Genomic DNA, 72049 nt, shown 5'->3' with positions numbered 1-72049 from the left:
ACGAGGTGGGTTCCGGTCACGTGGTTATCTTGCCGTGCAAGCATATCTGCCGTATATCGCTGCTGTTTTGTTTTCGCATTTTGGTTATTTTGGAGCTTACGCCAGCCGCCACCAGGTGGGTTCCGGTCACGTGGTTATCTTGCCGTGCAAGCATATCTGCCGTATATCGCTGCTATTTTGTTTTCGCATTTTGGTTATTTTGGAGCTTACGCCAGCCGCCACCAGGTGGGTTCCGGTCACGTGGTTATCTTGCCGTGCAAGCATATCTGCCGTATATCGCTGCTGTTTTGTTTTCGCATTTTGGTTATTTTGGAGCTTACGCCAGCCGCCACCAGGTGGGTTCCGGTCACGTGGTTATCTTGCCGTGCAAGTATCTCTGCCGTATATCGCTGCTGTTTTGTTTTCGCATTTTGGTTATTTTGGAGCTTACGCCACCCGCCACCAGGTGGGTTCCGGTCACGTGGTTATCTTGCCGTGCAAGCATCTCTGCCGTATATCGCTGCTGTTTTGTTTTCGCATGTTGGTTATTTTGGAGCTTACGCCAGCCGCCACCAGGTGGGTTCCGGTCACGTGGTTATCTTGCCGTGCAAGCATATCTGCCGTAAATCGCTGCTGTTTTGTTTTCGCATGTTGGTTATTTTGGAGCTTACGCCAGCCGCCACCAGGTGGGTTCCGGTCACGTGGTTATCTTGCCGTGCAAGTATCTCTGCCGTATATCGCTGCTGTTTTGTTTTCGCATGTTGGTTATTTTGGAAAATTTCTTAGTTTTAACCATGGGTCCTAAGTAATTGAGTGCCAAGGGCAGTACTGAGAAGAAGAAGAGGATGATGTGCTTGGATATAAAACACGCAATCGTCGAAAAACATGAGCGAGGTGTGCGTGTTGTCGACTTGGTGAGGCAGATGTGAAGGCAGCTGAAGATTTTATTATAACTTTTGCCGAACTGATAGAAGCCGAACGATACATCCCCCAGCAAATATTCAACTGTGACGAGACAGGGCTCTTCTGGAAAAAGATGCCGAGGAGGACGTATATAACGGCAGAGGAGAAGAGCATGCCAGGCCACAACTTGTTCAGAGTGCCGGCGATAGCTCGCCTTCTCTTTGTGGAAGACACGGTGAGATCCTTAACATCCAACAACTAATGGGACACAAACGGGGCGCCCAGTTTAGCGGTACACACATTGATGAATCACCCTGCCTGTGGAACTCCGACATGACAGGTTATAGCTGGGTCGGGATTCAAACCCAGGCTGGACAGTTTAGAGTCAAGTGTGCGTACCTCCAGTCAAGGCCATCCTGCCAACTTGTATGCTGCATACAGGTGAAATATAAAGCGCGAGATATTTTTTATATATACTGCATATTTAAAAAAAAAATTGGTGTGGTTTTTGGCGGGCTGGAACGGATTAATAGCATTTCAATGCATTTTAATGGGGAAATTTGATTTGAGAAACGAGCAAATTGAGTTACGAGCTCGGTCACAGAACGAATTAAACTCGTAAGTCAAGGTTCCACTGTATATATATATATATATATATATATATATATATATATATATATATACGTATATATATACATACGTACATACATACATATATATACATATAAATAGCATTTTTTCCCCAGGCGGGAGTAACTATGAATAGTTGGCGAATAGATAGCCTTGCATATATATTCTATCTTGATATATATAAACTAGCCGAAATCACCCGGCGCTGTCCGGGTTCTTTTTTGAATGAATTTACGACTATAATTCAGCTTTTACTAGCAGCCGGAGAAGATTGACTACTATAATTCAGCTCAGCTTTTAATTGCGAAATGGACCCAGCCCGGCCGATGCGGCCTCAACTGGCCTCGCCACCTAGCCTATAACCTTCCCGGGGCCCGTCCCGACATTTTTGATTCTTTTTGAATGAATTTACTACTATAATTCAGCTTTTACTTGTGGCCAGAGAAGATTGACTCCTACAATTCAGCTCACTTTTTAATTGCGAAATGGGCCCAGCCCGGCCGATGCGGCCTCGACTGGCCTCGCCACCTAGCCTATAACCTTCCCGGTGCCCATCCTTACATTTTTGCTTCTTTTTGAATGAATTTAATACTATAATTCAGCTTTTACTCGCGGCCATAGAAGATTGACTACGATAATTCAGCTCAGCTTTTAATTGCGAAATGGGCCAATCCAAGCCTCACCAAGCCAAGCCTCACCTTATTTTTGAATGCATTTACGACTATAATTCATCTTTTACTCGCGGCCGTAGAAGATTGACTACTATAATTCAGCTCAGCTTTTAATTGCGGAATGGGCCCAGCCCGGCCGATGTGGCCTCGACCGGCCTCGCCTATAGCCTTCCGGGGACCGTCCCGACATTTTTAGTTCTTTTTGAATGAATTTACTACTATAATTCAGCTTTTTGAATTATGCATTTGTACCGACTGAAAATATTTTTTGAAACATTTTTCAAATTGGATACATTTGTGTGACTCACCCTTCTACTCTTATTATACACATTTCAATGGCGATATAAAATATAGACAGGTTTTGGTAATGAATCGGCAATGCTCGGGCACGACTTTCACAAGACATCACCTCGGTATTGAGAGGACAGACAAAATCGGGTGCCCGATGCCTGCATGGCGATCTTGGATGAAGTCCACTTCATGGTTAAAACGTCCAACCGGAGCCCTCCCTCTTGAACATCTGTACTTGATAATGCCACCAGATTTAAATCTGTCCGTCCGCCCAAAATGTGTTGGCGCTCATATCTCAAGGACAATACATTGAAACTCGCTGAAACTAGGAATATACTTCGGCGAACAGGTCTTGTTAAGGGCTTTCGAAACAAATTCAAAACAAAGTCCTATAGGTTTTGCTATAAAATTAAATATATATAAATATATATACATAAATAAATATATAAAAATATACACACAATTTATAACTCTTCAGAATATTATTACACAAATCAAATGTGCTGGCCCAAAGGCCTAATGGATAAAAAACATCAAACTCACAAGCTGGGGATTGTGGGATCAAATCCCATTTGGGTTGGATTTTTCCCCCCCCCATTTTTTATTTTTTTTGTATACAAGATCGAGGCTCGTGAAAGAGCTAACATTAATCACACAAAAAGTCAAACCGACACATAAAACACAAAATAAGGGGAGCGGTAGACAAGATGGAGAGAGAGGGGGAAGGACACAAACACAACATTTGAGAGCAGGGACATCAAAAGAACTGTGGGAGGGAGAGGGCTTGGGGGGAGTTGGGAGAGGACTTGGGGGGAGTTGGGAGAGGTATAAAACATATGGACACTGCAAGGACTTCCAGGAAAGAAGTTGGAATTTAAAAAAATTGTATCTAGTGTGAATTAGTGGGGGTAGAAAAGATCAAGGTTTTGGATGGGGGAAGATAAGAGATGGTGGTGAACAGCTGTTTTAAAGACCTGGCGGGAGGAGTGGGATTGAAGGGAGTGGGGGAGTTTGTTCCAGAGGCGGGAGAAAAGGGGAATGAAAGAGTGAAGGTGAGCAGAGAGCCTAGATTTTGGCAGTTTAACCATAAGAGGGTTGCTGGCAGATCTTGTGCGACCTGTCAGAATATTTGGGGGACAGAGCACAGAGAGAGGTGGGGGAGCAAAGCCGGAGAGGAGTCGGTAGAAGACAGAAACACCACCAACCTGCCTGCGGTGAGTGAGTGAAAGGCCCTCGGAGTTAGCTTCATCGCAGCAGATTCCAATGATTCTGAAAGCAATTACTTTTTCAAGTCTTTTATATCGTCATCGTCTTCAATAATGAACAAATTAACATATTGTACAAGGAGCAAATTCCTTTTTGTTTGTATTTAAAACGTAATTATTCTTAAACCTGAATTTGAGCGTCATTATGAGTATTGTACCACATCAAATTGCTTATTGTATGGAAATCAAGGGAGTCGCAATGCGCCCCTTCCTTTTTTTGAGATGGTTTCTCTGTATGCAACTTTAACATGATCACTAAAAATTCGTTTCTCGGCTTCTGCTGGTATATTGTATCTCTAAATGTACATATATATATATATATATGTATATACACACACTTTATCCCTCTTTAAAATATATTTTTTTAAATTCAAACATGTTGGTTCAATTTTTTTTTTTTTTTTTTTTTTGTATACAAGATCGAGGCTCGTGAAAGAGCGAACATTAATCACACAGAAAGACAAACCGACACATAAAACATATAACATCGGGAGCGGTAGACAAGATGGGGAGAGAGGGGGAAGGACACAAACACAACATTTGAGAGCAGGGACCGAGAGACATGGAGACATCGAGAGATCTGAGAGAGGGCGAGGGCTTTGGGGGGGCGGGCATGGGAAGGGGGCGGTGGGAGAGGTATAAAACATATGGACACTGCCAGGACTTCCAGGAAAGAAGTTGGAATTTCAAACAAGGTGGATCTGGGGTGAATTAGCAGGGGTAGAAAAGATCAAGGTTTTGGATGGGGGAAGATAAGAGATGGTGGTGAACAGCTGTTTTAAAGACCTGGAGGGAGGAGTGGGATTGAAGGGAGTGAGGGAGTTTGTTCCAGAGGCGGGAGAAAAGAGGAATGAAAGAGTGAAGGTGAGCAGAGAGCCGAGATTTCGGCAGTTTAACCATCAGAGGGTTGCTGGCAGATCTTGTGCGACCTGTAGGAATATTTGGGGGACCTAATGGACCCCAATGGCCTAATGGATAAAGCATCAGACTCCCAAGCTGGGGATTGTAGGTTTGAATCCCGTGTGGGTTAAATTTTATATATTGTCTTTATAAGTCTTTTATATTGTCTTGAATAAAGCTTTTATGTGAACTTTTCTGGAGAATTACTTGGTTCTTCCTCAGAACAAAAGGGTAGCGCAGCATGCACGCAATATTTTTTGAATGCCCTTTATTTTGTATTGTTTGGCATTTTCTACAAGCTTTGGAATGTCCCTTCTCTTTTCTATAATTTGCCACATGGCACATACTCTTATATAAAGGAGCCTTTTCTATGCCTCTGGCATTTTACCCAAGAATCGATATTAACAACGCAACTCATTGATGAGCAAGAATATTTTAGTGCACAGAGTATGGATAAAATTATTTCCAAATTGAAGATTAATCCGTTCAAATTTGCAAGAACATTTGATTGTATTTTGAAAGGAAGGAACAGAGAAATCGTTAATATTTTGAAAGGAAAACACAGAAGAATCCTTACGTGAAGCATTCCGGCTGCTGGGGCAATTCCCTGAACGTGGAGACAGAACTTGGTTTGGATGAATGAACACGGAAAAACCCAGCAAGCATGATGTCTCCTTGCATCACAACACTCTGCAAATCTGGTATTGCCATAGTCTTGCATTTACCATCCACAGCCCCTGCTGCATGAATGTATAACAAAATGATAAAATATAATACAAGTTTATCCCGATATTTAAAACAAACTCGTTTCCCAGCAATGGTGCACCATCGCTTCAATATATCCAAATGTTTCACCATCGATGTGCTGGAACTGAACACATTTCTTCTTCTACAACAAACAATCATATTTATATTCTCTGAGTTTAATTTATACAACCGTTTTTGAGGAGTATTATAAAATAAATACAAAAATGCACCTGCTAATGGAAAGTGTCATCATCATCAATTAGATGGAATAAAATATAAACAATATTCTGAATGATCACTTTGGTTAATCAGGTTTATGACAATTATACAAAAAAATGTCTCTCAAAAATAGATTTATTTAAAAACGTCCTCCTGGGCTTCACACACTTACATTTTAACCTATGTCGATGAGAAGGAAATGTCTTGCATTGATGGAATCCCTGTGAGCCGAATCCAACGTGATCGCACAATTGGCTGAACAGTAAGAAGGCAACAAACCTGTATCGATTTATTTGTTGAACACGATTGTAGGCCAATGTAAAGGTGAGAATATCATTGTCGGGATGCAGGGCAATAAAATTAATATTGGGAAAGAAAGGTGATGATATCACGCGTATAAGAGTATAGCAGTGTTCAACAGAGAATAGCAGTTTGAGAGTGGTGAAAGTTCACCAAGGATAGAGGGGAGTGGAGGAGTATTGTGGTCAAGGCAGGGCATGAGCATGGTGCCATCAGACCTCACCCCTTATAAATGGAAGAGAATAAGAAGAACAACAAATCTGAAGCCATTCCAGTGTTTCTTTGGCTGGATGCTTGTGGTCATTGTCCTGTTGGAACGTAAATGTTCACTGCAGTCGAAGGTCTTTTGCACTCTGAAGCAGGTTCTTCTCAAGGATTTCCCTGTATTTGGCTCCATTCATTGGTCCCTCTATCCTTACAAGTCTCACAGTCCATGTTGCTGAAATGCATCCCCATAGCATGATGCTGCCACCACCATGCTTCACAGGAGGAATGGTGTAAGATGGGTGATGATCTGTGCTCAGTTTCCACCAGACATAGCGCTTTGCATTCAGGCAAAAGACCTCAATGTTTGTCAGACCACAGAATATTTTGCCTCATGCTCTGAGTCTTTCACATACCTTTTCACAAACTCCAGACATGCTGTCATGTGCCTTTGTCGCAGGAGTGGTTTCCATCTGGCCATTCTCCCATGGAGCCTAGATTTGTGAAGTGCTGCAGAGACTGTTGTCCATCCAGCAGGCTCTCTGATCTCAGCAAAGGAACTCTGCAGTCCTATCAGAGTGGCCATTGGTTTGTTGGTCACCTCCATGACCAAGGTCCTTCTTGCCCAGTGACCCAGTTTGGTCAGACGGCCAGCTCTAGTACAAGTCTGAGTATTTCCACATTCTTTCCATTTCCTCATGATGGAGCTCACTGTGCTCTTGGGAACTTTCAACACTCTAGGAATTGTTTTATACCCTTCCCGAGATCTATGCCTCCTCACAATTCTATCTCGGAGTTCTACGGGCAATTTCTTGGATTTCGTCGTAGTGTTTTTGCTCAGACATGCACTGTCAACTGTGGGACCTTATATAGAAATGTGTGTTTCTTTCAAAATCATGTCCAATCAATTAAATATGCCATAAGTCGACTCCAATCAGGTTGTAGAGACATCTCAAGGACGATGAAAGGAAATTTGATGCACCTGAGCTCCATTTGGATTGTCATCGCAAAAGGGTTGAATTCTTATTAACTCAAGACAATTCAGCTCTTCATTTTTATTTGCTTTCTAAAAAAAAAAATTCCATTTTGACATTATGGGATATTATGTGTAGATTCAAGCTGTTACATAACAAAATGTGAAAAAATCAAGGGGTGTGAATACTTTCTGAAGGTACTGCACACTTGCTCCATTATATATAGATTCATCAGGCGTCGTTAGTGTGTGATTGGCAGGAAAAAAAAAAAGAGCATTTATTTAAAAAAAAATTGCCATGACTCCATGGACCGGTATCCAGTACACGGACTGGCGCTTAATAAATCTCTACTGTATCAAGGGAGAGGCAAAGCGTCCCTCCTTTTTATAGGAACGGTTTCTCCGTGTGCAACTTTGACACAGGGACTGAAAATTCGTTTCTCGGGTTCTACTGGACGAAATCAGCTGCAAATTTCAGAAGAAAATGCTTTGTATGCCGAGGTAGTCGTTTTTTGTCAAGTTCACTTCTTATACATTAACGTCTTTTGGTATGAGCCGTCTTCCTGCAAAATAAAGAGGAGGGGAGGGAGAGAGAGGGTAGAGAAGGTGCAGGGAGTGGTAGATGGCAAGGGAAGAGAGGGGGGAGAGAGAAGAGGGTGGGGAGTGGGTTGGGGGAGAGAGGGGAGCGAGAGGAGTGAAGGGAGGGCAAGGAGGAGGGGCAAGCAAAGGGGGAGCTAGGAATGAGGGGAGAGAGAGGAAGGGGAGGGGCAAGAGTGATGTCTCACCACACATCGCTCTACACTCTGGGAGGGAGGGTGTGTGAGTAGGAGTGGGACCAAAAGAAAGAGAGATGAAGGAGGGGGGAGAGAAAGGTGTAGGAGGAGAGTGCTGCACTTTATTAGGAGGGGGGGGTGGGGGAGAGGGAAGAGAGAGAGAAAAGGGGTAGGGGGTGTAGTGAAATCGTATTATGCTGAACCCAGGTGATGCTCGCTGCTCACTGACACCGCTAGGGGGGCGCGGCTATAAGACCCGAAACGGCCGCTGCTCTGGGCGTCTTCTCCTGTGACATGTTACATTGACTAGTGGACTCGTTAACGGTACGTACCGCATAGACTATTACGCTTGCTTTCATTGAATGATATTGTGGATTGACCTATGTGAAACCAAACCTTATTTCTATTGCATCCCTGTATTTGCAGAATGATGTCAAAGGTCTTAATGGAATTAAACCAACAGATGGACTAAAGTTGTGGTCTTGAATGATTTCCACAACACTTAAATCCATTAAAATCTACGGACATGGCGGGAAGCAAGATGCTGGCGGTTTCTCAATTCTGCGCCGACCCGCAAGCCCCGGATGCTGGTTTGCAACTGACTCACTGGCTGAAAACTTTGGAGAATCAGTAAGCTGACCAGGAAGCCGTGCCGACAGCTGCCGCGAAGCTAGCAGCGCTCCAGTCCAAAGTCGACTACAAGGTGTACAACAGTATTGCGCGATGTGCGACATACGACCTCACTGTCGCGGAGCTCAAGCGATTGTACATAAAGCAAAAAAGCGTGATACATGCTCGACTTTTGCTGCGATCGCGATGACAGCAACCAAACGAGTCGATGGATCACTATGCCCAGGAGCTCCGGCAACTCCTGCTAGACAGCACCCAGGAGCCACGGACTTACGAGCAGGTTCAGGATGACCTTCTCCTAGATGGCTATATCTCCGGGGTCTCCTCTCAGGACCTCAGGCTCAAGCTCTTGGAGAGGACCGACCTGACCTTCACGGTGGCTCTAGAACAAGGGAAAATATATACCGAAGCGCGGCTGCAGTCAAACAACTATGATCGCACGCGCCTCTTGGCGGGGACCTCGCTACACGCATGGCCGGAGAGTGCTACCGCCGACGACCCGGGAGCGGACCCGCTCGCGGAACTCAAGGTTGCCCCGGCGGAGGATCCGGGGATCCTGATGGCTGCCGCTACGGTCAGACCCAAGGCCTCACGCGGGGCCGCATGCTACTTCTGTGGGGGTCAACGACACCACCAGACAGTGTGTCCGGCTCGGGACGCGATATGCCATTTGTGCTCGCAGAAGGGGCACTATGCAAAAGTGTGCCGGAAAACAGCATGCGGATCGCCACCGCGCACGACCTTGAATGGGCTCATTGCGGAGCCTACGGGCCGAGCACGGAACACGGTGCCTTACCCGGCTTCGATGACCTTGGCGAGAGACACCGAGCAGCCACAACAGTCTCATCCTCAATCAGACACGGAACGTGCGTCCTTGACTGGACTCCGGGCAACGCGAGGGCCTTTGGAGCCTCGCCCCACCCCGGCGGTACGTACACGCTATGTCTCTCGAGAGCGTACGGCGTCCTCTGGCGGCGACACGCGTTTGGCCCAAACTACGGAGACCCATACTCGTCAAACGGCGATTTCGAATGGCAAAACTGCGGAATGCATGGGGAGGCTCTCTGACAGCTTTAACGAATGCCTCATGAACAACGAATACTCCGGCAACGACCGCAACACTGCACATTGCATGGGAACGCTCTCTGACAGCTTTAACGAATGCCTCATGAACAACGAATACTCCGGCAATGACCGCTACACTGCAGATTGCATGGGAACGCTCTCTGACAGCTTTAACGAATGCCTCATGAACAACGAATACTCCGGCAACGACCGCAGCACTGCAGATTGCATGGGAACGCTCCCTGACAACGTATACGAAACTCCACGGGCACCCTCTCACGCCCGGACAACTGCGGCTGGCATAGGACCCACCCGCGTGGCGCGACCGCCTCACTCAGGAGGTTCGGTCCCACTCCCAGCAGGCTCGTCCGGCCTGGCTCAAGCCGTTATTCCCCTCATGGTCGACGGCCATTGTGTGCATGCCTGGGTGGATACAGGGTCTACGGATAGTTTTATCGATCAGCGACTAGTGCACAGGCATGGTTGGCAGGTCTTGGGGACTACGAGACGGATATTCATGGCTTCCCAGGGCCTTCGGCTCAGCACGAAGGGGGAATGTCGATTGAAACTCGTGATAAAGGGACGGGTTTTTCCAGATGTACACCTCATGGTTTTACCTGCTTTATGTGCTGACATTCTGTTAGGACACGATTTCCTTAAGCGACATGGACGACTGGAAATGGAGTTTGGTGGGCCAGACACGCTCGCTGTTCGTGGGACTGACACGCTTGCTGTATGTGCCCTAGCGAAAATGGAAATTCAGCCACTTTCGCTGTTCCCCAATTTAACCTCCGACTGTACACCTGTAGCAGTAAAATCACGGCGCTACTCTCGAGCAGACATGCAATTCATTGCGGGAGAGATGGCTCAGCTCTTGAAAGACGGCATCATAGAACCCAGCCGGGCGCCGTGGCGGGCCCAGGTCTTAGTGGTGCGAAGCGAAGCACACTGCAGACGCATGGTAATCGACTATTCCCAAACGATTAACCGTTTTACACAGCTGGATGCCTACCCCCTTCCGGGGATGGACGCGCTGGTGCGACAGGTGGCCCAATACTCGGTCTACAGCACTCTCGATCTCCATAGTGCATATCATCAGATCCCTATCTCGAGGGCAGATCGTATCTATACCGCTTTTGAGTCGGGGCAACGGTTGTACCAGTTTACTCGATTGCCTTTTGGGGTAACGAATGGGTTCTCCTGTTTCCAGAGGGCCATGGATGACCTCGTTGCGAGGGAGAACTTGACCAATGTTTTCGTCTATTTAGACAATCTTACGGTTTGTGGGTATGACCAAGGACACAACGATACTAATCTGAAACGCTTCCTCGAGGTCACGCAGAGGTATCGCTTAACCATGAACGAGGCTAAGTGTCAATACTCCATATGCAAGATAGATCTTCTGGGGTACACCGTGACCCATGGCTCTGTCGCTCCGGATAAGGAGCGTCTGCGACCTCTGCACGACATGGTCCCTCCCAGCGATCGGGCGTCCCTGAAGCGCGCTCTCGGGCTATTCGCCCATTACTCTAAGTGGGTTCAAAATTTCTCCGCGAAACTTCGCCCCCTTGTGACCTGCGACACATTCCCTTTGCGTCAGGCCGCGTTAGCGACCTTCGGAGGCCTTAAGGCCGACATCGCCAGTGCCGCTGTGGCAACGATCGACGAGAGCGGATCTTTCGTCCTAGAAAGTGATGCCTCGGATCATGCCATAGCGGTGACCCTCTCCCAAGGAGGGCGCCCCGTGGCTTTCTTCTCACGGACTCTTACCTCCGCTGAGCAGCGACATTCGTCTGTCAAAAAGGAAGCATACGCAATCGTCGAGTCGATTCGGCGATGGCACCCGTACTTACTCGGGCGGTGCTTCCAAATCATCACGGACCAACAAAGTGTTGCGTTCATGTATGACACCTTACACGCCCAGCGCATTAAGAATGAGATAATCACTCGCTGGCGTATAGAGCTTGCCGACTTCTGCTACACTATCAAATACCGCCCGGGGAAGGATAACCAGGTCGCCGACGCCTTATTGAGGCCAGTTACGTGCGCGGGTATCGTCACTCTGGAGGGCCTACGCATTTTGCACGCAACTGCCGGGCATCCGGGCGTGACGCGTTTCGCTCATTTTGTGCGTAGTGGTAATCTGCCGTACTCGATAGACGATATCCGCCGTATCTGTCGCGACTGCGCTATATGCGCAGAAATCAAACCACGTTTCTATAACCCTCCCATGGGGACACTGGGAGCACGTGAAAAAGCTGAATGCCTCAACTCTGTGTTTGCCTCTAAATCTTGTGTCCCAAACACATCCCTCTCTGTACCCACCATACCCAGTCGTACCCTGCTGCTCCTGGACTCCGTGTCCTTTCCTCCTGACAAGGTGGAAAAGTTTCTGTCAACCCTCGACTCTGATTCTGCAACTGGACCCGACGGCATCAGACCACGGGTCCTAAAATCCTGCTCTGCCGCTCTATCTCACCCTCTCTCTGTTCTCTTCACCCTCTCTTTTGCTCAAGGTCAACTGCCATCTGCTTGGAAATCAGCCAACATCACCGCTTTGCACAAAAAAGGTGCAAAAACAGATCCTAGCAACTACAGACCAATCAGCCTTCTCCCAATTATCAGCAAAGTCATGGAATCCATCATTGCTTCGGATATGAAATCTTTCATCTTCTCCAATGGCTTGATCTCTGATCATCAATTTGGTTTCAGACCAGGTCACTCGACTCTGGACATGCTGCTTCTGCTGTCTCAACAATGGATGGAGGTCCTCAATGCCAAACAGGAAATTAGAGCTGTCTCCCTCGATATATCACGTGCCTTCGACACGGTCTGGCACCCCGCTCTGCTCACCAAACGTTCCTTCTTTGGTATCCATGGAAATCTCCACGCATGGCTGGCGGACTTCCTCTCTAGTCGTCGTCAACGTGTGGCCCTGAATGGGTTTCTCTCATCTCCTCTTCCTGTTCAGGCTGGAGTTCCCCAAGGCAGTGTTCTGGGCCCCGTGCTTTTTCTGGTCTTCATCAATGATCTCTCTGACTCTCTTGAATATCCTCTCTATCTCTTTGCTGATGACTCCACTCTCTGCCGTTCCAATCCTCTTCCCTCAGATCGGCAGTCTGCAGCCTCCTCACTCTCTGAAGCCTTGGACAAAATCACAGACTGGTCAAACAAGTGGAACATGTCTTTCAATCCTGACAAATCTCACACTCTTACTATGTCTCTCCGAAAAGATCGACTGGACAACCCTCCCATCTACTTTCTCAACAATCCTCTCCAAGAAGTTCTGTCGCTCAAGCTTTTGGGTCTCACTATCTGCCATGATCTTTCTTGGGAAAACCACATTTCCAAGCTGGCCTCCAAAGCCAGTCGCCGACTGGGCATCCTCCATCGTGCGAAGTCCTTCCTCGGCACACATGAGGTCCTCACCACATACAAGGCTTTCATCCGCAGCTCAATGGAATACTGTTCTCCCCTATGGGCCGGTGCTCCTGCCTCACACCTAGCTCGGCTTCACGCTGTTGAAACCAAAGCTTTCAGAATTATTGGAATCTCCCGTGATGAAGCTATCTCTGAGGGCCTTTCACTCACTCACCGCAGGCAGGTAGGTGGTCTTTCTGTCTTCTACCGACTCCTCTCCGGCCTTGCACCCCCAGCTCTCTCTGTGCTCTGTCCCCCAAATATTCCTACAGATCGCACAAGATCTGCCAGCAACCCTCTGATGGTTAAACTGCCGAAATCTCGGCTCTCTGCTCACATTCACTCTTTCATTCCTCTTTTCTCCCGCCTCTGGAACAAACTCCCTCACTCCCTTCAATCCCACTCCTCCCTCCAGGTCTTTAAAACAGCTGTTCACCACCATCTCTTATCTTCCCCCATCCAAAACCTTGATCTTTTCTACCCCCGCTAATTCACCCCAGATCCACCTTGTTTGAAATTCCAACTTCTTTCCTGGAAGTCCTGGCAGTGTCCATATGTGTTATACCTCTCCCACCGCCCCCTTCCCATGCCCCCCCCAAAGCCCTCGCCTTCTCTCAGATCTCTCGATGTCTCCATGTCTCTCGGTCCCTGCTCTCAAATGTTGTGTTTGTGTCCTTCCCCCTCTCTCCCCATCTTGTCTACCGCTCCCGATGTTATATGTTTTATGTGTCGGTTTGTCTTTCTGTGTGATTAATGTTCGCTCTTTCACGAGCCTCGATCTTGTATACAAAAAAACAACAAAAAAAAACAAAAAACTGGTTAGAGCTACGAGGCGGTGGGAAAGATTGGCGATGGATTTCAAGGGCCCGTTGCCGGTGTCGAGTAACTCTCGCTATCTGCTCACTATTGTCGACGAGTACTCGCGATTTCCTTTTGCTTATACGTGCGTGAATATGACGGCTGCCACGGTTATGCGATGCCTGCAAAATTTGTTCTCTATGTTTGGGTACCCGGCCTACGTGCATACAGATCAGGGTGCGGTCTTTTTGTCTCAGGAAGTGCGAGGCTACTTGCTCCAAAATAACGTCGCTTCTAGTTATACCACGCCGTACAGACCCCAAGCGAATGGGCAGATCGAACGCTTCAACGGGATTATATGGAGGGCCGTCGTGCTCAATCTCCGGACCCTCGGCCGGGGCCTCGATAAATGGGCTTGGTCGCTACCTGCGGCGCTGAACTCGATTAGGGCTCTCCTATGTACGGCCACCAACCAGACTCCCCACGAGCGACTTTTCCACCACCCAAGGAGCTCGGGGTGTATCCAGTCTTTACCCAGTTGGTTCGCAGAGCCCGGGCCGGCCTATCTCAAATGGGCAGTCCGCACGAGCAAGTACGACCCCTTAGTGGACAAAGTGCAGGTGCTCCAGGCTAATCCCGAGCATGCACGTGTGATGACGGCAGATGGGCGTGAGTCCACTGTTTCCGTATGCCATCTTGCCCCATGCGGGGTCACCGACCCTTATAAGGAATCGGACGAGCCAATCTATGAGACTATGGACTCTTCCGACACTTCCATCACTGAACGTCTGCCGACCCTCCCTTCGCCACAACCGCCCTTGCCTGATGGCTTGGCGGTACCCCCTTCGTCACCTGACTCTGGCAGCTACTCCAACGCTGGGGTCTCGGGGTTGCGTGGTGCCCTACCCGGGGAATTTCAGACACGTGCTGGCAGGGAAATTCGCCGCCCGGCCCGGTACGGTTGGGCCGACTGAAACCATATTCCGCACCCTGTTAAGGCTGACGCCTCGCTCGCTTCTAGCCGCACGGCATTGTAATTCTAACGGTGGGGAGAATGTAGTGAAATCGTATTATGCTGAACCCAGGTGATGCTCGCTGCTCGCTGACACCGCTGGGGGGGCGCGGCTATAAGACCCGAAACGGCCGCTGCTCTGGGCGTCTTCTCCTGTGACATGTTACATTGACTAGTGGACTCGTTAACGGTACGTACCGCATAGACTATTACGCTTGCTTTCATTGAATGATATTGTGGATTGACCTATGTGAAACCAAACCTTATTTCTATTGCATCCCTGTATTTGCAGAATGATGTCAAAGGTCTTAATGGAATTAAACCAACAGATGGACTAAAGTTGTGGTCTTGAATGATTTCCACAACAGGGGGGATAGAGAAAGGTGAGGCGAGGAGGATGGGGAGGATTACACACAAAGACAATGATATTCTCGCGTGACTCCCCCTCGGTTAAGACCGGGGAAATCACGAATGGCAATCGGGCACTAATGAGGCGACGATCAAGGGCGGACTTCACTCTGTATGCGTGGGAAAAAGAAAGAAAAGAAGAAGAAGCGGGATTTACCTGACGGTTCACGCGCAGTCTTCAACCTGCGAAAAGTAACTCACAAAAACACGATTTATGGTACAAAAGTAAATGCGGCTTTATTGCCGGACCCCGATACAAAGAAACGCGCCGGTAAATAAATAATATTCCTAAATCGGGACGTCCCCACACCTCACTTCAAATGCAAGCACAGGGTAAGAATTAATCAAATCAATCGTTGTGTTCTGTGGGTGCGGGCTTATCTCCGTCGAGCTGAGGTGTGTCAGGGTTCATCAGGTATCGTCGGTGCCAAGTGCACAAGCCCGCCAATGCTCCGATGTTGGCGGGAAGTAGGCCTCGTTACGCCCCCGTTCACGCTCCACCAAACCCACGTACGCTGCTGCACAGCAAGCCTCACATACACGCGTGATCTGGTGTACACGAAGGTGTACACACGCATCTGATGTACATGAATCGCTACATGTTCCATGCATCAGTGATGTCATTACGTGGCTGAATGTGTGGCCATTTGGAAAGATTGTTTCCTGCAAATAAATAAGGTAAGTGGTGTGTTTGGGGGATGAATACCCTTTGGTATCTAGAATTATCCTTTGGAACCCTTTAGCATTACCATATAGAACCCCATATAATTACCCTTTACAACCCCATAGATTTATCCTTTAGAGCGCTTTAGAAACCTTTGGAATTACCCTTTAGAACCCCATATAATTACGCTTTAGAACACCATATGATGGGCCGAGAGCTGAATGTCCCATTGGCACCCACAGAACTTATTTTGTTTTCATGAGGTCCCGTTCGTGAATGCCGGGTAAGAGAATCGTCGGCGCTCCAATGTATTTTCAACGTCCAACAAGCAAGGGACAAAATGCGACGAGCTCCAACACAAGAGAAGGCAAGAAGGGAAGAGAGGTCCGGGCAGGAAGGAATACCAAGACGAGAAGGGGAAATGTCGGCCAGCGAGTGGTGTTACTGGCCATCTCGTGACGTCAGCTCTCTCTGTCCCCAATCAGTGCATCGCTTCTTGACTTCCCGAATGTTCTGATTGCGTCCGTCCCCTGTCATTGGATGAGCGCTTCACGCGCTTCGTGTCATGCCATCAGTCGGGGGTCAATCAGTCTGTCATGTCCTTCACCGTCCATACTCTGCCAATCAGCGACCTACTTATTACTCGCCCCTCCCCAGGCAATCACAGGTCCTTCTGGGTGTGGCTCTCGTCCTGCCTGCTCGATGTTTCATTGTCATGGTGTAATACTGCAGGCCATTTCAGGTCTGTTCTTCCGGTGGATTTTGTTGTGAGGGGAATTAATTAGTGTGTATGCGCTAATGGGGATGGATTCCTAATCTATGTGTCTATGAGCGTTGTCATACGGGACAATTGGATGATCACAGAGGGAACAACACACTGGGGAATTAGCATAGTCCCTACAACTACTTAACATGCCCTGCCCCCTCGTTGCTGGGACATATATCCAACCTTTCCGACATCCGGTCTATACAGAACTTATTACATCGAGATTCCCTAGCATGACAGTCGAAGCAGCGACCTATACAGATCTATCTGGCCCTATATATCCCCCTACCCAAAATTCATCACAATATGTTATGCTTTATGACCACACAAACACATACGTATATGTATATATACACACATATGTCTATCTCCCTTATGAGCGTTTGTGAGTGGACTGTTGTGACTGCGGCATATTCTCAGTTCCGTTTCGGCAATATATACATTCACACACACACACAGACACACACACACAGACACACACACACAGACACACACACACACACACACACACACACACACACACACACACACACACACACACATGAGGAACATCAAAACGACAACCATAAATGTTTACTTTTAAACAGTCTTCAAAAGAGGAATTGAATTGGAAAATTAACAAAATTTAATTCAAATATATATCGAGCCACAGAGAATGAATACAAAATGTCAGTCTATTTTCACAGCTCGAACGAACATGTCAGAACTACGAACACGATCACTATGGATGTTATTTTTATATGTATCTATGTCCGTGTCGGGTGGCAAAATGAAAGCAAATCACACAAAAAGGGAAACGTCATGAAAAAAAAAAATATCACAACATTTTCAAGGGGCGAGGCACTGCCCGAGGCACCGAGGGGCGCCCAATGCATGCAGGTGGGGCCTGAACTTTGTATGTCGATCGATTAATTTTTGGTTGTGTTTAGCAGAGCTGCAGTGCAGAGTGACAGCGTGGATACTTTTGCCGTGTATCGCCATGGTTTGCAAACAAACAACCAAACAGCTTGTTAAGCGCTCCCCAAGTGGTTTAAGCACTCAAGCAAGCACTCCAATGAAACGGTTGAAAAGGAATGGCTGGCTTCGCAAACAAAAGAAAGCATATTGGTTATGGGACACACCAGAAAAAACAAAAACATTGCTAATTTCTTAACATTCAAATTTCACTCCATATTTCGACAGTTATGTAGTTCATGAGATACAATCCTCAAATACGAATTAAGATTTTGATTATATACTTTTACTGGCAGAGTTATCTGGCGTTGCCCGAAAAATAAATATAGTCACGGAATTTATTTAGTGGGATTTTTATAGTCAGAGGAAGCCACGCCCCTTGGACACGCCCTACTGCCATGCCCCTTGGGCATGCCCTGGATCTACATCTGATGCGCCCATGTTTTTTGTCGTGAAAAGTTCCCTCCCAAGGACCCCCTCTTCCCTCTCTAAGTCACTTCCTTAGGCTGTCCATCAGGCACAACCAAGCAAATATACATTCACAAATAGGGTTATAAGATTAGTCTGTGAGTGGTCATCCTGGAAAATTTTAAAGGCTTCTTCAGTAGGTAAAAATAATGGCGGATTAAGTCCCCTGCAAGGGAGACTAAAACCCAACACCCACTTTTCATTCGTGTACTCCCGTGGAGTTCCCTTCATATGCAAACAAAGTTCTGGTCTGCAAGGATTCATGGTTTTGTTGTTATGGAGGACACACACACACACACACACACATAGTTTTAATTGTAAGAATCACTGTTGTTAAATTTTTCAGATTTCACTCCAGATTTCGATACTTATTAAATATGTGGGATTCAATCCTAAAATCCGAATTCAGATTTTGATTTTCTGCTTTAATTAGTCCGGCCGTGAGAGTAGATAGTGTTTCCAAGCGAAGGCACTTTTTAATAGGCCAAAACAAAATGGCGGCTTAAGAACCCAGCAATGTCACAGGGCTGAACAAGTGGGCACACCACCATTTTGGTAAGGCTTATTTATTTATTTTTTGTTATGAGCACCACGTTAATAATTTTCAAAAAGGGTGTTTTAACACCCAAACACCCAGTTTTCATTCGTTCACTCCCTTGGAGTTCGCTGAGTATGCATGAAAGTTTGGGGCTGCTAGGTTACATGGTTTTTGAGTTTTTGAGTTAGTTACACACACATATTGACACACTCTGCCTTTTATTTTTTTTATACAGTCGTGGCCAAAAATATTGGAACCTCTGCTCCTTTTCAAATAATGCACCATTTCTTCCAGAAAATTGTTTAAATTAAAAAATATTTTGGTATCCACACATGTATTTCGTTGGTTTGCAGTGGAACAAAACAAAACATAGAGGCAATACCCCTGGTGCTCACCTGGTAGGATAAACAGTATACTGCTCCGACTATGGGTATTTTAAACCAATTTCAATGGTTGCTAGAAGACAGGGCAGCAGGTAGAATCATACTAACATAATCATAAGACTTTAAACAAACAAAGAAAAACATACCAATCTCCCCAACCCCATATACCTCCTGAGACCCCAATTTTCCTAATGCCTTGAACAAACATTGGTACATCATGGGTGATTAACGTTGTGGTCAAGTTTCATCGAAATCGTGTGTGCAGTTTCTGAGAAGAAAGCAAATACATATTTTGGGGGCAACCCCCCCATAGACCCCCAAAGGGGAAGATTTTTTTAAATGGCGTGAACAAACCATTGGTACAGCACGGGGGGTGAAGGTTGTGGTCAAGTTTCAACGAAATAATGTGAGTAGTTTCAGAGGAAAAAGCAAATTTCTATTTTGGGAGGTCAAACCTGGATCCACTTTGACCCCGGTAAACCCCCTAGACCCCGATCTATTTTAATGCCATGAACAAACTTTAGTCACAACACAACAAATAAAATTTGTGCCAAATTTGGTCGCAATCCCATCAGCGGTTTCATAGAAGATGTTTCAAGTGTTTACGGACTGACGGATGGACGGACGGACGGACAAACTGACGACAAAGCGCCATCGCATAAGCTCCCCTGAACTTTGTTCCAGGTGAGCTAATGAACTTCGTTACAGGTGAGCTAAAAAAGTTGAAAAAATTACTAAATCTTAGCTTATTCCACACAGATATCCTAAAATGGCCTGGACAATATTATTGGCACCTTTTAGAAGTTAAAAATAATTAGATTTCAAGCAGGTGATTCTCCATTACTTTGGATTTGAACTCACCTGTGGTGAGTTGCAGGTGCCTGCAATATAAAAATCACTCATTCAACCAGTTTGAATAGAGAAAAAGGGACATTCTGCTGTTTTGTGTCACTGTGTGTACCTCAATGACCATGGAGAAAAGAAAGAAAACCAGAGAATTGTCTGAGGAGGTCAGACACAAGATTGTATCCAAGCATGGGCAATCTCAAAGCTACAAGTCGATCTCCAGAGACCTTGATGTTCCTGCGTCCACTGTACGCAATGTTTTCAGGAAGTTTAAGGCCCATGACACTGTAAACAACCTCCCTGGATGTGGCCGCAAGAGAAAACTTGATCGAAGATTGCAGCGAAGGATTGTCCGAATGGTGGAGAGAGCAACTCATTAAACTGCCAAACGGATTCAAGCTGACCTTCATACACAAGATACAACAGTTTCAACTCGCACCATCTGTCACCAACACAATTAAAAGGGGTTCTATGGTAGGAGACCAAGGAGTACCCCACTGCTAAGAAAGCCCAACTGGAATTTTTCCAAAACCCCTCAACAAGTCAAAATCCTTCTCGGAGAATGTCCTATTGACAGATGATACCAAATTAGAGTTTTTGAAGCACATCATCTCCATGTTTACAGAAAACAAAATGAAGCCTTCAAAGAAAACAACACCTTCCCTACAGTCAAACACGGAGGAGGTTCAGTGATGTTTTGGGGTTGCTGTGATACCTCTGGCACTGAGTACCTTGATGGCATCATGGAATCAGAAGATTACCAAGGCATTTTTGGAGCGCAATGTTCAACCCAGTGTCAGAAAGCTGGGTCTCCGTCGAAGGTCATGGGCCTTGCAGCAGGAAAATGACCCCAAACACACTTCAAAAAGCACCCAGGAATAGTTCAAGACAAAACACTGGACTGTTCTGAAGTAGCCAGCAATGAGTCAAGTTCTAAAATCCCATTGAACACCTGTTTGGGGATCTGAAAACAACAGTTGGGAGAAGGCACCCTTCAAATCTTGGAGAACTGGAGCAGTTTGCACAAGAGGAGTGGGCCAAACTGCCAGTGGAGAGTTGTAGAAAGCTCATTCATGGCTAGAGGAAGCGCTTGACTGCAGTTATTTTGTCCAAATGCTGTGCTACCTAATATTAAGTCTCGGGTGTCAATAATTTTGTCAATGCCATTTACTTTTATTTTCTGATTTAAAAGGATATATTAAGTTCTGAATCAAAAACAAAATTCTGTAATATTAACAGTAAAATAAAGAATTGTGGAGACCAAATACTTTTGTCAATCTCAAGTTATTGTCAAGTCCGTGGAGAAGACCAGCATTGGACAGATAGCCAAACATTGCTTTAACTCTGGGGCGTACACCTGAAATTGGCGGGTTTATTTTTTTGTGCGGGCAGGAAAGGCCCGAAGCCTTATCTCATCAGATGGCCGTCATGGCGTTTTATTCCTCAAACCCGCAAATGAGTAAATGGACACGACAACTAAAATGCCAGACAATGACTAATTTAATGAAATAAAGCAATGAGGTAAAAAGGATTGTTGAAGTAAAAACTAAATCCTAATTTGAGACGTCTCCATTCAGACACATGGAACAGACAAGGGAATGATTAAGGAAAATATAACGAAAATTCCGTCTTTGATTTGGCACTCAGCTCTGTGGTCTTGACGAGTACTTTGGTGGGATCGGTTGCTGAGAGGACAGCGTGTCGAAGCGCCCGAACAATGGCGCTGGGCAATCGTGCCAGCACACTGAGCCATGCAGCAGTCAGCCAATGTTCCCCTGCTCGATCCCGGCCCTTAGCTCCCTCAAAGAGCACCAAGTCAAAACGACATCCCTGGCTCCAACGCTGCAAGGTTTTCTGGCCTCCAAACAATTCTCCTCAAATGCACACCAGAAAACGCGACCGCTCTCCACGAAGCCAGCAATAGAACGAGCCAAATATGCGACCACCTGCACCCAGCACCAGAACGAAAGAGAGATAAAAATGTGACCGCTTGCCACAAAGCCAGAAGGAGAGAGCCATAATGCAACCATCCGTGATGCAGCCAGTACCAGATAAAGAGAGAGAGAGAGAGAGAGAGAGAGAGAGAGAGAGAGAGGAGGGACTCATCCTCCTTTGTCCCTCGCTGATGTTACACATGACCAATCGGCATGCCCCATCACTTCAGTCCATTTCCCCGACCAATCATCCCCTTCAGGGTGGAGCTTCACGGCCTTCTTGACGCCCATCAATAATTTTCGGGGGGCAGGTTTACAAATGTTTGGGTCTCTGTCGGCATGACAGTGTTGTGGGTGACTGGAGCTTTTCATGGCCGGTCTTGTCATTCGTAATGGCAGCCCTTCTTAGTTGAAATAAAACACAAGGGAAAATTACATGAGGCAATACATACTGGGAATTATTAATCTTATGCCCTATCTAAGTAACATAAAAACCTCCCTCCGTGTGGTGACATGCAAACACTCTTAAGCTCAACGTTTACCCTGCTTACGTACATGTAATTGGCTTCTTCTTCACGTCACACGGTCCATGCTAATTTACACAATCCTGACTTCAATAAGGTATGTCATCCCTACCGCCACAAACGTAACATTATTTTTAGAGAAAATTGTGAGTTATTTGAAAAAAGTGCAAGGGTGCCAATGTTTTTGGCCACGACTGTAAATATAGATAAATGTCTCTGTTGAATACAATGTTGGGAAAATGTTTTCTTAGTGGAAAAACATACATGTTAGGAATGAAAGTCTCAAGAAATTTTATTTTTTATAAATCGTGTAACATTTTGGGACAAAACTGCAGCCAAGAAATGCAAACGCTGTAGCAATAATTGCAAACATTTCAGTTATAATTGCATGTTTTCCTTGTGTGCTTATATAAGCGGGAATGAAAGCGACCACAACCATTAAGAGAAACAGCATGTTGTATGTTATAAACTTTCCCTCATTTGAAGAAGAATCCTTGTTCTGAGCCTTTGAAGCAAGGCCAAGGCACGATATTGCCAAAATAATCAAGTAGGTCAACGAACAAAAAGCCCAAAGGGGTGAAGTCAAAGTACATTCAATAATGATTGTTACCAAACGGGCCGTTGTGTTGTAGTTTACCCTTGGATCACTTACAAGAGCCCAGAGTAAGGAAAACACCACTTGTGGGGTAAAACAAAATACCACAACATATTTCTGTTTCAGCGACTTCACTGTCGGAGACAGTTTCTTCATAGGAGAACCTAAAAATAAGTGTCAACAGAATCATTTTTAACATCTTTATATTTAACAATGACATTTGTGTAACATTTGAAAATCAGATAAGAGAAGAGATTTGGTTCAGAGCCATGCAATATCAACGAGCGATCCCACAGCAAATTGCAGTGGGGTGAAACGTACCATTGAATTGTCCATTCTGATATAATTTATAATTGGTCCAAAACAAACTCAAGGAATTGTTCTTGCAGGAAGAGAGTTGCATCAATGAATTTTGCATCCCTTGGGAAGATTTTAAGTTCACACCATTGTGCCAGCATTACTTGATGGATGGATGTTAATGATCCGATTAAGTCTTTTGATTACGTGTTGGAGAGTTATCTCTAGCACTCTTGTGACCCAATTCCATGTCTCACTTTTGCTCTGACGAAGAGTTAATACCTGAAATGTAAGCTCGTCTTTGCTTCCCATGGAAATGAGCAAATCCGATCAACATTCTGGTGATTTAAACCAATGTTCTACCTATCGACCGACACGGATGGACTCAAGACTCAACCAGCAAGAACAGTTCTTCATTCTACATCGGAATCAAAATAGGTTTGTAAAAAGAAAAATGTTAGTGGTCCATTTTTCAATTTTAATGCGAGTTATGATATGAAGGTGCTTGCTCTTTGGATATATTCTTTTATATTTGGCACATTGGCTAACATACATGAATATCTATAAACATTGGAATAACTTTATGATTTGCAGAAACGCTGTTTAATTGCCAAAAGACAAATAGAAAGCATCTGAAAATACAAAGCCCAATCGCATCCACTTTGTGTTCAGACTTATTATTCTTCCATATGCTAAACATGATGAAAACAGGTTAAAAATAAATAAAAATTGACGATTTTAGGTGACCTTGACCTTTTGTTCTCAAAAGCAAAATGCTTCAGTGACCCAATATGCAAACCCTGCTGAAATTTCACGGCACGAGACGCTCACCAACTGAGGTAATTAATTACTTTACCCCATCATATCATCATCATTCCATCATCATAACATCATCATTCCATCATCATTCCACCATCATCATATCATCATATCATCATATCATCAACATTCCGTCATCATCATATCATCATCATCATCATTCCATCATCGCCATCATCATCAGACCATCATTATTCCATCGTCATATCATCATTATCATTCCATCATCATTCCATCATCATATCATCATCATCATTCCATCATCATATCAACATCACCATTCCATCATCGTCCTATCATCATCATCATCATTCCATCATCATCATCATTCCATCGTTATTACATCGTCATATCATCATCATCATTCCATCATCGTCATATCATCATCATACCATCATTATTCCATTGCCATATCATCATCACCATTCCATCATTGTCATATCATCATCATCAACATACCATCATTATTCCATCGTCATATCGTCATCATTCCATCATTATTTCATCATCATTCCATCATCGTCATATCATCATCATCATACCATAATTATTCCATCATCATGTCATCATCATCATTCTATCACCATGCCATCAACATCATTTCATCATCGTCATATCATCATCATTCCATCATTATTTCATCATCATCATTCTACCATCGTCATATCATTATCATCCTTCCATCATCATCATATCATCATCATTCCATCATTATTTCATCATCATCATTCTATCATATCATCATCATTCCATCATCATCATATCATCATCATTCCATCATTATTTCATCATCATCATTCCATCATCGTCATATCATCATACCATCATTATTCCATCATCATGTCATCATCATCATTCTATCATCATCATATCATCATTCCATCATTGTCATATCATCACCATCATTCTATCATCGTCATATCATCATCATCATTCCATCATCGTCATATCATCATCATTCCATCATTATTTCATCATCACCATTCTATCATTGTCATATCATCATCATCATCATTCCATCAGCGTCATATCATCATCATCATCATCATTCTATCATCGTCACATCATCATCATCATCATCATTCCATCATCGTCATATCATCATCATTCCATCATTATTTCATCATCACCATTCTGTCATTGTCATATCATCATCATCATCATTCCATCATCGTCATATCATCATCATCATCATCATTCTATCATCGTCATATCATCATCATCATCATCATTCCATCATCGTCATATCATCATCATTCCATCATTATTCCATCATCATCATTCTATCATCGTCATATCATCATCATTCCACCATCGTCATATAATCATCATCATTCTATCATCGTCATATCATCATCATCATTCCATCATCGTCATATCATCATTCCATCAATATATCATCATCATCATTCCATCATTGTCATATCATCATCATCATCATTCCATCATCGTCTCATCATCATCATTCCATCATCGTCATATCATCATCATTCCATCATCGGCATATCATCATCATCATCATCATTCCACCATCGTCATATCATCATCATCATCAGCCTTCCATCATTATTCCATTGCCATTTCATCATCATCAATCATTCCATCATCGTCATATCATCATTCCATCATCATCATCAAACATCCTGCTTCCGGTCCGGTCTGGAGAGGACGCTGGCGTTACTTGTTCGCCGCTTCTCCGACTGGGTCATTGTACATAGTCTGCTTTTTCTGGTGGTCATGGCGGCTTTTTGGCCGTTGGATCTGCTCCTTGCTCGGTCCCGGCTCTGCTCCTGGCTTCGCCTGCCCGGCTCTTCCACTGTTGCCTCAGGCCCGCTCCCGAACTGTCCTGCGCCTCGTCTGCCGCTCCGGCCTTTACAGTCTTGCTCGCCGCTTCTCCGACTGGGTCATTGTACATAGTCTGCTTTTCTAGTGGTCGTGGTGGATTTTTGGCCGTTGGTCTGCTCTCTGCTCGGTCCCGGCTCTGCACCTGGCTTCGCCTGCCCGGCTCTTCCACCGTTGCCTCAGGCCCGCTCCCGAACTGTCCTGCGCCTCGTCTGCCGCTTCGGCCTTTACTGTCTTGCTCACTGCTTCCACTGGCAAGGCCTACTCGTCCTCCTCGACCTTGGCCTTGTTCTCGTCCCATTTGCTCCTGCCTGACATGGCTCTAAGGTACTCTGCTGCAAGGCTACTTCTGCTCAACACTTACTCCACCCCATCATGGATCTCTGCAATCAAATACCACGGACTCATGTGACGACCCAGATATATTCATAGAGGCTCTGGTCGTAAGTTTGTTTACTTACAAACAGGTCACTTCATTCCCATACTCTGGTCGGCTCAGCGCACTCCCACTCATCGTCCCAGCACACCTGGTCACAGCAACACACACGATCGCACCTCCTGTCTGCAAACCCTGGCTAAATCACCTGAGTTCATCCCAACCGTACAAACAAACATGAAGCTCACCCTGATCAATACCCGGTCCCTCAACAACAAAAGCCTCATCTTGAACGACTACATTCTGGATAATAAACTGGACTTTCTCTGTCTCACTGAAACCTGGCAGCAACCTCTGGACTACTTCTCACTCAACCTCACTACACCCAATGTATATTCATACATCAATAAACCACGCTCGGAGGGCCGAGGTGGTGGAATTGCCGTAATACACCGACAGGACATCAAGACCAGCCTCATCTCCATCTCATCTGCTCCATCATTTGAACACCTGGCTTTTAAACTCTCTTGTCACACGCAGTCAGTCATGGCTGTCGTCTACCGCCCTCCCAAACCACACGCATCATTCCTGTCTGACTTCTCCTACTTTCTGACCCAGCTCTGTTTCCTCTCCCCCTCAATCCTCCTCCTCCTCGGTGATTTCAACATCCACATGGACTCCACTGACTCCACAATAACCACTGACTTCACTGATTTACTCACCTGCTTTAACCTCACTCAACATGTCAACTTTCCTACCCATAACCGTGGGCACATTCTGGACCTTGTCTGCTCGACTGGATTAATTTTGCACCATCTCTCTGGCTCCGACCTCACCCTATCTGACCACTTAGCCATGACTATGACCATCAACATCCCCACCCCAGCACCAAGGCATTATCGCACTATCAACTTCCGTAAGCTAAACGCCCTTTCACCTACCTCATTCTCATCCACCCTCTCTGAAAAAATGTCCACCTCTCCCTTCGTTGACCTCCACACCCCTTCTGACCTCACTGACTACTACAACTACACTCTCTCCTCCTGCCTTGACTAGCTTGCGCCTATAAAAACCAAATCAGTTTCTTTCACCCATTCTGCTCCCTGGTTTAACCCTGAACTCCGCCTGATGAAAACTCGTGCTCGCCAACTTGAACGACTCCGCAATAAATCAGGTCTCACAATTCACTCCCAAGCCTACAAGGACCACCTACAGCACTACAAAGATGCCCTCTCCGGCGCCCGCTCTGCCTACTACTCTCAAATTATCCACTCTGGCTCCGGAAACCCAAAAGCACTCTTCTCTACAATAAACAAACTCCTCAGCCCCCTGAACACCACCACCCAGCCATTCACAGTAGACAACTGCATCTCCTTCCTTTCATTCTTCCAAAGCAAAATTGACAACATCTACAACAGCTTAACCACCACCGCACCCGCTCCCCCTCAAACCACCTGCCCCCCCTTATCCTGCCAACCCCTGTCTCAGTTCTGCCCAGTCTCCCCTACTGACCTCTCTGAACTCGTCATAGGAATGAAAACTGCCACCTGCACTCTTGACCCCATCCCCTCCAGCTTTGTCAAGGCCTCCCTTCCTGCTCTCTCTCCACTTATCACTGCAACAATAAACTCCTCCCTGTCTACAGGCATCGTCCCACCATCCCTCAAATTTGCTGCTGTTACCCCCATTCTGAAAAAACCTGGACTAAACCCTGACACCTTAAACAACTTCAGACCCATCTCCAACCTACCCTTTCTGTCAAAAGTTTTGGAACGCGCTGTAGCCACTCAACTCAAACATCACCTCTCTGCCAATAACCTGTATGAAACATTCCAATCCGGATTCCGCTCCAACCACAGTACTGAAACTGCTCCCTCAAAATCACCAACGACCTTCTCCTCTCCTCTGATGCCGGCAACCTCAACATTCTCATCCTCCTCGACCTCAGCGCTGCCTTTGACACCATCAATCACACTATCCTCCTCACCCAACTTGAAACCACCTTTAACATTACCGGCACTGCCCTCTCTTGGATCAAATCATACCTCTCTGACAGACGCCAGTTCATCTCCATCAATAACTGTAAATTCCCCACTGCTCCCCTCCCCCAAGGTGTCCCCCAACGTTCAGTTCTTGGCCCTCTCCTCTTCATCTTGTACCTGTCCCCCCTTTGTCACTTAATCCGCCGTCATGGTCTCCAATTCCACTGCTTCGCCGATGACATCCAGCTTTTCATCTCCATAAAGTCCATCTCCACCGCCACCCACGCTATCCTGACATACTGCATCACTGAAATAATATCCTGGCTTCAAATCAACTTCCTCAAACTTAACTATGATAAATCTGAAATAATCATCATTGGCCCAAAAACGCTCACCAAATGCACCCACAACTTTGCCCTCAACATCGACAGTTTCCCAGTATCCACCTCCCCTCACATCCGGAATCTTGGCATTATCTTTGACCAAACCCTCTCCTTCGACAAATACACTAAACAGAACACAAAGAAAGCCTTCTTTCACCTGAAAAACATTGCCCGTCTCCGTCCATCCCTCTCCTCCACGGCTGCAGAAACCCTCATCCACGCCTTCATCACCTCCCGTCTGGACTACTGCAACAGCCTCCTCTATGGTTCATCCTCAATAATCACAAATAAACTCCAATACATTCAGAACTCCGCTGCCCGTCGACTCACCCATTCCCGGACCCATGACCACATCACCCCAGTCCTTTGTAAGCTTCACTAGCTCCCCATCCCCCAGAGAATCCAGTACAAAATCCTCCTCTTGACCTACAAAGCCCTCCATAACCTGTGTTACGTGGTCCTCCCGGTAACTACCTGGTCTTGGTGACCCCCGGACCGTGGGAGGACCCCGCCAGAAAGATATATGATTTATACGCTTTCGTAATGCAATCAATATGAAAGACACAAACAATTCAGGTCAATAAGCAACACCACACCAAGGATCCGGATTAATTAATAATATATATTCTCAATCCATCATCAGCAATCAACAATCCATCAACAATCTTACTAAGATGGCCATCTCATATATTTCCCCCCTTTCCCCACTCACGACCCCTCAATTGTCACTGTCCCTCACAATGTCTCTGGGCCCCTCCAGACCAAGGTGAAGGTCGACTTCTCCGCACACGGGCGGTTGAACGGACCCCTGGCTGACGTGCTCCAAACGTGCACGTCACGTACCGTGACCAGCTGCTGCAGCGCACACCTCCTTGCAAAGCAAAACAGGCAAAGCAAAGCGCGGCTCGCAAAGCAAAGCGAGGCCCAAGGTGCGACCCGTACACGCCCTCGGAGGCATCGAGGCGAACAGTGCCGGACGCTTGGTTCCTTCCAGGAAGCCACGGCAACCTGACACGTAACAGGCAATCACCCCGCGCAGGTAATTCCTCTCGCCAGACGGGCTTTTCAAACTCAGCGTTCCCCACGCTAATCAATATCGACACCGCTCGCGTCGGAGCTGGGCGAGGAGCAGAAGAAGGCCGCTTTCTCTCGGACCTCGTATTTTTTCTTCTCCCGGGTCACCATCCCGTTTCCGGTCTCCTGTTATCCGGAGCCTCTCTAACCATTTAACCACAACAACCTTTAATAGAATAAACATTAATAAGCAATGACATGAATAGTGAGCCTCTCTAACCATTTAACCACAACAACCTTTAATAGAATAAACATTAATAAGCAATGACATGAATAGTGAGCCTCTCTAACCATTTAACCACAACAACCTTTAATAGAATAAACATTAATAAGCAATGACATGAATAGTAATTCACCTAAACCCGGAATCCGTAACACTCCCCCCATTCAAGAAAGAAAGTTTGAACCCCGCGAAAACTTTATGGGCCGGCCAACTTTGATAATCAAACCCGATACCCCAAATCATCAGTTCCCCCCGGGCACAATTATCACATCTCAAAAATAAAGCAACAAACTTTCACCAAAACCCCCCAGAGATTCCAAGGTAATTCCCTCTAGACCAAGCGTCAACAACTTCTAGTTGCTCTTGGATGGAGGCCCAGCTGAGTACTCACTACATGGACGCCTTAAGGAATGTGGGGTTCACGGTTAGTCCGGGGAGGAAAGTTCATTACATGGACGCCTTTAAGAACGTGGAGTTCACGGTTAGTCCGTGCAGGAACGTTCCCTACCGGGACGCCTTTTAAGAACGTGGCGTTCACGGTTAGCCCGTGTAGGAGCCCAGGCTCGGCGGCTCCGCTGTATATCGAGTGCTTCAACTTCTCCGGACTCCTAACAGTTACGGTGGGACCCCTTGTCCCAGCAGTCACCTGACTGGCGGTCTCCTTCTCGGCCAGTCCTCTGCCAATCATTCTTTCGGGAGATGCCGTAACTCTGGGAGCCTCCATAGTAATATCGGCTGCTGCCAACACCAAAACTACCGCCAAGTGGTCCTCTTCTGTAGACCTCTCGACGCCTACGAAATGCCTTCCCTACTGTTATGGTCCGACCCTCCAAATCCTTACCATTCCAATTCTTCTCTGCCTCCCTGGCGTCGTTTGTGCTTTCAAACGTGACAAAGCCGAACCCTCTTGACCGTTGCATTTCCCTGTCTTTTACCACCCGCACTTCCACCAGCGGCCCATATCTGTTGAAGACAGAGGTCAGAACTTCTCCCTCTGTGTTGAAGTTCAGTCCCCCTACAAATAACTTGGCACTTTTGTCGCCATCCCGAGCTGGGGTGGTGTTATTTCCCCTGCGGTGCTCTTTACCCACCCTCGGGTTACCATAAATTTGCCCCCCGGCCAAATCATTTCCGATAATCACAGATACTCCCTCTACAGGAAGCGTGGCTTGTAAACCGACGGTGACCGGTCCTGACACCAAATCGGATTCCAAATGGATAACATGAAGTGGGGCACTAACACAGCCACCGATCCCTTGTAACAGAACCCTATCACCAGTTGCGGTACTCTTTGACAATGGCAAAATGCCTTCATGCATTAAGGATTGATGGGCTCCTGTGTCCCTCAATACCCTAACAGGTCTTGGGTTAGTCAAGTCTCCCTCGAGTGAGACCAACCCCTCATAAATAAATGGTTGGTAACTCTTCTGTGGGCAATTTCTTACGCTTGCCATCGCATTCGGAGTTGTAATAGTCGGACTCCGCTCTGGGTTGTCCCTTTTCATGAGGTAACAACTGGACATCAAGTGTCCAGGTTTTTTGCAAAAGGCGCAAGTAGGCCCGGAGGAAAAACTCGTGGTCTGCCTCGGGCCCCCCGTGAAATAAGTCTGTCTTGGGCCCGTAGCCCCCTGATTTCGAGCAGTTGGGGTATCAGAGTGGTCCCCATAATCCTCTCGAGGTCGCCGCCATGTATTGTCGTTCTCCGCACCGGGTGTTCCATAACTCCCCTGCTGAAGTCTAGGCGAGGAGCTAGGTTTGTGGACCCCTATCCGGTGTGTTAAGGCATAATCATCTGCCATGGTGGCTGCGTCCCACAACTTTGGTACTTTCTTTTCCTGCAGGTACACTTTGATGTCCTCGTGGACACACTGTTGAAATTCCTCCACCAGGATCAAGTCACGCAATGCTTCGAAGTCTTTCCCGACTCCTTTTGACTCACACCACCGATCAAACATGTTTTCTTTCACTCTGGCAAACTCCACATGGGTCTCACTCTCCCTCTTCCTGGCATTCCTGAATTTTTGCCAGTAAGCTTCAGGAAGCAACTCATAGGCTTTGAGGATATGCTTCTTCAATACCTCATAATCTGCACATTGGTCCATTGGTAGCGCCGAATAAATCTCTTGAGCTTTACCCACCAGCACACTTTGCACTAGTATGGTCCAGGCCTCCTCCGGCCAGTTTAACTGTCGAGCCACTTTCTCAAAGTGTGGAAAAAATTGAGTGACCTCCTTTTCACTGAAGGGTGGAACCAGCCTCACATGTCTGCCCACATTCCAGGTGTTCTGGCTAGGTGTCGGCCCAGTCAGCAAGGGTGGTACCTCTCCCCGTTCTCTTTTTAACTCCAGCTCCTTGAATTTAATTTCTTGCTGAAGCACCATGTCACGTTCCTTTAATTCCCTTTCGGCTTTTCTCTCCTCTGCTTCGAGTTCCCTTGCAGCTCTCCTCTCCTCTCTTTTTCTCCCTTCTAACCTTTCCTGGAGTTCTCGTTCCACTCTCCTTTCCTCTGCTTGTTTCTCTTCTCTCCTCTCTTCTGCTTTCCTTTCCTCTTCTGCTCTTTCCTTTTCTGCTTTCCTTTCTTCTTCTGCTCTTTCCTTTTCTGCTTTCCTTTCTTCTTCTGCTCTTTCCTTTTCTGCTTTCCTTTCTTCTTCTGCTCTTTCCTTTTCTGCTTTCCTTTCTTCTTCTGCTCTTTCCTTTTTTGCTTTCCTTTCTTCTTCTTTGATCCGTTCCTGGCTCCGTAATTGCAACTCCAGTTTCCGGAGCTCCACGTCTTCTGGTTCTTCGGGTAGCCACTCCCAGGCTAACTCGTCCCATGTTCCTAATCCCACCATAGATTGTATCACCGCGGTCTGCCTTCCTCAACTTAGTTCGGACCTCCAAGTTAAAATGTTTGGCCAATTTCAAGAGGTCCGACTTTAGTAACGCTGGGAACTGTGCCTCACTCGGGGTTACCGCAAAGTTCTGTGCCACAAACGCCATGGTGCCTATCGTTAACACCTGTTAACCTTCACCCAAGACTTTACCACAATTTCCCCAAAATTTACCGATTTATAAATTTTAATTAATAAAAATATTATTTTATTATTTTATACAATTTTATATCCCGGAATTCAATTGGACGAGCCCCCAATTCTGTTACGTGGTCCTCCCGGTAACTACCTGGTGTTGGTGACCCCCGGACCGTGGGAGGACCCCGCCAGAAAGATATATGATTTATACGCTTTCGTAATGCAATCAATATGAAAGACACAAACAATTAAGGTCAATAAGCAACCCCACACCAAGGATCCGGATTAATTAATAATATATATTCTCAATCCATCATCAGCAATCAACAATCCATCAACAATCTTACTAAGATGGCCATCTCATATATTTCCCCCCTTTCCCCACTCACGACCCCTCAATTGTCACTGTCCCTCACAATGTCTCTGGGCCCCTCCAGACCAAGGTGAAGGTCGACTTCTCCGCACACGGGCGGTTGAACGGACCCCTGGCTGACGTGCTCCAAACGTGCACGTCATGTACCGGGACCAGCTGCTGCAGCGCACACCTCCTTGCAAAGCAAAACGGGCAAAGCAAAGCACGGCTCGCAAAGTGCGCGAGGCCCAAGGTGCGACCCGTACACACCCTCGGAGGCGTCGAGGCAAACAGTGCCGGACGCTTGGTTCCTTCCAGGAAGCCACGGCAACCTGACACGTAACAGGCAATCACCCCGCGCAGGTAATTCCTCTCGCCAGACGGGCTTTTCAAACTCAGCGTTCCCCACACTAATCAATATCGACACCGCTCGCGTCAGAGCTGGGCGAGGAGCAGAAGATGGCCGCTTTCTCTCAGACCTCGTCTTTTTTCTTCTCCCGGGTCACCATCCCGTTTCCGGTCTCCTGTTATCCGGAGCCTCTCTAACCATTTAACCACAACAACCTTTAATAGAATAAACATGAATAAGCAATGACATGAATAGTGAGCCTCTCTAACCATTTAACCACAACAACCTTTAATAGAATAAACATTAATAAGCAATGACATGAATAGTAATTCACCTAAACCCGGAATCCGTAACACCTGGCCCCATCCTACCTGACTGACCTCCTCTCCAGACACACTCCCGCCCGCAACCTCCGCTCTGCTGGTACCAACCTTCTGACCCCCCCCCCCCCCATCCGGACCAAATTCAGATCCTGGGGGGACAGGGCCTTCTCCATCGCTGCTCCCACCCCTCTGGAACTCACTACCTCACACCATCAGAGACTCCTCCTCACTCACAACATTCAAAACATCACTCAAGACCCACCTGTTCAACACTGCATTCAACATTTAACCCACAGCATTTAACCCCTGACGATCTGTTCTCCTTCTCCTTCCTTTTGCTTTGATTATTTTCCTATTGATTTTTGTCTTTTTGCACTTGTTTTTTGTACTCTGTCAAAGCGCCTTTGGGCTTCTTGAAAAGCGCGATATAAAATAAATGTATTATTATTATTATTATTATCATCATACCATCATCATCGTCATTCCATCAACATCATCATTTCCACAGACACTTTATCTCACGTATGTATTAAATCAATTGAACATCTGCTATAAATGGATGAGGGAGGTGTGTGTGTGTGTGTGTGTGTGTGTGTGTGTGTGTGTGTGTGTGTGTGTGTGTGTGTGTGTGTGTGTGTGTGTAGGTGTGTGTGTAGGTGTGTGTGTTTGTGTGTCACTTTTTCTCTACTAATTACGTACCATTGAAATGTACCTTTTAGACTGCTGAGACCACTTCGAGCTTGGAAGACCCTATAACACTTGAGACCCTAAAGTCCCCGAGGACCCAAAAGACCCCAAATAAACCAAAACCCCAACATGACCCAAATGTCCTTGATGATCCAAAAGTCACAGAGGACCCAAACGACCCAAGAGCTCCCAATGACCTCAAATACCCAGAGTCCTTGATGACCCAAAAGACCAAAAAGTCTCTCAGGACCCAAAAGAGTCCTAGACCGAAACGGACCCAAAAGTTCCCGAGGACCCAAAAGTCCCCAATGACCCAAAAAGTCCTTGATAACTCAAAAGTCCCCGAGGACACAAAAGACCCAGATGACCCAAAAGTCCTTCATGACCCAAAAGTCTCAAACAGTTAGTAAAATGTAACCTGTTTGCATTGATTTTCACATTTGACGAACAACAACACATGGAAGCAATTATTGCTTCCCCACTTCCCCACTTTATGCACAGAGTAATTGTGTGTTACAAGCAGTCTACCTTCTTTGGATGGATTATTTATGTATGTAAATCTTCGGGCGTTCGAACCAGAGTCATTAAAATGGTACGTGCTGCTTCCTTGCTTGATGGTAAACATTAAAAAAGGACAGACAACGGGCAAACAACCATATGTTGGTAATAAAAGCGCAGGTTTTGATGCGCCCTATGACTTCTTTGAGCACTAAACTTCCTTACAAGGGAACTTCTTTGCGTTTTGCAAGAAGATGAAATAGAGTTTGTGTGGTGTGCATCTAAAAGTTCTAGAAGGTCTAAAGGGTCCAAAGGGTATATTCCAACCACAGTAATGGTCTAAGGCAGCGTTTCTCAACCTTTGATGGCCCATGGCCCCCCTACCGAGTCGCTTAACATTCGTGGCCCCCTGCCCTTCAATAAAAGATGCAGATTTCGTTTTATGAAATTTATTTACTCAGTCTTAAAAGATAAATCAAAGTAAACATTTTTCTAAGCAATACAATCAATGAGACACTTGCTGTTGGGCTTGTCTGACGAGGCCTCTTATGTCCGGCTCCGTCTTGGACACAGCAAGGCGAATATCGTTCCCAACGTCAAGACGGTTTCTGGACTTCGTTTTAATGGTCGCAAGGTCAGAAAATCCAGATTCGCAAAGATATGTTGTGGCGAATTGAATGAGAATTACGGATGCCTTCTTGCTGAGTAGTGGATATGCATCCTGAACAGACAACCAGAAGGTGGAGAGGTCTTCTTTGTTACTGAAGACCAGCTTCATTGCTTTTGAAACCTTCAACTCTGCCAGCTCCTCTGCTTCGTCTTCAGTAGGTTCAATTTTGGCGTTGAACGGGTCTTTGTGCCACGGAACATCCAACGGTGCATCGTCGAAATACGATTTGAACTCAGGGGAGAGATTGTCGAGATGTCTAGTGATGCAATCTTTGATGCCGACGGGAAGCTCAATCCTCTGCGTCTGCAGGTGCTCGTCCAAGAAAGGAAACGAGGCAGTGGACCCGGCCTTGATTCGTGCCTGCCAGACTTCCATTCTAGCAGACAGTCCGGCAAGCTTGTCTTGAACGTCACTGACTGTCACATCACGGCCTTGCAAGGACTGGTTCATTTCGTTGAGTTGGCCGAATATATCGGCCAGGTAGGCGAGCATCATGACGAACTCTTCATTGTCGAAGTGGACATGGAGGTTGTTTTCGTTGTCTCGCAGGAAGATTTCCACCTCAACCCGGAGTTCATACAGCCGAGAGAGGCATTTCCCCCTCGATAGCCAACGGACTTTGGTGTGGAACAGAAGTCCAACATGTTCCGCTCCCATTTCGTTGGCCAGTAGTTGGAAGAGCCGATGATTTTTGGCCTTCGCACGAATGAAGTTGATCACTTTGACCGCGACGTCCATGACTTCCAGCAAACGAGGCGGAAGAGTCTTTGACGCAAGAGCGTATCGGTGTAGCGAACAGTGGGAGGACGTCACATGGGGCCATTCGTTCTTCACAAGCGTGACGAACCCTCCTCTGACGCCGACCATCGCTGGGGCACCATCAGTACAAATGTGCTTGAAATTCTGCCAACCGAGTCCGTTAGCTTCAAAAAAAGAGTCCACAATAGCTTTGATATCTGCCGCTGTCGTTGTGGTTGGTAGGGTATTGCAGAACAAGAACTCTTCCTTCATCTTTCCCTTTCTCTCGTAGCGAGCGAAGGCGATCAACTGGCTCTCCAGGGCGGTGTCGGTAGACTCGTCTAATTGAAGGCTAGCCTGGAGCGTGCTTTGTTTGATTTCGGAGCAAACTTGACGGCACACATCAGCAGCCATGTCGTCAATCCGTCGTCGGATCGTGTCATTAGAGAGCGAAACTTGCTGGATCTTCTTTTTCGCCTCTGGTCCGATCATCAATTCCACCATTTTCTCTGTACATGGCTTGATAAGGTCCTCAGCAATAGTGTGCGGCTTCTTGCACTTCGCAATTCGGTATGCCACTTCGTAGCTGGATTGAAGAGCAGGTTTTTCTTCTGGCCGGAATCCAAATTTGGGAAGTGTCGCTTCACGGTCATATCGTGATCGCTTCGCAGACAGAGCGTCGATATTATCTTCCTTCCTTCCGGGATGCATCTTGTTGCGATGGTTTGAAAGTTTGGAAGGACGTAGTGACGCATTTGACATCACGACCGAGCAGTGCAGACATTGCGCGCAGTCCACGCCATCTCGACTGACATTTGTGAATCCAAACTTGACATAGCTGTCATTCATTTTCGAGCCTTCGACATCTGAGAAAAAAAATTGCAAATACGAATTAATTACTTTTGTAACGGTAATACAGTAAGGTTGAAAATTAGGTTTAGAAAAGTGCTCTGGAGGGAAGGAGAAGAAAGGAAGTAGAGATGTAAAGAAGCAGAAAGAGATGGAGAGAAACTCATCTACCCTTTTTTAGAGAAGGTTAAACTCATCTACCCTTTTTACTTTGACACTATGACCGGAGACTCGTCACCTTAATTGTACATTACAAGCTTCTGCATTCTGAATCGCAGTTTTTCGGCGTCCGCTTGTGGCCCCCCAGTCGAAGGCCCGTGGCCCCCCAAGGGGGCCACGGGCCCCCGGTTGAGAAACGCTGGTCTTAGGGGTCGAAAGGGTCTAAAAAGGGTCGAAGTAGTCAGAGCCGGATTTATGTTTAACAGGGCCCGGGATATTTGAGTAGGAGAGGTCCCCCCCCTACCAACCTCGAAACATAGTGGGAAGAAATAAAAAAACAAAAAAGAGCTGAACTGTGTTATTGTGTATAGCGCTCAACTTCCTCCTCGGACTTCCTTCCACCAATCAGCGGTAGCTTCTTGCTCCGCCCTGGCCAATCACGGCTCCTCGGGGCGTGTCTTCGGCCTGCATGTCTTTCGTGGTGATGTAGCTGGTGCATCCCAAATGGCATTGTTCAGAACTGGCTTCTGGTTGGTTTTATGATTATTATTTAGTGCAATTAAAGGGCATTTCCCACTAGTGTCTATGGTGCAGTGCCAAAAGAGCCAAAGGATAAATCACATAGGGTAAGACATACAAGGGATAATTTATCCTTATCCCCTAAGCAAGTTAACATGCCCCGTCCCCTCGTGACAGGAACGAAGATATGCCTTACTCCGACATTCGGCTAAACAGAACTTATTACATGGTGATGGTTCTTACCCGATATCCAGAGCATGATACCTACACAAATCTACCTGAATCTACATATCGCTACCTCACAAACATAACATTATTTAGCTACCGAACTGCATTTGTAGTGGAAAATCAATCAAGTTCACAACTTTGTCCCGTGGGTAGGTTTAATGACAATCTGATCTCTGGCAACATCCTGTAGAATACAATCATGCAATATATATATCAGGATCATGGCATCATATAGAAAGGATCAATAATATTAGTCAATGCAAGCAAGCCTAGATTATCTGCATATATGCACCATCCGAGTCTACATGTCATAGATTAAATGTCGCAGGAGTGGACCGGAGCCGCAGACGTCCGAGTTCTTATAGCCGCCTCTCAGTGGTTCAAGCGAGCATCACACCTGGGTTCAGCTTGGATACATTTTCATTACATTCTCCTCGCCGTTAGAACTACACTGCCACGAGGCAGGAATCAAGCATGCAACAGCATTAGTAGAGTAGCGATGTCAGTCCATGTCAGTCGGTCCATCCGTAACGGTCAGGGCGGCGAATTGCCCTGCCAGCATGGGTCCGGAAACTACCGGGTACTACATCCCCAAGCCCGGAGTCCCACGCATCGGAGTAGCCGCTGGAGGCAGGCATCGGAGGGGGCACCACAGTGCCTTCAGGCAGGGGTGTATCTGGTGACGGGAGATGCTCCATAGGCGGAGCCCCGGGAGAGTCCATAGACTCGTAAATCGGTTCGTCGATGTCCCAGTAAGGGTCGATGGCCCCGCAAGGGGCGAGATGGCATACGGAGACAGTAGACTCGCGTCCATTTGCCATCATCACGCGAGCATGCTCGGGATTAGCCTGGAGTACCTGCACCTGATCCACTAGGGGATCGTACTTGCTCGTGCAAACTGCGCATTTGAGGTAGGCCGGCCCCGGCTCAGGGAGCCATCTAGGTAAAGATCGGATACTACCCGAGCTCCTTGGGTGGTGAAACAGCCGTTCGTGAGGAGTCTGGTTGGTGGCCGTACATAGTAAAGCCATAATTGAGTTCAGCGCCGCAGGTAACGACCAAGTCCATTTATCTAGGCCCGGCCGAGGGACCTGAGGAATAGCGTGACGGCCCTCCATATAATCCCATTGAAGCGTCCGACCTGCCCATTCGCCTGTGGTCTATATGGGGTGGTATAGCTAGAAGCGACATTATTCTGGAGCAAGAAGCTACTCACTTCCTGGGACAGGAACACCGCACCTCGATGTGTATGCATGTAGGCCGGATACCCAAACATAGAAAACAAGTTCTGCAGGCACCGTATAACTGTGGCGGCCGTCATATCTGCGCATTAGGGTGGAGTGAAAATAGCCCCAAATTTTTTTTTTTGAATTTTAACTAGCTAGATATGCCAAAAGGTGCCATTACATCTATAGAGCACTGTGTTAAAATTGTATTAAAATTGAACAATATTTTGATCTCCCTCAGTAACTTTTTATTTTACTATACTATGCAACATAGTAAAACAGCTCATAGATGCATTCAAATCATAGGTCTTTTATAGTTCGTCTCAGAATGTTACAGTCACACAGTTACAATGTGAAGTGTGTGAAGTCGCGCTTCGATTCAAACGATGGCATCATCTGTCGCAAGGCGACACGGGCACGGATGAAGCCGTCTCGCCTTCTCTTGCCACACACAGCTTGAGCGGCCTCGGTCACGAGTTTCACAGTCCTTTCCACAGCCTGTGTGTGGCAAGGGAATTTAGGGAAGAGGACAGTTGGGGTGACATCCATCGTGATAAGTTCCTTCAGCTCAGGGTCTGACATGCCTCGGATCACGGGAGGCTCCGAGATGGCGCACGCTCCCCAGTCAATTAGGTCGAAGTACTCCACTGCGTCAAAGTTGAGTTTAGCGGGGACCTTGAACCGTCGTATCTGTCCAGTAGGCTGTCTGTCTGTTGCTCTGGCTTTCATCACTCGCCGCAAGCCCCATTCTCGTATTTGAGGTCGATGGTCAGTTATCATGGCCAGGAGTATATTTTCCGGATGTGCAAAGTACGCGTTGCGGTGCATAACAGGGTCAACAATCTTTGTGTGCTTAGCGCTAAGGTATCGTGACTTGACGATCATCTGGTGGATGTGCCTGGCTCCATCTTTGCATGACGAGTGGACTTTGATGGAAAACCACATTGGAGCATACACTCGAATGATATATGTCACCATGGTTTTCAACTTCTCGAGTGGTGTCTTGACGCTGACGTACAGTCGGAGTATTATATTAGCTGTTGTAAGCCACCGAGAGTGATTCAGGCATCCAGGGTTTCGAAGGGCCAGATCGACGCTGCATTCACCTTCGCTAATGCCATTGCACATTTCCAAGAGATATCGCTGGTCTGTACTCCAGTCTCTTGGATCCACATTCGGCAATGCCTGACTCAGTTTCACTGGTGTAAACGATGTTACAGGCTGTTCGTTACACGTTGATAGACGTTTTCCGATGGGTCCTGAGAATTCACGCAGGCCTGTAGTTGTGCCGTCGAGTTCCTCGAACAGATGCCACAGCGGAAGTTCATTGGCATGAAGAAGACATACCAGCCACTGCAGTGGACGATTGAAGGTTTCTTCCAGTTGTCGTATAACACCTCCTGTATGTCCCGTATTCACGTTAGTGCCGTCACACCCGACTACATTGATGTCCTCTGTCTTCACATTCCGTTCCTTCCGACTAGCGACTAAAGACTCTGCAATGCTTTTGCTGGATCCTGATGATGGAGTTGTGTGGCTGAAGTACGATGAATCGGGTTCTGTGATGATGCTGATGTGCTCTTCTTTGACTGTTGTTCGGTGATTCTTGTTGTCAGTGCCATGAACCTGAGTCATGGTGTTATCCTTCCTGCCATCAAAGTATAGTCCGTCTATGACAGTACAGACATCACTTTGAAGTTCTTCTCGAGTTTTGCTACGTTCTCTGCGGATCTTGCTGCGATCAATTATTTTAGAACGGGCTTTTGGCGAAACTACGCCGAGATCGTGTAGAACTGATGTAGCTAATATAGCAGCTGATCTGTCAGAGACGCCAGTTCTGTCGCAGGCTTTAGCGAGCGAAGGTAGTAAGATCGTCATTTGTTGCTGTTGTCGAACCGGTTTTGGTGTGCTCTGGAGATTAACTGATTCAGAAATATACTCATCGTCAGTCGCGCTATCCGCGTAGTCTTCTTCGCTTTCGTCATATGTAGAAGCAATCTGACTTTTGGCATCTTCGTAGTGAGTTTTCATTCGTTTGAGATTGGTCTCTTCTCTTTCCGCTTTCCTCTTCAATCTTGATGTCTCTTCTTGATATATTCCGCCAATTACCATGTTCCTCGGTCCTCTCTGGTCTTGAAGGAACTCTCGCTCTTTTTGTGGCACTTTATGTTCTTTCAAGCAGTTACAGTTAGACAACATGTCAGAACATTTACATTTGCTAAGATCAAACAGATTGTTAGATTTGTCGAGAAAGTCTGAGTCGTTGTTTGTAGGTGGCTTGATCCTTTCTTCCCTTGTAGACTTTTAGGATTGAATTGTACTTGTCATGGAAAGATCTGAGTTTTTCAATCGCTTGCGCATGCGATACCATTGGAAGAGAGGCCGATTCCCATACCTCTTGAATTTCATAGCACAGTTTGTGAGATATGTCACCAAATGAAGGGTATTTGCCATTCTCCGTCCTAAGCTGTTGCCGAGATTGAAGGTATCCTTTCATGACATCAGCGTACGTTGGGAGAATGTTAGTTTGGATGTTTCGTGGAGCTACAAATATCACGCATGTAACTTGATCTCTTGTGACCGCCATCGTTCTGAAAACAAACAAAAACAACTTATTACAGGCTTAACTTAGGGTTCCCCAGACAGACAGACAGACAGTACAAACAACACGAACTCACTCACACGAATTGAAGGGGGGTGGCAGGAGTGCAGCAATCGCCCAAGTGCAGCAAATCGTCTCATCTGGCATAAATAGTCCCAGCCAGTGCTAATATAAACGGGGTGCGTATCACGACGCAGCTCACCAAACCACCCCCGTCGGTGATGCTCCTCAGCCATGGTTGGCTGGCTGAGGGCTTTGTGGCCATGCCTTTGATGACGCGGGGGTGGGCCACACCCTGTTCTGCCCCCCCCGCCCCCCTTCTTCTCCAAGTCACCTCGTGGTCAATGGCGGATCAAAGCATGTATCACGAAATGCGATACATGTCGAAATGCGATAATATGCCAAAATTTCAATCAGATTGAGGGCGATGAAGGAGTGGTCAGAAATAATTATAATTTTGCAGGACTGTTTCTATGGTCATTTGGCACATTTCCCATATACTAGCTTATAAAAAAGTTTAAAATGATATTTTTACTCCACCCTACTGCGCATGTGAAAGCAAAAGGGAATTGCGAGTACTCATCAACGATAGTGGGCAGATAAGGAGAGTTACTTGACACCGGCAGCGGCCCTTTGAAATCCATCGCCAATCGCTCCCACGGTCTAGTATCCCTGACCAGCGTCCCCATTGGAGGGTTGTAAAAACGCGGTTTGAGTTCCGCACATACAGCACAGTCGCGACAGACCCGGCGAACGTCCTCAACCGAGTATGGCAGATTACGACTCCACACAAAATGAGCGAAACGCGCCACCCCAGGATGACACATAGTGTCGTGCAAAGCGCGCAGACCCTCCAAAGATATGAGACCCGCACATGTAGCCGGCCGCGATAAGGCGTCAGCAACCAGGTTATCCCTCCTCAGGTGATATTTGATGGTGTAGCAGAAGTCGGCGAGTTCGATACGCCAGCGAGTGATTTTCTCATTCTTAATTCGTTGAGCATGTAAGGTGTCGTACATAAACGCAACGCTCTGTTGGTCCGTGATGATTTGGAAGCATCGTCCGAGCAAGTACGGACGCCAACGCTGAATCGACTCGACGATCGCGTACGCTTCCTTTTCGACAGACAAATGCCTCTGCTCAGCGGAGGTGAGAGTCCGCAAAAAGAAAGCCACAGGGCGCCCCCCCCCCCCCCCGGGAGAGAGTCGCTGCTATCGCATGATACGAGGCATCACTTTCCAAAACGAAAGATTTGTTCTCGTCAATCATCGCCAAAGCGGCACCAGCGATGTCAGACTTAAGGCCCCGAAAAGCAGCCATGGCGGTAGGGCTCATGGGGAACGCTTCGCAGGCCACAAGTGGGCGGAGTTTCGAGGAGAAATTTTGCACCCACTTAGAATAATGGGCGAACAGCCCGAGAGCACGCTTCAGCGAAGCTCGATCGCAGGGCGGGGCCATATCGAGCAAGGGTCGCAGACGCTCCTTATGTGGAGCAACAGAGGCATGGGTCACGGTGTACCCCAGAAGATCTATCGTGCGCATGGAGTAACGACACTTAGCCTCATTCATGGTTAGGCGATACCTCTGCGCGACCTAGAGGAGCGCTTCAGATTTGCATCATGATGCCCCTGGTCATGCCCGTAAACCGTAAGATTGTCCAGATATACAAAGACGTCGGTCAAGTTCTCCTTAGCGATGAGGTCGTCCATAGCCCTCTGAAAACAAGTGACCCTGTTCGTGACCCCAAAAGGTAGTCGTGTGAACTGGTATAAACTTTGACCCGATTCAAACGCGGTATAGATGCGGTCGGCCCCGGAGATGGGGATTTGATGATACGCACTACGCAGATCGAGAGTGCTATAGACCGATTACTGGGCCACCTGTCGAACCAGGGCATCTTTCCCCGGTAGGGGGTATGCGTCCAGCTGTGTAAATTGATTAATCGTCTGCGAATAGTCGATTACCATGCGTTTGCGATGCGCATCACTTCGTACCACCAAGACCTGGGCCCGCCATGGCGACCGGCTAGGTTCTATGATACCTTCCTTTAAGAGCTGGGCCATTTCTTCCGCAATGAATTGCACGTCAGTTCGTGAGTAACGCCGCGATTTTACCACTACAGGTGTGCAGTCCGTGGTCATATTGGGAAACAGCGACAGCGGCTCAATGTCCATCCCTGCAAGAGCGCACACAGCAAGCGTATCAGTACCACCAAATTCCATTTCCAACCGTCCATGTCGCTTCAGAAAATCATGTCCTAGCAAAATATCGGCACATAATGCTGGTAAGACCATGAGATGTACATCTGGAAATATTCGTCCCTTTATCGCAAGCTTCAATCGACATTCCCCTTTTGTGCTGAGCCTAAGCCCTTGAGAGGCCATAAAGATCCGACGTCTTGTCCCAAGGATCGGCCATCCATGTTTTTGCACCAGTCGATGATCGACAAAACTATCTGTGGACCCCGTATCGATTAAAGCCCGAGCAAAAAATCCCTCGATCATAAGTGGGATAATGGCCTGAGCCAGGCCGGGTGGTCCTGCAGGTATCGAGCCATTGGAGCGAGACATTCACGCCTCGCATGTAGATCCAATGCCAGCTAAAGTTCTTTGTTCATTCGAGCAGCCTCCGGATGGCGCTCGTGTCACGCGCGTAGTTTCAAAGCCAACTGCAGTTTTCCGTGCCGAAGCAGGAGCTTGTAGTTCATACGAGCAGCCCTCGGATGGCGCTCGTGTCACGCGAGAAGTTTCAAAGCCATCATGAGACGTTCGGATACCGGCCAAGGACGGTCGATCCGCATTTGGTCATGTTTGCGCCATTTGTTTTGTCGGCACGATGAATCTCACCAAGGTTGAGCGCGCAGCCAGGGGCCCATGAGGGGGTGCGCCTCTCATCAAAGTGGGGTGAGGCGCGCCGCTCTGTGCTCGGCCCTTTTGCTCAGCGATAAGCACATTCAATGTCGAGCGAGTTCGTTTGCCCCACGCAGCTTTTCGGCAAACTTTTGCAAAGTGCCCCTTGGTCGAACACAAATGACATATCGCTTCCTGAACCGGGCACGCCGACCTGGGATGTTGTCGATTCCCGCAGAAGTAACACATAGCGTTTCGTCCGGGCCTTGGTCCTGCAGCTGCGGCTGCTGCCAAGCCTGGATCTGGGTCCTCCTTGGGAGAGGCCAGGGATTCCGGCAGTGATGTCAAGTCTGCTCCCGCATCCTCGGTGGTAGCTCTCTCTGGTCGGGCTTGACGCGACGTCCCCGCAGTGACGCACGTGTGGTCATACGCATCAGATTGTTCCAGAGCCTGAGTGTAGACGTGAGCTAGCCGTAAAGCTTCCGTGAACGTCAAGTCCTCAGCTTCAAGAAGTCTTTGTCTAACGGTTGAGGAGCTGAGCCCCGAGACAAAAGAATCGCGTACAAGGTCATCTTGTACTTGCTCATGTGTGCGTACCACCGGAGCACTATCGGCAAGCAGACGTCGCAGCTCTTGTGCGAAATGATCCAGCGTCTCAGTGGGCTGTTGATTCCGCATTGCGAGCAGATGCCGGGAATAAACCACACTTCGTTTCTTAATGTAAATTCGTTTCAGCTCTGTCACAGCTGCATCGAATGTCATACACTGTTCGATTCACCGGTAAACGCTATGATGTACTTTTGTCTGGAGTACTTCTAATTTCGTTTCATCAGTAACAGCGGTGTCCTGGGCTTTGAACTGATTGTCCAAAGTCTTTAGCCAATGCGTCAGCTCCGAGCCCGAATCCGCGGCTTGCGGTTCTGGTGCAAATAGCGGCACCTGAATCATCCTGTGTCCCGCCATGTCGTCCTCGTTCGCCTCTTGTTCTCGAGTGGACAGCGAGATAGATCGTCATTAATTGTAGTGGAAAATCAATCAAGTCCACAACTTTGTCCCGTAGGTAGGTTTAATGACAATCTGATCTCTGGCAACATCCTGTAGAATACAATCATGCAATATATATATCAGGATCATGGCATCATATAGAAAGGATCAATAATATTAGTCAATGCAAGCAAGCCTAGATTATCTGCATATACGCACCATCCGAGTCTACATGTCATAGATTAAATGTCGAGGAGTGGCCGGAGCCGCAGACGTCCGAGTTCTTATAGACGCCTCTCAGTGGATCAAGTGAGCATCACACCTGGGTTCAACTTGGATACATTTTCATTACAGCATTATAACCCAGCGATCATGATACAAATGCCCAATGCTAATTTTAATTTCAGAGATATAGAGGGGCAAAGTTTTTCCAAGATGGCGCCTGTACCATGTGACCTATGACGTCCTAATTATCACTAAAATTCTACAGGAGGGGGCGCTCCTATGGTAAGATTTCGTGACAATCGGACTAACAATTGCAGAGAAAATAAATTTTAAAAATGCAGACCCACACATACGGTACGGGTACATGTATGCAACCGATCGCCTAACCCTGCTTTTCGCATTGCGAGCGCAGGGTAAAAACAGTTTACAATGTAAAGCACTGGGAAATCGTCTCTCCCGTCATGTTGCATTATGGTATGTCTTCTCAACTGCTAATTGGACGGCTCATTCTTCATAATCATCAAAATCATTACAAATGTTTTGAAGATATAATTTTAGAGATTCCAGTAATTTAAACATAGGGGCATTCGTAATGGCGCTCAGCTGGTAGAATAAACAGTATACTGCACTGACTAAAGGTATTTTAAACCAATTTCAATGGTTTCTAGAAGACAGGGCGTCATGTACAATCATACTAACATAATCATAAGACTTTAAACAAACAAAAAAATACCTATTTTGGGGGGAAAACCCCTCCTAAGACCCCAATTTTTCTAATGACTTGAACAAACATTGTTACATCATGGGTGATAAAGGTTGTGGTGAACTTTCATCGAAATTGTGTGTCGTTTCTGAGAAAAAAGCAAATACCTATTTTGGGGGGGAAAACCTGCATCCACTTTGACCTCCGGTAAAACCCCTTATACGGTACCCACAGATTTTTTTTAATGCCGTGAACAAACTTTAGTCAAAACACAACAAATATCATTTGTGCCAAATTTGGTCGCAGTCCCATCAGCGGTTTTGGAGAAGAAGTTTCAGGTGTTTACGGATGGAGTGACGGACTGAGGGACGGACGGACAATGCGTCAACGCATAAACTCCCCTGATTTCGTTCCATTTGAGCTAATCATGAGTGACAGTTCGATGTCCTCTGCTTGGACTGACTTAATACTTGCATCAAATATATCACAGCATATAAATTCGACGTCGTTCGTGATTGCGTCATTTTGACGTGATGATGCCGATCCTCCTATAAAAGGACATGTGATTCGTGTTGTTTGTCACTCCTTGCTTGTCCGGTATTACCGTTGGTGTTTTTAATTAAAAGTCAGATTACTTATATTAGACATTGAATTCCTGTCTCTCATCTCTGCTCTGCTAACAAGGGAATAAATAATACTAGCTTTACACATAAATAAATGTATTTATTCTGGTATTTGTTTTGCTTTTTTTTTTTTTGCACTTGTATCGTATGTTTTTTTTGTGGCTCCATCTGGAGTTTGGGCCCTGGAGAAATGTCCCATTGGTCGTCCCCTAAATCCGGCCCTGGAAGTGGTATAAAGATCTAAAGCACTACATGGTCAAAGTTCCAAGTCGTCTAAAGCTATGTAACGGGTCTGAAGGGTTTGAAGTTTGTAAAAAGGTCTACCGGGAGTTGAGGAACTTAAGGGGTGTAAAGGTCTAAAGGGTCTAGGGCTCTAACAAGGGGTCTAAATGGAGAAGATGGCTAAAGTGCCGAAAGGGTCTTAAAGGTAAAAGGGATCCAGAGGGTCGTCGAGTCTAATGGGATCTTAAGTGTCTTAATGGTCTTGCTTTCTAAAGGAACAGAGATTGCAGACCCTTGGCAGGACTTGTTTTGTGTGGTTTATTTTGTGTGGCAAATAAATGGAAGGATGTACTAAATGAGAGGTTGTTGATTGCAAATGAAACGTCTAAATGGTCTAGTTGTAAATGAGTAAAGGACAAAGGTCTGAGAAGTTTTAAAGGTCAAATGGTCGAAAGGGCGAAATGTTTAAATGGGTTCAAAGGGTCCGAAATCGTCGTAAAAGTTCGAAGGAGTCTAAAGAGTGTAATTTAAGGTCTAAAGGGTTGGAATTGGCTGAAGGGGTCCAAACGATCATAGAATGTCTAAAAAGGGTTGAAAGGTCAATGGGGTCCACAGGGTATTAAAAGGAGTGAAGGTCTAAAGGTCCAAATGGTAGAAAGGAGTCTAAGGGTCTTTGGGGTTCTAAAGTGTACAAGAGGAACGAAAGGTAGTTACAGGTCTAAGGTTTCTCAAGGTTTGGGGAAGTTGGGTTTTCTCCGATTTTGGGATCCAGGCCCCTCGTGTGTGTGTGTGTGTGTGTGTGTGTTTCTGGATACATCGATACTAAAATGTGTCACCATTTTTCTCAGATGCCTATCTTCTTCATTAGGGTGGTCCACAGATATATGTAATATTAATACTATTTAAAATCCATGCTCCACAAGGCTGCCCTTGTTCCGATGTTTATAAAGATCATAGGAACCAAATATGAGGTCAATTGGAACTTATTTAGAGGTTGCTTAAAAAATAACATTTTTAATTTATCCTGTTTTTTCAGATGACAGAAACTCGCAGCTCTTCCACAGTTTGGTTGCTGGGCAAGTCTGAAAAGGAAATAATATGTGGGGGACTACCAACCAAAGGACACACATTGCAGAAAAATGGTGTACCATCACATACAAGAACACCATACAGTTCGTGAAAGTGCCAAACTTAGTGTACAAACTGTGTGTGCATACTGGGAGAAAGCACGAATTCCAGTGCAGAGAGTAGATTCCTGTGAGCGCCAACTTTTGAAGTTGTATGATGCCTACAAACTGGTAAAGAAAAATAGAACCAAGACATTCGAAAACTATAGAGTGAAGGAGCAGGTGTTCAAAGATGATCTTCAATCCCTCTTCGATATCTCACCAAATGATGCGCTTGAGAAAATGACGAATGAAGAAGACAAAGCATTCCTTATCATGCAGCGTGAGGATCCCTCGTGTTCACGTATGGGATCTGTGGACAACACCCTGGCAGTGAAGGAGAACAGAAAGCGTATCAGGCTTGAGAATGAAGATAAAAGAAAGAAGAAACATGCTGCTGAGACTCGAACAGCAATGCAATCTGTTCCATCAACATCGGCTGTGGTTGATGATGATGAGTCTGAGATTGAAAGCTCCGATTCAGGGGACAATGAATTCAAACTCCAAAGTCCATCTTCTGCCAAACAGGCGAAAAAGGTTCCCATCAAGGTGATCACTCCAGCAATAGTGGCAACTCTGGACAGAGTAAATCTCTCAGATCGGCGTGCTCTGTTTGTGGCCAATGCTATTGCACAATCTCTTGGTCATACCATTGAAGACAAGTGCAAGCCAACAATAATAAATAATTTGAGTAATTGAAAATAGATAATTATCTATGAATTGATGTATGATGCTAAAATTTCTGGATCTTATTATTCATTAAAATTTGTCAACATTTTGAGCAACCTCTAAATATTGTCCAATCGAGCTCAACTTTTCACCACAAACTACTTTCTCCATTAGGAATCGGGGCAGGCTTGTGGAGAAATTAAAATCCAATCTTCAAATTTTTGGACCACCCTATTCTTCATATCCTATCTTCGTCAAACTTCCAGAGGTTCATCAGAGTGCTGGGGAGAGTTTTAGGCAAAATAATTTTAAAACAATTTAAAAAAGAGAAGCCGGATTTTTTCAAATCGCTCTTTAGTAGCTAAGCCTTTGGTAGCCATTTCGTGTGTGTTGGGAAGTGCTTTGGCTCCCACAACAGAAATAGGAAAAAAAAAAAATCATTTCTTCACAGGATCAAAACAGCACCAAACAATGCTGGTTACCCCTGTTTGTCTACATATATTTGTTTTGATAATGACTGGCATTTTAGTACCTCCTATTGTGTACGTCATCTCATCAATTGTCAATATAATGCTGGAATTGCAACACGAGTTGTATCAAAAACATTTGTTTCATGTGCAGTTTCAATAAAACGTATTAAACCAATACCTTTAAAAGCAAATACAATTCTTGCACATTTAGCCAGCATGCAGGTTATGGCAAATGAAATCATAGAACACGAAAACGTTTCCCGTAAACTGCACACGTTATCTGTTGGTTTCCCAATAAAAACCAAAGCACTGCCAAAGCATCCTCCTAATGCCACAAGGAGAAGAAGATTCATTTCAAAATTCCCATCATTCATCATAGGGAGGTCACGTTGTGTGTACATCATCGCTCCAACCACAGATACCAACAATATTCCAATGAGTGAAAGGACCAAAAGACTGATCGTCACTGGATCATATAAAGCTAGAAATTCTTCAGCCATAAGTACACAAGCGTCCCGATGTTTAGTCGGCCAAAAGTATTTGGGGCATTGGAAGCATTCTTGGGAATCTGAAACAAAAGAAGAATTTTTAATTTTCAGATGAAACTTGTTTACTGATAAATTTTAAGTCACTATAATATAATACAGAAATGTTCAAAATAGCCCTGGTCAAAAAGTGAGAATCAAACACTTTTAGTCTGAGATTTGAGAGGATCTAATGGGATCCTACGTGAGAAGTGTTGTGTTTTTTACAATTGTGATCGAGTGGCAGCACCTGAGCACATGACCACCATTTTGAATAGCCCAGTAGGTCACACAAAATATGCAGGCCGATTACCAAGTGAAATGAACAGACACAACAATGAAAGATTACACTTTACAGTCTATTGAAAAATTAATGGTTTTATTCATTGATATTATATTTGGTTCCCAGTTTCTTATGCATGTGTTTATGTCTTGTTTTTGTCCAGTAGTCCAACTTTCAAAGTTAAAGATACCATTCCTGATATCTTTAATCTCACTGTCTATTTTTACCTGCACTGTTGTCTACTTATATATTCTCTGCCAGTTTGTCTGTCACTCTGTCCCATTATCTCTCTGTATCTCTGTCCGTCGGAGCGGGGCTTCAAAATCAAATCGCCACCATTTATTTTGCTCCGTGTTGTTTCTCAGGCCTCAGAGGCATCTGCTGTACACGAAGCGCTGCAAGTTCCCTGCATCAGTGATGTCGTTACGTGGCTGAATGTGTGGCTATTTGGAAAGATTGTTTGCTGCAAAAAAAATAAGGTAAGTGGAGTGTAAAGGGGGTTGAATACCCTTTGGTATCTAGAATTACCCTTTGGAACGCTTTCGCATTACCCTTTAGAACCCCCATAGAATTACCCTTTATAACCCCATATATTTACCCTTCAGAGCCCTTTAGAAACCTTTAGAATAACCCTTTAAAAATCCCATAGAATTACCACTTAGAACACCATATAATTACCCTTTAGAACCCCATAGAATTACCCTTTAGAATTACCCTTTAGAATTACCCTTTAGAATTACCCTTTAGAATTACAATTTAGAATTACACTTTTGAATTACCCCTTATAATTACACTTTAGAATTACCCTTTAGAATTACACTTCAGAAGTACCCTTTAGAATTACCCTTTAGAATTACAATTTAGAATTACCCTTTAGAATTATACTTTAGAATTACCCTTTAGAATTACCCTTTAGAATTACCCTTTAGAATTACCCTTTAGAATTACCCTTTAGAATTACACTTTAGAATTACCCTTTAGAATTACCCTTTAGAATTACAATTTAGAATTACACTTTTGAATTACGCCTTATAATTACCCTTTAGAATTACACTTTAGAATTACCCTTGAGAATTACCATTTAGAATTACCCTTTAGAATTACACTTTAGAATTACCCTTTAGAATTACCCTTTAGAATTACACTTTAGAATTACCCTTTAGAATTACACTTTAGAATTACCCTTTAGAATTACCATTTAGAATTACCCTTTAGAATTATCCTTTTGAATTACCCTTTAGAAATACCCTTTAAAACCATTCTGAATTACCCTTTAGAATTACCCTTTAGAACCATTTCGAATTACCATTTAGAACCCTCTCGAATTACCCTTTAGAACTGTGATGAAAAGTCTACTTAATGCGAGAGTTTTGCTTTATACACATCCCTGGCTGAGGAGGGCAGTCCCTGTTGTGAGGGGCGGGATGCATATGTAATCTGCTTCTAGAGATGTATTCTGCTGCGAGGATGATGGAAGATCACACGATGTCATGACTATATGAGAGAGCTAGGTGAGCTTTTGGTGTTTAATTGTAGTTGCTTTATTCAAATGTATTACCATGTATGTTGTAGCCTCATGAAATGCTTTTGATGTTTTATTTGTAGATGCACCAGGTTGATTGCATTAAAGCCTCGATACATCTGAGAGGTCATTGTTGCTCAATTCATTTTCACATAAATGTAATGCAATCTTCCTAACTTGAAGACGACCTCTGAAGGATGGAGAAGGTGATCTGACCTCTGAAGGAACGACCTTGCCCCTCCCGTCGACCGTGCGATGCTCCGCAGAACAATGGGATTACTCGCTCCTTACAGCATGTGAATCCGTCGCTTCTCAGAGAAAATAAGGCCACTTGTGGAATGTAAACCATTTCCCTTGCCCTTGGCTGTGCTGACGGCATTCCAACAACTAAAGCAGGATGTCGCCACCTCGGTTGTGACTTCAATCGATGAGACAATTCCTTTTGTAATAGAGACAGATGCATCTGGTTGCGTAATCGCAGTGACACTGAGCCAGGGAGCTCGCCCAGTGGCCATCTTCTCAGGGACTCTAACTGATAGCGAAAGATGCCATTCTCCGTCGAGAAAGAAGCATACGCAGTGATAGAGTCGACCCGTCACTGGAGGCATCTTCTTCTTGGACGTCACTTACCCGTCATAACTGATCAACAAGCTGTTTCTTTCATGTATGACAGGAAGCATATTCAAAAGATCAAGAATGAGAAGATTGCTCGTTGGTGCATATAACTGGCTGATTATTGCTTTATAATTAATTACAGGCCGGTATGCTCAACCTCGCTGCCGATGTGCTCTCTAGACCCATCTGTGCTGGGAGACCGTCGCCGACCTGCGTGATATCCACACATCGCTCTGCCACCATGGCGTGATGCGTATGGTGCACTTCGTTAGAAGTAAGAACCTACCTTTCTCCGTTGAGGAGATACGCCATACCAGCTCGCCGTGGGTAATCTCATACATGCGGGGAAACCATGGGAGTGGCTAAATGCCGATTTCAAGGGGCCGCTACCTAGAAATCGCTACATGCTGACTACAGTGGATGAGATTTCTTGGTTCCCATTCGCTTTTCCGTGTGCTGACATGTCACCCAGACAGTGATGCATTGCTTCCTGCAGCTCTTCCTGATGTTAGGATACCCTACCTTCATACAAAGTGATCGGGGGACCACTTTTATGTCTCGGAAACCTAAGCAGTTTCTCCTCGAGTGTGGCATCGCTTCCAGTCATACCACCGCATATAACCCCCGAGGGAACGGGCAGATCGAAAAATATAATGGTGTTATCTGGAGGGCGGTCATGATGGCCTTGCGGACCCACAATCTAGCCCCTACCATGTGGGAAAGGGTGCTCCCAGAAGCTATGCATACTATCCGCTCACTGCTGTGCACCACCACTATTTCTACGCCCCATGATAGAATCTTCCGGGGCCAACGTCGAGGTACTAGTGCCCACCCCTTGCCCGCATGGTTAGCCGAGCCCGGGGCCTGCACTCCTCAAACGAATGGTTTGTCACAGCAAATATGAGCCACTTGCTGACCGGGTTGACATACTGGAAGCAAATCCGCAGTACGCGCATGTTAGACTTTCCGATGGTAGACAAACTACGGTTCTGCTGTGACACTTGGCACCTTGTGGTGAGATGGATGAAATATAAGCCGATTCGACTACCCCCGTCTTGCCCAACTCAGGTCCATCCGTGGCTATGGGGGATGACACTGCGTCACTGTACCAAGTCATGTCTCCCTTGCCCGGTCGCCGGTTAAGTTGTGGGATCGCCCGGTTCTGATAGGGGATCGCCGGGTGATGGGGAATGGTCTATGCCTAGCTCTGGTGCCTATGGGACCGACTGTGTTTCATTGCACTCACGGCGGACGGCTGTGTCAACCACCGACCCGCTTCGGTTACGACTACTCCTATTAGTGGTATTCTTAAGACAGGGAGAATGTGATTAAAAGTCTACTTAATGCGAGTGTTTGGCTTAATACACATCCCTGTCTGAGGAGGGCAAGCCCCGTGGTGAGGGGCGGGATGCATATGTAATCTGCTTCTAGAGATGTAGTCTGTTGTGAGGATGACGGGAGATCACACGATTTCATGACTCTATGAGAGAGCTAGGTGAGGTTTTGCTGTGTAATGGTAGTTGCTTTATTAAAATGTATTACCATGTATTCCTTGTATCTTGTAGCCTACTGAAATGCTCATGATGTTTTATTTGTAGATGCACCAGGTCGATTGCATTAAAGCCTCGATACATCTGAGATGTCATTGATGCTGAATTCATTTTTACATCAAGAACCCTCCAGAATTACCCTTTATAATTACCCTTTAAAACCTTTTAGAATTACCCTTTAGAACACTCTAGAATTACCCTTTATAACCATTTAGAATTACCCTTTAGAACCCATCAGAATTAACCTTTACAATTACCCTTTAGAATTACCCTTTAGAACCGTTTAGAACCTTTTAAGATTACCATTTAGAACCGATTAGAATTACCCTTTAGAATTACCCTTTAGAACACTCTAGAATTACCCTTTATAACCATTTAGAATTACCCTTTAGAACCTATCAGAATTACCCTTTACAATTACCCTTTAGAATTACCCTTTAGAACCGTTTAGAACCTTTTAAGATTACCATTTAGAACCCATTAGAATTACCCTTTAGAACCATCAATAATTACACTTTAGAACCCTTTAGTATGAAACAAGGTGGGTTAGAAAGGTTCTTCATCTTAATTTTGAGGGATGGACGGACAGATGAAAGGAAAGACATCGCCAAATATTGAAGCAGCTAAAAATAGAAACACACACACCACCACCTACGCTTAAAAAGAAATGTTTGAGATCTCATTTGTTTTTTGACCCTTGAGGGACCCTATTTTTCATAACTAAATAGATGTTTGGCTTTTGAACTCATCCCCTTGGGGGATTGCTTATTCGTTAGGTCTATTCTATGTGTTTGCATTTTTCGAGGTCCATTGAGTTGTTCTGAATGAAATTGGGAGAAATTTGGGGAAAATGAGCATTTATAAAAATCTGGAGAAAAATGAACGGGTCTCTGCTGCTGTTTTGTGAGATGCGTGCATACTATATAGGACCCCTTTGAAAGCACTACCCAGCCGTGGTGAAAGGAGGGGGGAGGAGGAGAGGGAGGCAAGAAGGGGGAGGTGTTGGTTGGGGGCTTGAAGGAGTGGGTGGGGAGGGGAGAAAAAAAGGGGAGGGTAGTGGGGATGTAGGAGTTAAATATTTTTGTAAAAAAGTGAAATGTCTGTTTGTTTGTTTGTTTGTTTGTTCATTTGTGAACCTACTCCTCTGAGCTCCCAAGGTTAGTCGGCATGAAACTTTATAGGATAACATATTTTACCACCCTGAACATAAATAGGTGTTTTAAAACAGTTATTTTCTCACAATTAATAACTTAAATCATCCGAGCCGCCACCTGTCATCATGATCTCCGAGAGTCGATCCCCATGTACAAATCTTTATAAAAAGTCTATTTTTAAAAATCGTATTTCAACAGGGATATCGATATAATTAGTTTGATGGTGAGCTCCGATCATCAAATATGTTATCATATGTGAGAAAACGACTCTTAATTACGATGTTACCATGATCGGTACGTTTGGCAAAGGAGTTACGTGACCTCCCAAATGCGCTAATTATTAAAAAAACGAAAATAGTACAAACACAACCTATACATCGTTTTAAAGGCAATTTTACTGCTCATCTAACTGAACTCTTAAGGGTGAAAAATAGTTTAAAGAAAAAAGGACCCACTTGATGTCAACTATAAACTGCCACTTGACAACAGGTGTACCTCCAACTATTAAATCATCTTCACAAGGTGAGTTGTTGTTTTGTTTTTTGTTTGGGATCTTACTGCTTTGAGCTCCCAAAGTTAATCACAACGAACCTTTCTACCGTCATATTTTTAACCAAGATATACCTGAAAATGGGTTTTATATCGTGACGGTGATGAGGAGGTCATTTGGCCCGTTATTGTCGTGTTACACTCCAGAGGTAATTTATTTACGAACCCGAAGTTTACCATTGATATGTCTTTACCTCACCTTCACTCCTTTACACACTTTAGACCCTTTCCATCCCTTAGACCATTTTAGACTGTTTCCAACCCTTAGACCCCTCTTGACCCTTTACACCCCTGAGACACTTTACACCCCCTTAGAAACCATTGACCCTTTACACCTATTAGAACATCTTTAGACCCCTTAGACCCTTTTAACCCTTTACACCCCTTAGACCTCTTCAGACCCTTTACACCCCCTTAGACCCTTCAAACACCTTAGACCCTTTAAACCCCTTAGACTCTGTTCGACCCTTTACACTGCTTAGACCCCTTTGACCATTTACAACCCTTTAGACCCCTTACACTCCTTAGACCCTTTACAGCCCCCTAGACATCTTTGACCATATACACTCCTTAGACCCCTTGGACAATGTACACCCCTTTACACTCCGAGACCCTATACTCCCCTTAGACCCTTTACACCCCTTAGACCTCCTAGTCCCCTTTGACCATTTACACACCTTTAGACCCCTTACACTCCTTAGACCCTTTACACCCTTAGACCCCTTTCAACCCTTTAAATCCCTTCGACATTTTACACCCCTTAGACCTTTACACCATTTAGACCCTTTTATACCCATTTCAACCCTTTCAAGACATATACAGCTTTTGACATTTTTCAGAGCTCTCAGATTCAGGCCAATTCAAGACTATTTGGACACTTTTGACCCATTTTTCTCTTTCGTCCTTAGACACCTTTAGACCACATTTGGCCGTTTTAAGATCATTGATTCTTTATACACTTGAAACCCCTTTATGACACTAAAAAAACGTTAGACCCTTAGATAATTCGAAAAAGATTGCTCCCAAAATCAGTTTTGACGACCTTGTCTGTGCACTATATGCGTCGCATCACAAGTTGTGATGATTAATCTAAACTGATATCTCTGATGTTGAAACTGATGTTGAAACATGAAACTGAAACTACTGATCTATGGATCATCGAATGGGAAACCAGAATGAAATGTTGTGGGAAATTGCTGAAATCAAGGCTATGGTGAATATAGAGAGAGGGAGGAGGTCGGAGCTGAAGAAACAATGTGGAGAGGGATTGGTGCCCTGTGGTGGTCAGTTGGTATGGAAAGAACTTTGGTGATCTTCCATCAGGCTGTAGGCCCAAAACATGCCTGAACCCGTTTCCCAGCTGAGCTTTCATCATATAACCTTCATTCCCGAGCAGTACTTCGGAGGTACAACAAATAAGAATTGGAAATCTTAGCTGATAGAATGGAACGAGGTTGTCGAGGTTACCAGCTGCACCCATTGCGACATATGCTCACTGAATATTTACACTGAATTCCCATTTCTATCAACACACACTCCAAAGGAAATTGCTCATTTCAGGTGAGACATTTATGCGCCCCCCCCCCCCCCACCCTCGTCATTGATGGGTACCTTTGCTAGTCATAACTATTTTGAAAGCTGCTTTGGAAGGTTTTGAAATACCATGTGGGACTACTTTGAAAGCTCTTCCTGGTGGGAGGGGGGGGGGGGAGGAGAGAGGAGGAAGGGGAGGAGGTAAGAGTGTGGGTTAATTGGGGTGGGGGTGGAGGGGAGGAGACAGTGGGGTAGAGGTAGGGGGAGGTGTGTAGGAGTTGGGGTCTTGAAACCACATTTAACATGTGGAATATCTATGATTCTCCGCCAGTTTATCTGTCGCTCTGAAGCTCTGTCCATCCAGGGTGAAGCTTGGCTGGCTTGATTCCATCCACAATTGTAATCTCAAAAATTTAATCATACGTTTGCCATTTTGGTTGCTACTGATAGGCCTCAGCCTTAAGGCCTCTCGTGCACATTTGAAGACTGAACAGAGTGTCTTTTATCATGAACTAAAGCTATTGTTGCGTGGAAGGGGTGATGGGATCCAAAAGTAGACTCGGGCATGTGTAAAATGGTCCATGTGTTTTGAGTAGGTGAGATTGCCATGTAACAGGGGGCCATCGAGTAAGCCATTTTGTAACACATGAGGCTGAAAAAGCAGTGCATGTAATTTAGAGACAGGATAGTCTGGGTAAAATTCTATACATAAGCAACCTCCTGTTTGTGGGCGAGGCAAGGTGAGGACTTTCAATCACAAAGGTCACATGCTCCAAAAAGGCCGATCACGATGTCTCAGGCAGATGTGTGCAAGCCATGGTGGCGTAATGCACGGAAGGACCCGGAAGCAGGGAAAGATATTGTTTTTATTGCGCCACTCCATGGGTGAAACGGCCTGGAGGACGACTCCGCTAAGAAGGAAGAAGAGGGACCAAGATTAAGGGCACACCAGAGCACGCGGCATGCAGGCGGACTCAATAATGAAGAAGAAGCACCGATAGAGAGGGTCACAAGGGCTGGTTCTGAGCACAGGTCCAAGGGGAGTGTAACCTTTTGTCTTATTATTTTTTGTCTCATCATATGATCTTATTTAACATGTCCAAGCACTGCAAAACTGGATGTTTCTAGAAGCAGGAAGAAGGCAATTTGTGTTCTACAGTGTTGAAATATGCAGTTAAATTGAAATAAATGAATATTTTAAAAGTCGTATTAAAAAAAAAAGAATTTTGTAAGTTTTTTTTTTTGTATACAACATCTAGGCTCGTGAAAGAGCTAACATTAATCACAAAAAGTCAAACCGACAGATAAAACACAATATAAGGGGAGCGGTAGACCAAATGGGGAGAGAGGGGGAAGGACACAAACAAACATTTGAGAGCAGGGACATCGAGAGAAATGTGGGAGGGAGAGGGCTTGGCGGGGAGGTGGGAGAGGTATAAACACATGGACACAGCAAGGACTTCCAGGAAAGAAGTTGGAATTTCAAAAAAAGTGTATCTGGGGTGAATTCGCAGGGGTAGAAAAGATCAAGGTTTTGGATGGGGGAAGATAAGAGATGGTGGTGAACAGCTGTTTTAAAGACCTGGAGGGAGGAGTGGGATTGAAGGGAGTGAGGGAGTTTGTTCCAGAGGCGGGAGAAAAGAGGAATGAAAGAGTGAAGGTGAGCAGAGAGTCTTGATTTTTTGAAAGCTGCTTTGAGGGACCAAGGTTTTGGCTGGAAGGCTGGAAGATCTTGATAGGCTGGAAGATCTTGTGCGACCTGAATGAATATTGGGGGGACAGAGCACAGAGAGAGCTGGGGGAGCAAGGCCGGAGAGGAGTCGGTAGAAGACAGAAAGACCACCAACCTGCCTGCGGTGAGTGAGTGAAAGGCCCTCGGAGTTAGCTTCATCGCGGGAGATTCCAATGATTCTGAAAGCTTTGTTTACTACAGTGTGAAGCCGAGCGAGGTGTGAGGCAGGAGCACCAGCCCAGAGGGGGGAACAGTTTTCCATTGAGCTGCGGATGAAAGCCTTTTATGTGGTGAGGCGCTCAGGTGTGCCAAGGAAGGGCTTTGCATGATGGAGAATGCAGGTTTATCACCATTAGCAGCGTCTCTTACACCTCATTTAACATGTTACATTCATTATTTGTGCCTGTTGTCTGTGTCATTTATGACGTCCGTAAAATCAAAGTTTCCTGTTTGGGATGATTTTCAATTTTGCTTCACTGGCAGGCAGGAAGACAGGGGAAAGAAATGATCTCACTCCTCACTTCGCACGTGTGATCAAGACGAATCCAGAGCTAAACTATTACTAATCTACAGGTTTGTTTTCCGATTTGTGTTCAAAATATAACATTTGATACAAGTCAGGAGACGACGATGGTTCACGAGCGAGCGGTATTCAATGACAAAGGACGGACTATAACCGAAACAGGCCCGGACAGGCCAGGCCCGGAAATGTCAAAACGAAGATTACTGACCTTGAAATGAGATAGACAAGAATGTATAATCAGTTATGAGGTTCGTTAGCTACACAATACCGAAAATTCGTTGAAAAATGAAATGAAAAAAAAAAGAAATGAAAAAAAAAAAAAAAAAAAAAAATGAAAGATCGAGCTCCGTGGGGCGAGACACATGACATTGGCCTAACCAAATATCGAAACCCCTGTCAGATTCCATCAAACCCCTCGGAGAAGATGTAGCTTGAACTCGATTACCCCCTAAAAAGACATCTTTTTCGGGCGTGGCTCCACCCACAACGGGCGCAATACGCCCACTCTACGCAGGACACAACTAGGTCATGATATCAACCTCCCACCCAAGTTTCATCAAGATCGGATGATATCATCGGGTAGTTATGTTGCAGACAGACAGACAGACACACGCACACACATGACGAATATAGTGGTCACTTGATAACTCATGAACCAATAAATGAGTTGTTCCTCAGACGGACATACTGACATGAACCAATTGCTTAGTCCCGCTTTTCGCTTCGTATGGGCTGGGTATTAAATCAATTGGAACAAGAACGGCACTCGGTAGAGAACATACCTCCACCAGGCTGAACAGTTTGTTTTGTATCCGCTGATGGGTCGGATCCGGATCTGGATGTATCGATTTTAGTCCAATCACTCAAAGTAAAGAAAAATCGATTTTAAAATGTCAGATCCAGATCCGGATCCTCGCCAAATTTTTAACTTTTTGTCTGTGCGGCACACCCAACCTCTCCACCAAATAGTGACTGAATCCGTCCACAACTTTTTGAGATATCTTGTTCACAGACAGACAGACAAAGAAACAGACACGGGTGAAAACATAACCTCCATCCACATTCGGTGGCGGAGGTAAAAATGCAATTCTACAACAAATACAACAATGTAGAGAGTAAATAATGGTGCAAAATGTCAATGCATTAGCTGTGGTAAATAGTACCGAATGGTACAAATACCTGAATAACCTTTCATTTATTGACTTTACATAATATGTGTCTTTTGTCAAATTATATTAACCACCGTGTTTATTTTACCTGTCTCATTCGAGAATTGTCCTTGTGAACAAGCAATACAATCATGACAACATAATGGGTTTCTTCTCTGGGCAGCCTTTCGTGTTCCTGGTTGGCAGGAATTGCTGCACAAAGAGCTCGGAACCTTGAAAACAAAGGGAATAATTGCAAATATTTTAAAAAGGTATATTAATGGACAATTGGTGTCCAATCCTATGTTTACACTTTGAAGGATCCAAGAGTTCAAAAACTGGAAAATTAAGTTTCCTTGATATTAAGGAAATTCACGCTTGCCTTTGGTGTACCATCGTTCCACATAAGTTCACTTGAAACAATACGAAGCTGCTTCTCTTGTGGATAAGATGAATCAAAAATACCAACAACTTTGAAATCCAAATCACCTTCAGTGTTTTTCTGCCAGTTCACAATCTCATATACTGCTGGCGGGTCTGCATTGTTGTCAAAAAAAAACGTCTCTCCTTTGTTAACTTTAAATGTGACTTTCTTTATATAATATAACAGCTGCAATTTTCATTGAAGAATAAATGAAATTTAAGAAATCAATATTACAGAGATAATATAATAATAATACAATAATATGGTGATATAATCTTCCTCTTCTTTAACCCTTGGTGCAGTGATTGGGCCTCAGAGGCCCACAAGGTTTTTTTTGTTGCAAAAATCTATGTTGTACAATTTTTTTTGGGAATGAGCCTCAGTTTCACCGACCTTTATGTTCTTACACAAAATTCAGTGACATAAATTAAAAAAATTAGATTCAGGCTTGTGGAAAAATCTTCATTCTTCACTTATAACCCAAAAATCCGACACTAATGCAGGCCTGGGGCCTTCAAGGCCCCACATAAATGTTGTTGTACTACTAGGTTATGTCATTATTTTCTTGATATGAGCCTCATTATATGCTTCGATAACTTGGTTACAAATAATTCAGTGACAAAAATATGAAAATTTGAATTCAGGTTCGTGGGAAAATCTTCATTCTTCATTCACAACACTAAAGCAGACCTGGGGCATTAGGGGCGCCTCATAATTTTTCTTTGTTATATCCATGTTATATAATTTTTTTCCTTTGCATGAGCCTTCTTGTATGCTCCTATAACTTGGATATAAATAATTAGATGGAATAAATATATAAATATTTCATTCAGATACCAGGTAAAACCTTCATTCATAACACTTTACACATTACCCATTACACATTACCCATTACCCATTACACATTACAAATTACACATTACACATAATCATAATAAGTAAATAAAATGCCCGGGCCTCCCAGGACTGCATTGGTGTAGGATATATATATATTTTTTGTATACATAATCGAGGCTCATGAAAGAGCTATCATTTATCACACAAACAAATCAAACAGACAAACAAACAAAGTATATAAAAAGGGGAGCGGTAGACAAGATGGGGAGAGAAGGGGAAGCACATAAACACAACATTTGTGAGGGACATCGGGAATGTGTGGGAGGGAGAGGGCTTGGGAGAAGGCGGCGTGGGAAGGGGGGGGGGGGAGGGGTGGGAGAAGTATAAAACACAAGGACACCAAAGACTTCCAGGAAAGAAGTTGGTATTTCAAAAAAGAGGATTTGGGGTGAAATTAGTGGGAGTAGAAAAGATCAAAGTTTTGGATGGGGGAAGATAAGAGATGGTGGTGAACAGCTGTTTTAAAGACCTGGAGGGAAGAGTGGGATTGAAGGGAGTGGGGGTGTTTGTTCCAGAGGTGGGAGAAAAGAGGAATGAAAGAGAGAAGGTGAGCAGAGAGTCTTGATTTTGGCAGTTTAACCATAAGAGGGTTGCAGGCAGATCTTGTGCGACCTTTAGGAATATTTTGGGGACAGAGCCCAGAGAGAGCTGGAGGAGCAAGGCCGGAGAGGAGTCGCTAGAAGACAGTGTATATGTCCACAACATTTTTGACAATGTTGTGGACATATACATTCGAAATAAAAGGATCAGTGAATCATATTTTTTGAGCAAATACTCCTCCATGAACCTCAACCTTTTGGATAAAAATTTTTGAAAACCCCCCCAAATTGTTTTTTTTTTTGCAAAAAAAATAATTATTCATTACTTGTATGGGATTCTTCCAAATAATTAGGATCAATGATTCACAATTTCTGAGCAAATACACATTCATGAGCATCGACTTGGTTTTAAAAAGAATATGAAAGGAAAAAAAATCTATAAAAAAATAAATAAATAAACATTAAACAAATACATCCGTTAGGCCTCCGAGGCCCAATGGCTGCGTTTATGTAGGATTTCTGACGCCTGCATCGAAGGGTTAATGGCCACAATTATTCCCACGTTCTTGTGGGGTTGGCCGTGGTAACCTTTCACCAAGTCTTTTTCTAACCAGCTGGCGAGATATGATGTTTGACTAAGGTTAGGGCAGGAATTTGTAATTTGTTCATGGTGCCATCAATAGTGCACCTACTCTTCATGAAGGACATCGTGGGATCTTTAATGTCCAACAACTAATGTCGGAAGATGGGAGGGACTGTTTAATGCCCACCCGAGGGATGCCACACATTTATAAATCGCCCGACCTGCAAAACGCCAGGAAAGTTTATCGCTGCATCGGGATTCAAACCCACACTGTGCAGCTTAGAGGGAAGCGTATATATCTCTGGCCTATCCTGTCAGCCATAAAAATGCAATAGAACAAGCAAGGTCTACAAGCCAAAATCAATGAATAACAACTTAATATACATTCAAAGTACACTGCCCCCATGCCAAATAAATAAATAACATATTTTTATGAATTTTGGGTAGGGGGATATATAGATCCAGGTAGATCTGCATAGGTATTATGCTCCGGCTGTCGTGATAGGGAATCTTGATGTAATAAGTTCTGTAGACCGAATGTCGGATTAAGCTTATGTCTTTGTCCCTGCCACGAGGGTCGGGGCTTGTTAACCAGAATTAGGGCATAAGGATAAGATTCCATTGTATGTCGTCCCCTCTGTGATCATTCCGGTGTCCCATATGGCAATGCACTCATATACATTAGTTAGGCCCATTAGCATACACACCAATTAACTTCCCTCTCATAATAAAACCTGACTGGACAAACAGACCGGAAGCATTCAAAAACAATCAAAAAAAATTTAGAAAAAATTCCTTCTCTGTTCTTATTCGTTTATTCGTTGTTCTTATTTGTTTGTTCGTTCTTCGATCACGTTGTTCGTGATCACGTTGTTTAAAATGTTTAAACTTTCCCCTGAAGAACTGTATTCTGTCGTATATTATAACACCTTTTTCTTCTTATTCTATAAAAGGATGCTTTCGACTTGCTCACCAAATCTATTCATTCCAAAAAAAAATTCCATCTCTTACAGTTCCTTTTTTCTACATTCCCAAAACGCTCCTGCACTCCACCCCTCCTTCAACGTCCTCAAACGTATTTTTGACTCGAAGGTCTCAAGAAACTCATTTTGCAATAAATGTTCGTTTCCCATTAATCGTACCCCTTTCAAAATCCAATCTCACCCCTCCCCTCCAAATCTTCCCCATCACCCCTTCCCTCCAAAACTTCCCCATCACCCCTCCCCTCCAAAACTTCCCCATCACACCTCCCTGCCAAATCTACCCCCTTGCCCCTCCCCTCCAAATCTTCCCCATCACCCATCTCTTTCAAATATTCCCCCTTGCCCCTCCCCTCCAAATCTTCCCCATCACCCATGCCTTTCAAATCTTCCCCCTTGCCCCTTCCCTCCAAAACTTCCACATCACCCCTCCCCTCCAAAACCTCCCCATCACTGCTCCCCTCCAAATCTACCCCCTTGCCCCTCCCCTCCAAATCTTCCCCATCACCCATCTCTTTCAAATATTCCCCCTTGCCCCTCCCCTCCAAATCTTTCCCATCACCCATCCCTTTCAAATCTTCCCCCTTGCCCCTCCCCTCCAAATCTTCCCCATCACCCATCTCTTTCAAATCTTCCCCCTTGCCCCTCCCCTCCAAATCTTCCCCATCACCCATCTCTTTCAAATCTTCCCCCTTGCCCCTCCCCTCCAAATCTTCCCCATCACCCATCCCTTTCAAATCTCCCCCCCCCCTAACCCTTCCCTCCTAAACTCCCCCCACACCCCTCCCCTCTGAGACTCTCCCTCGCTCCTCCCATCCTAGACTCCCCTCTCACCCCTCCTCCTCAAAGCATCCTCCCCGCTTCTTCCCCCTTCCAACTTTCACCCTCATCTCCCCCAACCTTCTGCCTCGCTATTCCCCCTCCTCAAATAACACCTCACTGTGCCTCACCCAATCACTATCAAACCGTTTGTCCGCCCCATTCTTCCCTTTCTCCAAGCTATTCTGAAATCTCTGACACACCTTCAACAGCTCTCCCTACCTCTTCCTCCTCTTCCACATCTTACCCTACCCACCCCCCCCCCTTGTTCTGTATCCGATGCTTCCCCTTCCTCTTCATTAACCGTATGGACCTCAAACATCCGGGGCCTTCGCTCAAACTAGACTGATCTCTCCATACAGGTTGCTTCTGACAAACCAGACGTGATCTGCTTAACAGAATCTTTCCTCCTTCATGATGTCTCTGATTCTTGGTATCTCTCCCATGTTACTGCCTCCTCCGGTATGAAAGACCTGAGCCTCGTCCTGGAGGTAGGTTGCTATTTTTATTAAAAACTCTCTTCCTCACTCGCCCTGCACTGCCCTCTCTCCACCTCACCCCCAAGAATACCTTTGGCTACGGCTTCCCCTTCGCTCCCACATCTTGTTCATATGTGTATTGTACCGTCCACCAAACAGTGATGACTCCATCTACATCTCGCTGTCTGATAATATGGACCAACTTCTATCTTCCCATCCCAACTCTCTCTTCCTCATATGTGGTGATTTCAATTGTCACCATGCCAGTTGGCTGGGTGTGGGTCCCCTCTCTCACCAGCCATGGCTCTTCAGCAAAGGACTTCTGCGACTCACTGGGACTGACACAATCTGTCAATTTCCCAACCCGGATCTCAGTCAACGGAGCATCTTCTGTTCTGGACTTGGTTATGACTAACTTCCCTGAAAATGTCTGCTGCACTTCTTCTGCTCCAAGCGGCTCATCTGATCATGTGCTAGTTAGAGTGGACATCTCTCTGACCATTCTCAGAGAGCCGCCTCAGCGTCGACAAGTCTGGCATTTCACTCAGGCCAACTGGCACGGCCTTCAAGCAGCCATCAATCATCTGGACTGGTCTCCCATCCCTACCGCCTCTGACATCAACTCATCCTGGGAATTCTTCCAAAGTAAATTGCTCTCTCTCAGCCACAGATTTATCCCATCTCGTCTTCAGTTGTCATACCCTTCCTCCCGTCCAAGGTACACGGATTCTTGTGGTGAGGCTGTTGCACAGAAACAAATTGCTTTCGTCTCCTGGAAAGCAAATCCAACAGAAGGAAATCTCATTTCCTTTCACAAAGCCCAAAGCAAGTGTGTGTCCACCCTCAGGAGAGCCAGGAAACAATATCTCTCCATTCTCAAACCGAACTCTCTTATCTGCCTCCCCCTTCCAAATCCTGGTGGCATCTGGTCAAATCTGTTTCTGGTGTTTGTTCCCCCTCCATCCCCTCCCTCACCTCAAACGGCTACACGGCTGACTCCGCACGTGAAAAAGCTGAATGCCTCAACTCTGTGTTTGCCTCTAAATCTTGTGTCCCAAACCAATCCCTCTCTGTACCCACCATACCCAGTCGTACCCTGCTGCTCCTGGACTCTGTGTCCTTTCCTCCTGACAAGGTGGAAAAGTTTCTGTCAACCCTCGACTGATTCTGCAACTGGACATGACGGCATCAGCCCACGGGTCCTAAAATCCTGTTCTTCCGCTCTTTCACTTTCACTCCATCTCTCTGTTCTCTTCACCCTCTCTTTTGCTCAAGGTCATTTGCCATCTGCTTGGAAATCAGACAACATCACCGCTTTGCACAAAAAATGTGGAAAAACAGATCCTAGCAACTACAGACCAATCAGCCTTCTCCCAATTATCAGCAAAGTCATGGAATCCATCATTGCTTCAGATATGACATCTTTCCTCTTCTCCAATGGCTTGATCTTTGATCATCAATTTGGTTTCAGACCTGGTCACTCTACTCTGGACATGCTGCTTTCTCAACAATGGATGGAGGTCCTCAATGCCAAACAGGAAATTAGAGCTGTCTCCATTGACATATCACGACTTATCACGTGCCTTCGATACGGTCTGGCACCCCGCTCTGCTCACCAAACCCTCCTCCTTTGGTATCCATGGAAATCTCCATGCATGGCTGGTGGACTTCCTCTCTAGTCGTAGGCAACGTGTGGCCCTGAATGGATTTCTCTCATCTTCCCTGCCTGTTCTGTCTGGAGTTCCCCAAGGCAGTGTTCTGGGCCCTGTGTTTTTTCTGGTCTTCATCAATGATCTCTCTGACTCTCTTGAAAATCCTCTCTATCTCTTTGCTGATGACTCCACTCTCTGTCGCTCCATTCCTAATCCCTCAGATTGGCAGTCTGCAGCCTCCTCACTCTCTGCAGACCAGGACAAAATCACAGATTGGGCAAACAAGTGGAACATGTGTTTCAATCCTGACAAATCTCACACTCTTACGATGTCTCTCCGAAAAGAACGACTGGACAACCCTCCCATCCACTTTCTGAATAATCCTCTCCAAGAAGTTCTGTCACTCAAGCTTTTGGTTGTCACTATCTGCCACGATTTTTCAAGGGAAAACCACATTTCAAATCTGGCCTCCAAAGCCAGTCGCCGACTGGGCATCCTGCATCGTGTGAAGTCCTTCATTGGCACACTTGAGCTCCTCACCACATACAAGGCTTTCATCTGCAGCTCAATGGAATACTGCTCTCCCCTCTGGGCTGGTGCTCCTGCCTCACACCTAGCTCGTCTTCACGCTGTTGAAACCAAAACGTTCAGAATCATTGGAATCTCCCGCGATGAATCTAACTCCAACGGCCTTTCACTCACTCACCGCAGGCAGGTTGGTGGTCTTTCCGTCTTCTACCGACTCCTCCATCTATCGTCTTCTACCGGCCTTGCCCCCCCAGCTCTCTCTGGGCTCTGTCCCCCAAATATTCCCACAGGTCGCAAAATATCTTCCTGCAACCCTCTTATGGTTAAACTGCCAAAATCAAGACTCTCTGCTCACCTTCACTCCTTCATTCCTCTTTTCTCCCGCCTCTGGAACAAACTCCCTCACTATCTTCAATCCCACTCCACCCTCCAGGTCTTTAAAACAGCTGTTCACCACGATCTCTTATCTTCCCCCATCCAAAACCTTGATCTTTTCTACCCCCGCTAATTTCACCTCAAAGCCACTTTCTTGAAATACCTACTTCTGTTCTGGAAGTCCTTGGTGTCCTTGTGTTTTATACTTCTCCCACCCCCCCCCCCCCTTCCCACGCCTCCTCCCCCCAAGCCCTCTCCCTCCCACACATCTCCCTGCTCTCAAATGTTGTGTTTGTGTGCTTCCCCTTCTCTCCCCATCTTGTCTTCCGCTCCCTCTTTTTATATATTTTGTTTGTCTGGTTGATTTGTTTGTGAAATAAATGTTAGCTCTTTCACGAGCCTCGATTCAGTATACAAAAAAAGGAAAAAAAAGAAAAAAAAGCGGCCGTGCACAATGCCGGCATGATGAGCAAACATCGCTCAGGCAGGCCAGGAGCCACGCCCAGGAGAACTCGTGATTGGCCAGGGGAGGGGCAAGTAACAACCGGGGCACCGATTAGAGAGGAAGGAAGATGAAGGACATGCGACACTGATTGGCCACCGACCAATGACACTAACACCAAAGGCGCGGGACGCTCGGCCAATCAGTGAGGAGGGTGCGAGGGAACAACAGGAAGCAACGCACTGATTGAAGGAGAAGCGCCGGTGACGTGTGAGGACGCGGAAGACCACGATGAAGCGATGCACTGATTGGCAGAGAGAGAGGGCTTATGTCACGAGGCGATTGACAAAACGACGAGCGAGCCGACGTTTTCCCTTCTCGTCCCTGGATCTATCCTGCCCGGACCTCTGTATCGACCCTTCTTCTTGCCCTTGTTCTTCTGCCCTTGCCTAGCCCTGCTCGTTTGGTCCCTTCACCTTTGACCCTCTCGCCATGAACGTTGGGTGCATCGGAGGGCCATGCCAAATCCGAGAGGACGTTGCACGGCTGTGGAGGCAGGTTGCACGCCCAGTCACTCGCTTCGCGTGGGATTCCTTTTTGGGGCCTAGTGGATGGGCGTGCGTCGAGGCCTGCTTGCGCCGATGCCGGAGCCGCACCTGGACAATGTGAACGGACCTGACTGCTGATCGACCTAAGACGCATCACACAGAACACAACGTTTTATTTTATTGCTGCCTCCTTTGTCCTGTTGTTTAAGTCTGATGTGGGGACATCCCAACTAAGGATTTCGTTTTTATCATCACGTTTCCTAATAGGAAGCTTTGTCTGATTTTTGTTGAATTCACGTTTAACATTTGGGAAACATGATCCAGATTTGCATTTACTTCTTGTTACACTTGCAGCAATAAAAACGGTATTTTTGTGTTTTTCCCTTGATGTTTCAAATATATTTTGATCGATGTCTTTGTTCCGTTTGTAAAGTTCATTTTGGAAGACTGGTCGGAGATTGACAAGAAATTCATAAAAACCAGGTATTGAACCATGCCGGAGAGCAAAACCAATGGTCCCTTGAAATATGTGTGCCAGACGTTCAGAAGTGAATGGTTGGAAAGTTGCCCAAGTTTCACTAGCAATCCATATCTTTCCTGTAATGTTTCTTTTCCAAAGTTCCTCAACAAATGGAGCAAATGCACTTTCTGAACTGAAAACTGCAATCACTGACACTTTGGTTCTTTCAACTATTTCTCCTGAAATAAAAGATAAAGTGTTTTCCTCAAGATAAAGTGAAGATAAAGTGAATAATAATACTAGTTCAATGATAAGTAACTTCAAAGCAGGAGGTCAGTAGGTCCATATAAACCTGCACAACTATTGCCAACCTATGGTTGTTTCTCCATGCTCTATCCGTTTTTAAGTGTCGAGCATGAAGCAAGAAAGCAGCATGTAGCATTCTTAAAATCTCTGGAATTACTTGGCTTTGAGAAAAACAACCAACGACCCAGACTAAGGGACAAAGCTCAAACCATTATGTGACCGAGTCAGCATTAATTTAAAGTATAATATTTAAAAAGTTCATATTTACAGGCACTCGCAGTATTATAACAAGAAAGAGCAATCAGATACATCATCATTAATATATTTTATTCCCCATGGAGAGTTCTTTACAATGAGCCATGTCTCATTTTTTTCTATGCAGCATTTATGGAGATATAGAGGTGCAGAGTTTTTCGTTTTTTCCAAGATGGCGGCCATACCACGTGACGTATGACGTCATAATTATAATTTAAAAATTATACAGTTGGAGTTTCACCCATGGTGAAAATTTCCTTTCAATCGGACCAACGGTTGCAGAGAAAATCATATTTATTCTGTGTGGACAGACAAACAGGCAGATTAAAAATCACTCATAGAGTGACACTTGGCAAAAACAGAACAAAGTAGCATGGCACTCAGCATAGCATACTTTTAACCTCAAAAATAATTAGTGGTTGAATTCAGTGACCTGATATGCAAATCGTCTTCAAAGTTTAAGTTAATCGGATGAAAATTGACAATTTTAGAAATTCGGCCTATGTTGACCTTTTGGCCCATGTTGACCTCAAAACTAGTTGGTGGTTGGTGTCAATGAGCTGATATGCAAATCCTATTCAGATTTCAAGTCAATCGGATGAAAATTGAGGATTTTAGAAATTTGAAAAAAAGTGGTTGACCTTTGGCCGATGTCGACCTTTTGGCCTACACTGATCTCAAAAATACTTAGTGGTTAAATTCAGTTAGCCGATATGAAAATCCTATTCAAATTTCAAGTCAATCGGATGAAAATTGAGGATTTTAGAAATTTGAAATTGCTGTTGATTTTTTTTTTTTTTTTTTTTTTTTTTTTTCTTTTTTTTTTTTTTTTTTTTGTATACAAGATCGAGGCTCGTGAAAGAGCGAACATTAATCACACAGAAAGACAAACCGACACATAAAACATATAACATCGGGAGCGGTAGACAAGATGGGGAGAGAGAGGGAAGGACACAAACATAACATTTGAGAGCAGGGACCGAGAGACATGGAGACATCGAGAGATCTGAGAGAGGGCGAGGGCTTTGGGGGGGGGGGGCATGGGAAGGGGGCGGTGGGAGAGGTATAAAACATATGGACACTGCCAGGACTTCCAGGAAAGAAGTTGGAATTTCAAACAAGGTGGATCTGGGGTGAATTAGCGGGGGTAGAAAAGATCAAGGTTTTGGATGGGGGAAGATAAGAGATGGTGGTGAACAGCTGTTTTAAAGACCTGGAGGGAGGAGTGGGATTGAAGGGAGTGAGGGAGTTTGTTCCAGAGGCGGGAGAAAAGAGGAATGAAAGAGTGAAGGTGAGCAGAGAGCCGAGATTTCGGCAGTTTAACCATCAGAGGGTTGCTGGCAGATCTTGTGCGACCTGTAGGAATATTTGGGGGCCCTACCATAGACCTTTGGCCTATGTTGACCTTTTGACCTTTTGACCTCAAACGTAAATATGATTTTGTCGGGCCACGAACCCTACCATTTAGAGAAGTTTCGTGAAGATCAGTTAAAAACTGTGACCTGTAGGCAAGCATAAGTGAGCGGACAAACACACAAACCAACAAACAAACACACAAACACACACACAAACAAACAAACACACACACACAAACAGGAGTGATCAACATACTTGCAACTTTTTTTTTTTTTTTTTGCCAAGTAACAAACAAACA

General features: G+C 45.4%; 1 protein-coding gene across 1 annotated transcript; it reads right to left on the bottom strand.

The window, feature by feature from the left end:
- Positions 1–35578: 35578 nt before the first annotated feature.
- Positions 35579–37330, bottom strand: LOC144891257 (protein FAM200C-like). Its single transcript, XM_078773673.1, has one exon. It carries the CDS (start codon positions 37328–37330, stop codon positions 35579–35581), a length of 1752 nt encoding a protein of 583 aa, XP_078629799.1.
- Positions 37331–72049: the final 34719 nt, after the last annotated feature.

Source organism: Myxine glutinosa, chromosome 3 (genome assembly GCF_964187855.1).
Source record: "Myxine glutinosa chromosome 3, kmMyxGlut1.1, whole genome shotgun sequence".
NCBI classification, from domain to species: Eukaryota; Metazoa; Chordata; class Myxini; order Myxiniformes; family Myxinidae; genus Myxine; species Myxine glutinosa.
Note: the sequence above shows the minus strand (reverse complement) of the source record. Positions and strands in the feature narration are given on the sequence as shown.

Coding starts and splice junctions, on each gene's coding strand:
- LOC144891257 (XM_078773673.1), bottom strand. CDS start 37,330: ATGAATGACAGCTATGTCAAGTTTGGATTCACAAATGTCAGTCGAGAT.